General features: G+C 39.2%; 2 protein-coding genes across 5 annotated transcripts; both read left to right on the forward strand.

Moving 5' to 3' along the window:
- Nucleotides 1–29,285: 29,285 nt before the first annotated feature.
- LOC109424018 (calaxin-like) lies at nt 29,286–30,129 on the forward strand. Its single transcript, XM_019699076.3, has one exon. The coding sequence runs from the start codon at nt 29,394–29,396 to the stop codon at nt 30,072–30,074; it is 681 nt and encodes a 226-aa protein (XP_019554621.2). The 5' UTR covers nt 29,286–29,393; the 3' UTR covers nt 30,075–30,129.
- Nucleotides 30,130–39,908: 9,779 nt separating this feature from the next.
- LOC109423606 (uncharacterized) lies at nt 39,909–58,983 on the forward strand. Of its 4 annotated transcripts, none has more exons than XR_009998748.1 (2): nt 39,909–40,053; nt 56,012–56,447. XR_009998748.1 is itself a non-coding variant. In XM_019698585.3 (2 exons), the coding sequence occupies exon 2, from the start codon at nt 56,551–56,553 to the stop codon at nt 58,558–58,560; it is 2,010 nt and encodes a 669-aa protein (XP_019554130.3). In that variant the 5' UTR covers nt 39,909–40,053; nt 56,454–56,550; the 3' UTR covers nt 58,561–58,983. The 4 variants fall into 4 exon arrangements, 2 of the variants coding, with proteins under 2 accessions (XP_019554130.3, XP_062712629.1); XR_009998747.1 differs by having other exon boundaries at nt 56,060–56,447; XM_019698585.3 differs by lacking the exon at nt 56,012–56,447 and adding an exon at nt 56,454–58,983.
- The last annotated feature ends 13,106 nt before the right edge of the window (nt 58,984–72,089 follow it).

Consider the following 72,089-nt stretch of genomic DNA (forward strand, 5'->3'; position numbering starts at 1 on the left):
GATCCTGCAGAAATCCCAAAAAAAAAAACTGGGATGAATACCTAGACTTGTCCCTGGAGTATTTCTTCGAAGAATTTCAGGAGATTTTCTGAAGATTCTTGAAGGAATTCCTGGAGAAATTCTAGGCAGATGTCTTGAAGGAATTTTTGGAGAAATTTCTGGATGAATTCTTGGAGAAAATTCCTTGACGAATTCTTGGTGGAATTCCTGGTTGGATTCTTAGTAAAATTCCTGAAGAGATTATAAGAGGAATTTCTGGAGGAATTTTTGGAGGACTTTCTAAAGGAATTTTCGGACTAATTTCTTGAGGAATTCTTATAAAAAAATCTTTAAAAGTCCTTGGGAAAAAATCTTCCTGGAATTTTCGAAGAATTCTTGAAGAAGTTTCTGGAGGAATTCCTGAAGTCATTTCTGTAGGAATTTCTTGAAAAAATTCTTCTGGAGGAAAACATAGAAGGATTCTTTAAGGAATTCTTGGCAGAACTTCTAGAGGAATATCCGGAGAAATTTCTGGTGGAAATCCTGAATTTCTGGAGAAATTCTTGTAGGATTTTTTGGTAGAATTCTTGCAGGAATTCCTGGAAGAATTTTCGAGGAATTCTTGGCGAAGGTTTTGAAGGAATTTCTGACGGAATTTTTGAAGAAACTTTTGGAGGTATTCTTTAAGTTATTTCTGGAGGAATGCTTGGAGGAATTCCTGAAGGAATGCATGGAAGAATTCTACTCATAGAGTAAAGAGATACAGGAGTAGGGCCTGCAGACTTTGAACGTCTTAATTCCAGAATAGTTTGGATGACCTAAATCACCAAGTGAATGTTGCTAAGCTATCAGAATTGCACTCTGAGGCTCTAAGAGTAGCGTAGATTATATTCTGCGAACATTCACTACAATAAAAATATCCAAAGAAAAGAATCACAGATATTGCGACCCACACTTCAAAATACATTGGGGTTCATTTATATGGCAGTGTAACACATAGAGATACTCGTAATAATATGAGGTGCAACAGACACAATCGTGAAAGAATTATGCCGATAGAGTGAAGAGAAACAAGAGTAGAGCCTGTATACTTCCAGAATAGTTTGGAAAGCCTGGAATATGCCATGAATGTGCCGAAAGAATTATGGCTGTTCACTGAGGCTCCATCAAGAGTATTTACTACATTACGCGAATATTTTTACAATTGAACATCCTACAGCACGAGGATATCGTAACCCAAACTTCAAAGTGTATTGGAGGCCATTTGTATTTCACGGAATGTCCAACCACCACAATTTTAAGTTGTTCGTAGCGTTGCGAGGTCTAATGAACATCAACGTGACTAAATATCTTGAACATAGTGATCACAAATGTTGGTAGATCCAGTAGATTTTAAGAAAATGAATTCCAAAGTAGTTTGGATGACCTAGATCATCCAACTCACGGCCCATGAATTTACAAGGGAAGCTTTGAGGCTTTTTGCGTACCGTAGACTATGTTCTGTGATCATTCATCGTGTTTAAAATTTGGTTTAGAATGTTGGATTTGTGACACAAACTTCGGGGTACTTTGGAGGCTTTAGAATAGCTCTGGGATGAAAACTTCAACATACTATGATGGGTAGTGCTACATGGCATGTTTAGGATCAGGGATCAGCATGGGACCATGCATTTCTTAGCACAACAATTCCCCTTGATTATTAAAAAGACTCCAGGTTAAAATGTTTTAAAACAAAGAAGATATTGCATCCCGGGTGTTTCCGGGATAAGGTTTTATCTCGGTTCTCAAAACCTCTTCAAGACTAATTGGTCATCAACATATTTTTCGGAAGAACGGAGTACTGTTATCTTTCATCAAGGATGCCGGACTATATAGCCCTACTTTAAATATTAGTAAGCTTACACCTCTATTCACCTGGACCGATTTGGAATTGGAACACGCCATTGAAATGAATAAACCATTTCTATTAATCTGATAGCATACACTCTGTAAACTACATTATATTACTAAAGTCTGTATGACAAGAGGCCTATCATTACGAAGCCCTCTCCCTTATTTTTCAGAGATGAACCAACCAGGAACTGTGCTGAGAATCTCTTTGATTTTTCAGGACGCGCGCCATCAAGCAATCGAAACTGCACCACGCTCGCGCTGTATACGACGAGCGATGTTTTTTGGGAGTGTTGTACTTTTTACAACAGCGCGCGTCCTGAAAGGTTGATAATAATAATAATAATAATAATGTTCTCGGAGGTATTTTACGTTGTTATGTTAGACTTTGTTGAATAAAATTATGTCACGTAGTTATACAGAGATACACCCGGTATTTGAGTCTTTTACACGCTTCGATTATGACATCAACAGATGTTTAGTGGAAATTTACAATGCAGCTTAATTTGCACCAACTGCCAATACCAACTGAAATTGTCGCTTCCAATTCAACTTAAATATTTTCCACTGGTTGCAACCGTTTGGTTCTAAACACCCCATTTAATCCAGCCGAAAACTGCCGGTACTTTCAACTATGAAGAAAGGTTGCTGAAACAACAAAAAGGCCAACATGCTGCATCAGAAACTAAATTCCAATTTGCATTACTTGCTTTTTATGAAAAATTTAAAATAAGCATTTATCTGAAAAATATTAAACACTTATCGGATTCGTTAAGGATTTTTTTGAAAGATCCTATATTTTAATAAATCGTTTAACATGTGCCTACTCAAAATGCAAAATCTAGCCAAAAAGTAGACAAAAAGATAGAATGATATTTGTAGCCTAAATTGGTTTGATGACAACTGTAAAACTGTGCTGAGCATAAAAATAGTGGCATATTGTATTTATTAAAGACCCAAAGACAAGGCTGCCTTTCCATTCCAGTTCCAACAACTGTCCCGTCGAGAGCTTTCTAGTGGAAGCCGTGGGTACCGTGTGGAGGGATGTTCGCAAAAATAAGCAAAACAGTTACATTCCAGTAAAACTGGCGATAAAACCGATTCAAGTGCTCCTTAAACAGTTTGACACCAGACACAACAGTCAGCAGTGGGTAGTGTTATTCCCAAAAATATTCATACACAGTTTCGGGATATTGAACACGAGCTCTGCTGTTCTCCTCCGGCGGCACCACCCTCATCCTTCGCTGAACTTAAACATGATGCCCGCCGTCGTTGCAGCAGCACAATTGTTCCTCTCGAACGGAATGGATAATGTTATTGTTGTACAACAGCACCATGTTTGGTTTTCGCCGCAGTTTCAATGTTAGCCGGTAGGATGGTTTGGGACAAGAACTTACAGGGGATGGCCAAAATGTTTGGGATAGGCAACTTTTTTTTTCTCTCACAAAAAAGTTCAGCATGCTATAACTTTTCATAGAGCGCATCAAACAATCTCAAATTTTGACTGTTTGTCAACCTATTATATGTGCATCATTGGTACAAATTTGGGCTTGATTGATTAATGTTTCGCAAAGTTAGAACCGTTCGGGTAAAACACCTTTTTTTAGACAACGCATTTTTGAGCTGTCATATCTCGGAAACCAGTAAACCGAATTGAATGAAATTTTGAACGTACACTAACAATATGTAAATGCTTCACAAACTATTAAAACATAGATACTTTTTAAACGTTGAAAAAAGTTATCATGGATTGACACTTTTTGGACTTTTCTCGAAAAAATGTAATTTTTTTACATTAATGTGAATAAATTTTAGTGTTGATATCCAAAGATTTCCCACTTCTGTTCTCAAATTATCTCTAATCAGATATATTAGAGCCTATTTAGATTGAAGGAAAAACACATTTAATAATTTTTGTGTGGTATTGTTAATTACTTATTTTCCTCTATATGGGTAAAAATTTCAACTTGGTATAACTTAATTCGCCGTGAGAAAATATCACATTTTATAACGTCGTATTGAGTATCAATATATTGTTGATAAACGTTAAAAAAATCATTCAATTTGGTTCACTGATTTCCGAGTTATGACAGCTCAAAAATGAGTTGTCTAAAAAATAGTGTTTTACGCGAACGGTTCTAACTTTGCGAAAAATTAATCAATCGAGCCCAAATTTGTGCTAATGATGCACACATAATAGATTGACAAACAGTCAAAATTTGAGATTTTTTTATGCACTCTATGAAAAGTTACAGCATGTTGAATTTTTTTGTGGGAGAAAAAAAGTTGCCTATCCCAAACATTTTGGCCATCCCCTGTACTTTGTGCTGCTGATGCTGTTTCCAGAGAAAAGGAAAGTTATTGTGATAATAGCATTACATGTGCAAAAATGACAAACGACGTTGGTTTATTAAGGCCATCTAAAACTGTCCATTACAAATGACTGCTTTTACACATACTCGGGTTTTGTCATCCAAACAACATCCATGAACATTTCATTTCCACCAGAAAAGACGAATTATTTCATATGCGCCAATTCCCGTCATATTAGACGAAAATAGCAAAAATTAAAGATATTACAACTATCCTTTACTACTGACTCATTGAATGGAAGCAAGAAGATGTAGACTATCAAAAATCATACAATACATACAAACGGTCTAACTTACTCGCAACGTTATTGAGGTGCTCGAACTTGTGCGGTTTTTCGTATTATCTTGGCTCGTAATATCTGCCAAAGTTTGGACAAATCTGAAATACTGCTTGCCAAACGGAACACGACTGAAGATCAAGCATATCCTACATAAGCTGGAGTGTAAAAGTGATTTTAAGATTCTGTTCATCACGACAGGTGCCAACCCAGAAACAAAGGACAGTACCGAACACAATTCAGTCATAGTGGTTGTGTGGAGATATTGTATTGATACATTCGCGCCGTTAGTGATCCATTACACTAGTAGAAAAGTTTCATTATCGCCGGTTTGTATTGCTCTGTGCATCTACACGCTTTAACAGAGCGGTGCTTGTGTCGGATAGAGAAGCGGGTCTTGGTGCGTTCGGTGGTCTCAAAAGCCGAAACACTATAATCGATACGCTTGAACGTTTCGGCACCGGCTTTAGTGGACAGTACATCAAAAGAGCGAAACGATAAAGGCAAAAATTTGGAACCCGCTGTGTATTCGGTAATCGCTTCAAAGTGTTCGTGTTTCTACGTCGTCTCCACAACACCTCTGGCACTGTTTTTGTCGTAGGGAAATCCCCTTCTGGGTTGTTTACTTGTGGTTTTGAGTGGGATCTTGGAAGAATGGATACATGCAAGGCCTGCTCTAGGAATTTTGCGCGATCAGATAGAAGTGTTTTGTGCAGCGGGTCGTGTGGAAGAGTGTTTCACCCCGGATGTGTCGGATTGAATGCTACGAACTTCAAATCGTGGTCGGCGAATGTTGGATTGCTCTGGTTCTGTGAGAACTGCAGGGTCAATTTCAATCCAAGTGTTATGGACCGGGAATCTGTAATCATTAAAACATTGCGGGATGTTCTATTACGCATGGATTCGATGGACCTACGAGTTGGGCAATTCGGTGAAAATTTGAAAGCGCTTAACAACCTACTGTCACCACACTCCACCTTCGTCAGACGTGACTCGAACTTTTCATCAAGGCTGCAACGTCTTGTAATGTCCGGCCCTTCGGTCTACGATCCAACCGATTTCTACAATAGTATCGATAGTTTCAACTTTGATCTCTCGTTGCGCTTGAATGTTGCCAACAACACTATCGTTGATGCTGATGATGAGCTCGATGTATCTTTGGATAATGATGATAACCACGACAATCGGGAAATGAATATTACGCCTCGCCGTGCAGATATTAGTTTGCCCAGTACATCAGCTGGTGGAATGAACTCTACCGTTAATGGCCAGCCTGCGATAGTCAACTCTGTCGCCATCGTACCCAACACTACAACCACCTCCGTCCCCGTTACCGCCACCGTCCCCGTCGTCAATGCACCCACCGCCACCACCGCCTCCACCGCAGCTACCGCCACTGCACCATGTTCAACTTCAGCTACCAATCGTGATATTGCCGTTAACGTTCCACATACTGCTACATCTGCTCAAGCCTCGGCCGCGATCTCCACTACAAGCTATGCGGCCATAACGTCGAGTGCTGCTGTCGTACAAAACCGTGTTCCAATCAACAATGGCCCTGCAAACGTCCCTCGCACTACCGTGCGAGCCTCAAACCACACTCACCGCCCTGCTTACAATGGTCTGCAAGATTGTCGATTGAGGGTTGTAAGCAGAAGTCGTCCGTCTGTGCGTGAAATTTCAAATGAAGAAGCAACAAAATCATTTTACATCACACCTTTCCATATCGATCAATCGGAGGAAGATATTATTGAATATTTGCGTGAAACAATCAATATTGATAACTCTTCAGTTAAATGTGCAAAATTAGTTCCGCGAAACAAAAACATTAATGAACTTTCCTTTATATCGTTTAAGCTATCTGTTTCGCAAGATTTAGTATCGATAATTAATGATCCATTTTATTGACCTGATGGGGTTGAGATCCGCGAATTTCAACCAAAAAACGGGAATCTGCCAAATCTGGTAGCATCGACATAATTAACATAAGTTATACTAATGCCAATAGACCATCCAATTCAATGCTATTATCAAACCCAGTTCCTTCAACTTCTGTCGGGGTCAACAGTCCTGCTTATGAAACAAAAACTAAACTGCACTATTTAGATTTCAAAGATCTTCAATCGTTACTTGGGAGACATTCTAGAAATTTTTTGAGAATTGGACTTCACAACGCTCGTAGTTTGGTAAGTAATATTGATAATTATAGGTCTTTCTTTTTGAATTCTAAACTTAACGTATTTGCAATCGTCGAAACTTGGCTTAAACCTATACACACAAACAAAAGTGTTGAACTTGAAGGATATAAAATTATCAGGTCAGATCGAAATTGTAAAAAGAAGACCAGAGGTGGAGGAGTTGCTTTTTATTTGAAAAAGTGTTTAAAATACTCAATCATTGCAAAGTCTGATGGGGAAAGCGAAATTGATTACTTATTTATCAAATTAACACAAGCAAATTTAGTATGTGGGGTTATATACAAGCCTCCAGATATTAACATATCGAAACTAGAACATATCTTTAACTTGATTTTAGAAATTTCTTCTATTGGGCCCAACATTCTCATAATGGGAGATTTCAATGTAAATTTGATGGCACAGCACTCTTATAAAACTTTAAAGATGATTGATAATTTGGAGGCAATTTCTTTCAAGTTGATTACAACTCATCCGACATGTCACAAAAACACTTCTTCGTCAACTATAGATCTGTTTGCGGGAAATTGTACTAATAACTCGAGTAATGTATATCAATCTTCCCTTGGAGGAATAAGTGATCATGACTTTTTATGTATCGATTATCGTTATAAACTTCCAAAAACTGTTCCTAATTTTTACTGGATTCGGGAGTTTGATAAAATTGATAATAGTGCTTTTATATCTGATCTACGTGGTGTTGCTCTCAACAGTGTGTTTGATTGCATCGGCGTCAATGAAAAATTACGTTGCTTCAATGAACTATTTTTTTCAGTTCTAGATCATCACGCCCCTATGAAAAAGAAATTATCCAGAGATCCTACTAACCCTTGGATCAATAGTCGTATCAACCGATTATTCAAAAATCGCTCCGACGCTTACGAATGTTGGAAAAAAGACAAAACTGATAGTCGAAAATGGAATAACTTTACCCGCCTTCGCAATCTGACTAACCGTGAAGTTAAACGTACTAAAAAAGAGTTTTATATTTCTCAGCTTAGTGCTGATCTTCCTGCGAAGGAGCTCTGGAAAAACATCAAACGGCTTGGTTTAAAGCAAACTAACACTTCAGTCGGAGGTGGTGATGTTACGGCTGATTCTTTGAATTCATTTTTCGTTTCTCATTATATACCGCTTTCCTTCAATGCGAGTGGAGATACTATCGACTCTCAACCTAATTTTTCATTTAGAGGTGTAACAAGTGATGAGGTCCTACTGGAGATAAATTCTGCTGCATGTGATGCTGTTGGTCACGACATGATTCCACTAAAATCTTTGAAATCGTCTGTATGCGTAACTCTGCCTTACATAACGGACATCTTTAATTGTTGTATCGCAACTTCTGAGTTTCCAATCGACTGGAAAATTGCGAAAGTCATTCCTATAGGCAAAATTGATAACCCTTTAGAGGAAAAAGATTATCGCCCGATAAGTATTCTTAGCGCTCTTTCCAAAATATTTGAAGCAATTCTTTCCAAACAATTGAATGACTACTTAACTCAGTACAGCCTCTCAAGTCCTTTTCAGTCAGGCTATAGGAAAACCTGCAGTACTATAACGGCACTGATAAAAATTGAGAATGACGTTAGAGAAACTCTAGATAGGAAAAATGTCACTGTAATGGCTCTCCTAGATTTCAGTAAAGCATTCGATTCAGTCGATCATAATTTACTGTGTAAGAAACTTATGAGTAATTATCGCTTAGATCGTTTTTCTGCCAATTTAATAAGATCGTACCTGACCAACCGATCACAGTACGTCGAGCTCAATAAACAACAATCTAACATTATTCCGGTTTTGTCTGGTGTACCACAAGGGTCTATTCTCGGGCCGTTACTTTTCTCTATGTATATTAATGATTTACCAAGTGTTTTATCGTTTTGCAAGTTTCACCTATATGCAGATGATTGTCAAATTTATTTATCCGGAGAACCCAGCAGAATTTCCGAAATTGTGAAACGAATCAATTCTGACATTGAAAGTATTTTAATATGGTGTGAAAATAATGGCTTAACCTTGAATGCTAAAAAAACACAAGCTATCATCTTTCGGACCAAACGTACAATTCTCTCAGAAGTTCCATTGATAAGAGTAGGAAATGATCAAATTGAGTTCAAGGGTGTTGTCAAAAACCTGGGTCTACTAATGGACTCACACTTAAATTGGTCTTCTCAAGTCAACGCAGTCTGCACTAAAGTTAACGGTGCCCTACATTCTCTTGTTATACTGAGACATTGTACCCCTCAGCATATTCGGGGTCAATTAGCAAGATCACTCCTAGTGCCCCTGTTTGATTACGGTGATATTCTATTTGGCCTAGTCTCCAAAAAGAACTTGAAGAAACTTAACCTTGTTTTCAATGCTGTCACTAGATATGCATACAACCTTCAGAAATATGATCACATATCAAATTACAGAAGTGCTTTGCTGGGGCGTAATCTAACGAATCATCTGAAACTGCGATTGAGTATTCAAACCTATCAAATAATAAATAACCCTCCACCATATCTTCTGAACTTTTTTAATTACGCTCGGTCTACTCGTGCATCCTTACTTGTTGTTCCTAGATGTCTCTCAAATAACTTAAAAGAATCTTTCCGCCATCGTGCGATTAAAATTTGGAATGATTTACCTAGATCTTGCAGGAATGAACTGACATACATTTCATTTAGGAATAGTGTTTATAGTTTCTTTAATTCATGAAATGTTCTTTGGCATTAGTATTTAATAGTAACACATGCTTTGAAAATCATTAGGTGATTATTTGTGTTGTTATACTTAAATAAATAAATAAATAAATAAATAAATAAATAAATAAATAAATAAATAAATAAAATAAAAACCAGCTCCTAGAGCACTGGATATCGAATAATTACGTAAAATTTCACGTTTCTCTTTCACTCCATATATCAAGCCTTACTTCACCAAAAAAGTCCGTGGTACACCTTTCCCTTTTTTGATGTCGTGCGTTTAGCCGGCGATCGAAAAACCTCAAAATTTTTTATGAGTTTCTTGTCAGGAGCAATCCGAGAAGGTGAAATTTAGAGCCGGGCCAAAAAAATGTCGAACCGTGTAATCATTGACAGAGGAAACTCTTAGTTAATATTTGCGGAAATTCTCACAAAATACTAAGCTAAGAAGCACGCTTTGTCCCATTTACAACGTTACGCCAAGAAGGAGAAGAACACCCCTGAAGCTCCTGGAACACTGTTGAAACCACCTGGAACGGCACTGAATCCCTTTCAAACTCCTTTGAACGCCTCTTGAAAACACCCATGAATCACTTCTGAAATTTATCGAAAACCCCTGGAACAGCCATGCAACACAACTGCAACTCCCTGGAAAACCCCTGTTACACCTCTGAAACTCCGGGAATTCCTTGAAAATCCCTGGTACGCTTCTAAAATCGTCTGGAACCCCCTGGTACGCTCCCGAAGTCCCATGTAACACACTTGAAACGCCTCTGAAATCCCTTGCTACACCTCAGTAAGCATCAGCACTCTATTTCGATTTGTTTTTACTTATAGGGCTACTCGGGTAATATAGAACACTTTAGTTCTATGCCATCATTGTATTAGCACTCAAGGCACGGGCTAATGGTATTCGGGCCAATGTTACAATCGGGTTTGTGATTTCGGGCTAGTGGTACAGAAGCGTAGGTACAACTAATGCTTTACATCGGTGATTACCAAAGTGGGCGAAATCGCCCCCCAGGGGGCGAAAATCAAGCGGGAGAGGGCGGAAATTTAAAAAATCAATACTGGGGAAGCGAAAATACTGACAAGGGGGCGATTTTTTCAAAAATTGAGGAATTTCAAAAGTATTGAAATGCAAATCCAAAATGTCAATTGAATCATTGAAACTCTCTGACATTTCAAGATTTTTTTGTTTCTAGGATGATTGAAAAAAATCTGTTCCGAGACAGACCAAAGTTTAAAGAATTTTTGATGTTTATGTTGATTTATGAATGATTTTTGTCAAAATTATAAAAAGAACAGGGATTTTTTACTAAATGACAAAGTTTTTTATATAATTCGTTTGCGTTTTTTATCATAGAATTTTCAATCAAAAATATTAAGTTTAAGACAAATCTTTGAACACTTTTCGGATGAAAGTCGTCACATACTCAGAGAAACTTCCCGGAGGAATTCCAAACATTGCTTATTACTAGGAGCTTTTTTTTTTAATTGTTTTCCACAAATTCAGAGTTGATTTCCCTCAAAACCGAGTAATGACTGATACCAGAGCTGAAAATTTCATTTCGTCATATCTAAAATCAATCACCTACAGCTTATTTTAGAAGCCGAACCTGAGAATATGGTATATGAAAAACTTGTGCGGCTAGACCAGTTCTGCAAGAAAGTCACGGAAAAACAGCTATTATTTGAATATTTAAGGTAAATGTCACGACCTACCTTTGAAAACGCCAAATGATATTCACCGTGAATATCATTTGCATTTTTCGAAGGTAGTCCGTGACATTTACTTTAAATATTCGAAAAATATCGTTTTTTCCGTGACTTTCTTGCAGAACTGGTCTAGCCGCACAAATTTTTCATATATCATATTCTCAGGTTCAGCTTCTAAAATGAGCTGTAGGTGATTGAATTTAGATACGACGAAATGAATTTTTCAGCACTGACTGATACATGTCTACCTATTTGACAATGAAAAAAATATCCAATTCATACGAAGCTTGTCAATTCGGATCACTGGCTTTTCTATATTTTCAATTACTGAGCAAAGCTGACTACATTCGAAAATTGACCGTTTCAGAGTTGTACTTTTTGCATATAAAACATATTTTTGTAATTGGTTTTCAGATTCCCACCATTCTTATTTGAGTACTTGTAACCAAACTTCTCGGGATTTGAAGAACCCCCTTTTAGAACACTGATAAAACACTTTGTTGAAGATAACGAGTTTCGTAAATGTTTACAGTTCGTTCTGTTTTGCTCGGTTTTATTCAAGAATATGTATAGCACACAGAGCCGTAGCGTGCGGTTGGCCAGGTTGGCCCCGCCTAGGGCGCCAGCATTAGAGGGGCGCCGAAAAGGCTTAAGACTAGAAGAAAACAGGATGATTGTTTTTTTGAATGTTTTCAAGATTTTACTACCTATATAAGATATAAGGAGGATTGATCATATGTTTTTTACGTTCTTCCGTATTCTCAAAACAAAAGATTTTTTCACATTATTTTAAATATTTTCCCATGTTTACCCTGGGAATTTATATACTATTTTATTTTGAGAAACATTTTTTATGAGCAAAGAAAAATCAATATGCACTCGACATTCTAGTGAAAGTTTGAACTTGAAAATGCGTAAACATTCTCATTGAGGAGGTTACTTCCTAGCATTTTCTTCACATTCATTAGAAAATTTTACAGTGTTAAAAAAAAACTCTTTCAGTTTATACATTTCTTTTTTCAGTAAATTCATCCTTGGGCCTAAGCTCTTGTGAATCTGGCAGAAAACATTTCAGTTGTTATAACCCTAAAAACTACCAGTGAGTTTTTTATTTGTTATTTTTATTTCCTCAAAACAAATTAAATGTTCCATGATTTTTTTTCATAAATTTCACCAAGTATTTTTTCCAAATTTCTTGCTGGGTTTCTTTCAGAAAATCTTTAAAAATTCTTTAAGGGATTTTTTTTTGAAAATTTCTCCAAAAAATCTTCCAGAAATTCGCTTAGAAACTACTACAGGGATTTTAAAAAATCAAGAACTGTTCTGGATATTCCCTCTAGAAGTTTTTCTTTAGGATTCCTTTAGAAATTCCTCCAGGAGTTCAGGAAGATTATTCAGAAATTAGTCAAAGGATTCATCCCGATATTAGATAATCTTCCATGATTTCATTAAAAAAAAATCTGCAGATATCCTTTCGAATTATTTTTCAGGGTAGAATTTGGTCAGTTTCTTCAAGAAAATTTCTCCATACATCTTCTAGGGCTTGATACTGTTTTTTTTCAGGAAAATCATCAATGAATTCTCCAGAGCTTCCTTCAGAAATTTCTATAATGAATCCTGAAAAATATCTTTAAAGATTGCTTAGAAACTACTATGATTCACATAGAAAGTCCTGCGAGGTTTCCTTTAGTAATTCATTCAAAGTTTTCACATCACTTAGAAAAACTCCCATTGATTTCTTCCGAAATTGGAAAATGTGCCATTGATTTCATCCAACATTTCTCTAAAGGTTTTCTTTAAAAGCCTCTCATTGATTCCCCCAAGGGGTTCTTAAGAAAACCTTCTAGGGATTTTTTCTAGAAAATCCTCCAGAGATTCCTTAAGCAACTTTTTCAGGGATTCCTTCAAAAACTCTTAAAGTGGTCCTCCACATATTCCTACAGGCATTTCTTCACGAACTGCTCGTGGAATTCCTGCAAGAATCCATGAATTTCATTGGAAATTATTGCTGAATTGTCTGCCGGATTTTCGTGAGAATATTCTACTCTCATATTTTCCAAAGAGTATTCCTTAATTTCATTCAGTGATTCCAGCAGGAATTATTCCGGAGATTCCTAAAAAAAACTAATTTTTGGGCGACTCCCACTAAATTTCCTGAGGAAATATACGAATGAAAAACAATCGAAGAAAATAAATGAAATCTTCGTAACGTCAAAAAAGAAATTTTGTAAAAATGAATAACAACAATCATTTCAAAATTAACCATGTCCAGTTGTCGCGGGGTGCCAATCTGGGTGCTTGCCAAGGGCGCTATGGGACCACGCTACGGCTCTGATAGCACAAACATGATTTCAAGATGTGGAGCGGACCTGATGTGATAGTTAGAACACTTGACTATCACGCCGAGGACTTGGGATCGAATCCCACTCCCGCGAAACTCGCAAAATGTGAGTTCTTCCTTCGGAAGGGAAGTAAAGCGTGGGTCCCAAGATAAACAAGCCTAAAGCTAAAAATCTCGTTAATACAGATAAAAAAAATAAAAAAATAAAATAAAATAAAAATTATTTCAAGATGTATTGTGTTTACATGCAAAAATATAGTTTTTTTTAAATGCAGACAATCAATGCATTTGCAAAACAACTTAATGCAAATTAGAGCAATATACTAAGGCATTGTCCACTTAGAATCCGGACGGATAAAATCACGTATATCTCAGGGATGGAATAACAAACATAAAAGGTGAAGCCCTCAAAACAAAGATTATTTATTGTAGTTTCATGAAAAAAATACATTGAAATTATTTATTCTTATTTTAAATATTTTTTTTAACTTTTTCAGTGTTAATCTCCTCAAAAATCTGCACAACGGTGGTTAATTTTAGAATCAACCCCTTCGGCATGTTAGTCATCTATACAATTTCCTGAGTGCTTTGATTAGTCTGATTGGGATTCTGAAGAAAAAAATCCAAACGTTTTTCTTATTGCGAAATGAGGGGCAATTTTATGAATAGAGTGAACGTGAAATTTGATTGTTTCTTCGTTGATAAACACTACCCATCTAAGATGATACCACTGAACGGCTCCGACTGCCGTGACAGATCATCAAAATAGGTATAACCTCTATGGATCCCTTGTGTGCGTTTTTGAAAAGCAGCACGCGGTTATTAAGGCTGTCATCCTTGTATAAATTTGTTCTGAACATCTTGTTTTTAAGTTCGTACTTTTTGCCAAATCTTCGAATTCCAAGCAGACTAATCAATGACCCCAAGCTTTAATCATCTGGGGACACTTTTTTATGCCATGATTAACATCATCTGTGCACAAAACACATAATGGTTTTGGAGATATTAACATTTTTTTGCGACTGTCGTACCTGACCACGCCAAATTTTCAACGTGTTTGTGTAAGATTTTTTTCCTTCTCTTGTCTTCAATCTGGAGTAACTTTTCACTCGTAGCAAGAAAATCGCTGAAATTTTCACCATTTAAAGAGGACTCGTGTAGGATCATACTGCAGTAAAAGAATAAAGATTGTGATCATTAAGGACAAACGTCTTGACATCCCGCTTCATTAGTGCATTAGAGCTTCAGGCGCACAAATCTCAAGAAGCAAGCTTCAAACAACAGTGCATTTTATTATTCTGTTCTTGCTCACTTGTAGTTAGCTTAAAATGAGAAGCTCAGGTGCGTTGGTTTTGTTTACGACGAGATTTGTGCCCTCAAAATCGTGAGAAGATGCCGAAGTCGGCCATTGTGGCGGCCATTTTGGGATTCTAACAAGCCTGTCTTTAAGTGCGTCCCTAGAAAATATGCCATGCGTCCGGATTCTAAGTGGACAATGCTTTAACTTATATACATTAAATACCTGTTTTGCCACAGTAGAGTGAAATAAAGGGCTTTCAAGGGCTTCCGCTAAGCAACGTTTTAGCATTTTATCATGGAAAAATTAAACTTCACTTAGGGGGGCGAAAACTTTTTTCTCAAGTTCCCAGGGGGCGATACCTCCTAAAATTTTGGGAAGCACTGCTTTACATTGACTATACATTTAGAATAATTCGTTCTCAAGGAGATTTCTCCCTAGTTTTCAGTAAAGCTGCCATTATGATCTACGTTCAGGAAAATCGTATTACTTATTCAGAAGTTTTGTAGTGCAAAACAAAAACATTCACTCCATAATTTTGATGAGATCTAAATGTATTTCGGAACAATACACCTCACACTACTGTTAACCCAAAGGAACGACAAAAAGCTAATCTAATTGGTGGAGCATGAATTTGCCAAGAGTGTTTTGCCAACATTGTTCTCGGTAATTACCGTCATTAAGCTCGATGGTAAAGCCATACCTCTGTAGGTAGTGGCTAGTGAATATATTGTAGCCTCACAACTAACTCCAAATAGAGAAGAGAACTCCTAAACGAAATCGAATTGTTTGCTTTTCTTTCGGCGTCAGGTTTGTCCTACCGGAAAGTGGTCCCAGCTCGTTTCTTGTTTAAATGGTGGAAAAACATTAGCGAGAAAAATTCGCACTCATGTTTGAAATATGTGCTTTGAAAATTCCTCGTTTACTTGAAATCATAATTGGTGGCACACTGAAACCTTCATTTAGGAAGGATCCATTTAGGTAAAATCAATTTAGGACCCTCCATTTGGGTAATGTTACCTAAATGGAATTTGATTATGTTTAGAGCAGTTGGAGTACTCAAGATTACAGAAAAAGTTGGTTTTTAAAAAAAAGCAGAATTAAGAGTTAAGGGACGTTTACGGAGTGTTTAAGGGTTGAATGTTTAAGAGTATCCGAGAACTCACTGGAGTTAAGGTCATTTGATCAACAAGCGTAATCAGTGATCTATTGGAGCATTATGAATGATATTTATGCTTGCATTACGTCATGCAACTATGTGCTGTCAAGTGGTGAGTTCGTTGTCAGTTTGAGGATCTCCAAGAACTTCTTTGCGTATAGGTCATCGGATCTACCAATGGTTCTTTAAGGTTCTCCAAGCCCTCCCTTGAGTTGAATCTACGAGGGCTACTAGTTGTGTCTAAGAGCATTAAGAATGAGGTTTATACTCACACAGCCCCAGGCATCTATGGGCTCTACCCCATTTGGCATAATGCCATTTGGCATAACGCCGTTTGGCATAATGCCATTTGGCATAAAGGCCATTTGGCATAATGGTCATTTGGCATAATGCCGTTTGGCATAATACGAAGAACAGCCTTCTTGGTAAGAATGTGCATAATTCTTGTTATGCCAAATGGCCATTATGCCAAATGGCTGTTATGCCAAATGGCTTTTATGCCAAATGGCATTATGCCAAACGGCGTTATGCCAAATGGCATAGAGCCGCATCTATGTTCTATCAAGTGGTTGGTTCTATGATTGTATAGCATGTCCAAGAATTCACTAGAGTTAAGGCCATTTGATCTACAAGCGTAATCAGTGATCCATTGGAGTATTATGAAAGAAATTTTTGCTTGCATAACTTCATGCAACTATGTGCTGTCAAGTGGTGAGTTCGTTGTCAGTGTGAGGATCTCTAAGAACTTTCTTGAGTATGGGTCATCGGATCTACTTACGTATTTGATAGTCTCTAAGTGATTAACGACTAAGGTTCACACTCACATAACCTCAGGTAACTATGCTTTATTTGAATTTTGCTTTGATTTACTTTGAAACGTCCTGAAACACCTCTAAAACCCTCCATGAAAATCACCTGAGGACCTCTGAAGCCCCCTAAAACCCCTGCGAAACCTCCTCTAACGCCCTGAAATGCTTTGAAACGCATGAAACGCTTTGAAACGCTCTGAAACGCCTTTGAAACACCTTTAAAACTTCCATATACTTACCTGAGATCCTCTGAAGCCCTCTAAAACGCCTGTGAAACTTCCTGAAACGTATTGAAACGCCTTGAAATGCTTTGAAACGCCTCTAAAACCCCTTCAAAACCTCCGTGAAAGTCAGCTGAGAGACTCGGAAGCCCCCTAAAACCCTCATGAAACTTCCTGAAACTCCCTTAAACGCCTTAAAATGCTTTGAAACCCTTTGAAACGCTTCTGAAAACCCTTTAAAACCACCGTAAAATTCACCTGCGATCCTCTGAAGCCCCCTCAAGCCGACCCCCCCCCCCCTCCCCCTTAAACCTCCTGAAACTCATTAACACGTCCTGAAACGCCTTGAAGCGCTTTGAAACGCCTCTAATAGCCCTTTAAAACCACCGTGAAATTCTCCTGCGAGTCTCTAAAGCCCCCTAATACCCCTGTGAAACCTCCTGAAATGCCCCGAGAACGTAACGCGCCAGGCTAAACGTAGCTTAAGTCGTTCCAATCAGGAACGGTCCCCCGGCATGGGCGTATCTAGGATTTTTTCCTAGGGGGTGCCAGTTTCAGAAGCTTCAAGTTTGCTTTTTTGTGAAATAGATGTGGTGACATCCAGGGATGGGACCATTCATTTGCAAAGAGTTAGATTTACTTGCTATTTTCTCAGTTCAGAAGCATGCTATCAAAAAACAATGTATGGATGAATTTAACCTTGTAGTTTTTGCCGAATAACATTGGGGTCGCACACGTATACCAAAGTCGTGAGCGAGCTGTGAAGGCAATTCTCCACGCGGTGAATGTTCATTACATTCACGCCGTGGAGAGTTGCGTTTGCAGCCTTCTGTTGACTTAACTCTTGATTCTATGCTAATATATTCTTATACAAAGTTTCAGGTAAAACAAAAATGAAAAAGTGTTTCATACATTGATTTTTGCTGCGATGCTTCTGAAGCGAGTTCTCATTAAGTGAATGTAAATGATTGCAATAAATGATTCCATCCTTGGTAACATCAACGCATTATTATTGAGCTAAATTAAATTTAAATCAATCCTGAGTCGCGTTGTTAAGCTTCAAAAAATATATCTGGTAAATGAAATGCTGTATGATGCTGAAATTTTCTGTAATCAGTGTCTAAATTTCAGTTTCTTACAGCATTCTGTTAGTAAGACACATGTTTTGGGAAGTTCCAAAACTCGACCGCATAATCGAGTTTTTTTTTTGTTTTCCACAAAACATTCTCTCAAAAATTTCTCAGGGAATATTTCCGGTAATTTATTTGGAAATTGTTTTGTCATTTGTATGCCAATTTAGATACATTTTGAAATTTTCTCAGTAATTTCTTTGAAATTTTGAAATTTTTTATGCATTTTCTTTGGACTCCCTTCGGCAATTTCTTTTTGAATTTCTTCGGTAATGTGTATAGAATTTTTTCGGAACATCCTTTGACAATTTCATCGGCAATTACCATGGACACTTCTTCAGTAATCCTTTGAGAAGTTTGTTTGGCATTTTTTTTTTCTTGATTCCATCAACAAATCATTCGGATTTTTCTAATAGTTTCTCAAGCAATTTTCAATTACGTCAGCAGTTTTTTTTTATAATTTTTTCGACAATGACTCTAGGAACTCCCTCGCAAATTCCTTTGCAAATATCTTCGGAAGTTTCATCTATTTTTTCCGGGATTTTCGTCGGATTGTTTTTTTAATGTTTTACCTGTGCTATTCAGTTTGACTTCGGCATTTTCTTCAAGATTTTCTCCCAGCCTCAGAGGATTGCCGGAAGAACTTTAAGCTTGAAGGAAAAAGGAGTATGCTATTGTTTTCTTGAATGTTATAAACAATTTCATCATTAACAATATTTGAGAATGACCATATGTTCTAACGTTCTTCCGTATTCTTCAAAAAGTCAAATTTCTCTAGTTTTTTTTTAATATTTATTATTATGTTAGACATACGTAATGCCTGAAGTTCATAAGCACAATATGTGTTGAAAAATGGATAAATTGAGTGGAAAAAATGCGAAAAAATCCACGTAGTTCTGGTGGGGTTTGATTCAGGATTCAGGTTGGCTCTCTACTTCACAGAGTTGTTACTTGTTCTGTGGCGAAGTTGGTTAACGCGCCCATCTAGCGAACTTGGGGAGACGTGGGTTCAAACCCCACCAGAACTACGTGGATGTTTTCGCAATTTTTCCACTCAATTGGTCCATTTTTCAACACATATTGTGCTGATGAACTTCAGGCATTACGTATGTCTAACATACCATTTCGGTTGGTTATCCGAAAAACAACAACATTCGTGTTGGTATCATTTATTACCTGGGAATTCAAATACTTTTTTGTTGTGAGAACCTATTCTAGTTTTTTTTCAGCAAAACATAATCAATAAGCTTTCGGCAGTTTAGTGAAAGTTTCTTTTTGTAAATTCCAAAACATTCGCACTTGGAAAAGTCTTGAGAGTTGAGAGTGATTAAAAATATTTCAAATGAACGAAAAATCGAATGATGCTCTTCCAGTTCATACAACTGTTCCAGTAAATGTTTGTTTGTGCTTAATAGAAATTTTGCATGAGTGACAAGTGTGCAAATGCAGAATTTTGTAGGTTGTTTTCTTCTAAAAAAACTACCATTGAGTTATTCCCCCAAATAAAATTATATATTCCAAAAATTACTACACCAATTTTACCAAGTATTTCTTCAGAATATTCTGCTAGGTTGCCTTCAGAAAATCTGTCAGAAATTTTCGCAACGGATTTCTTTGAAAAATTCTTTAAGAATTCCTCTAATATTTTTTTCCGGCAGGGATCCTTTAAAAATTGAATAAAAAGTTCTCCTATAGATTTTTCGTGGAATTTTCGAAGTTCCATCAAAAATTCTTTCAGGGAGGCTTTCAGGCTGTTATTTAGAAGTTTATAGAGCAATTTTTCAAAGGATTTGTCCCAATATCTTTCCAAGAATTTTTTTGAATAATCTTCTACATTTTTTTCAGAGTTCCAAAGTTTTCTTTGGAAATTTTTTAGAGATTCCTGCAAAAGTATCTTTAACGATTAGGTAATTAGAAACTCTTCAATAGATTTTCTCAATAATTCCACCATAAATTCATATGAAAAATCCTACAGAAATTCCGTTCGAAATCCAAAGAATTCCTCCAGAAATTCTTCCAGGGATTTTTTTAGAAAATGTTCTACGGCTTTCATTAGAAATTCGACTAAAGTTTTCTTCTGAAAGTCATCTATAGATTTCTTTAAAAACAAGAATCTATCACATCGCTTAGAAACTTATGCGGAAATTGTTCCATGTTTACTAAGGATTGCTCCATATATTTCTGCTAGAATTCCGCTAAGAGACCTTTCATGAATTTCCATATGAACTCCTACAGAAAATCGTGAATTTGGAATTCATTCAGAAATTTCTCCATATATTCCGTAAAAAAAAATCTACCTATGATTCTATCCAAAATGTCTCTAATGGTTTCCTATGAAAGCCTTCCATGGATTCCTTTGGAACTTCCTCCAAGGATTTCTTTATAAAACCTTTTAAAGATTTTTTTCTAAATCTCCAAAAAAATACTTAAGAAACTTTTTTTAGAGATTCCTTTAAAACATCTTCCGAATACATGTGTTTTTTTTCAGAAATTCTTCCAGTTGTTCTTTACTAATTCTTACAGGCATTTCTTCACAAACTGCTCCAAGAATTCCTGCAAGAGTTACTTCATGAATTCAATTGGAAATTATTGCTGAAATTTCTCCAGGATTTTCATCCAGTATTCCTCTGGATATTTTTGCTAAAATTCCTTCAGAGATCCTTGCATAATTTAATCCAATGATTCCAGCAGGAATATTTCCAGAGAACAAAAACCTCTTTAAGGATTCTTTCTGGAATTTCTCCTGGTATTCCTCCATGTCCATGATTTGTCTAACGGTTACTGAAAATTTTCTAACAGATCTTATGAGAAATATTTTGATTTAACTTCAGAAGAAACCTTTGCTTAATTTTTTGGAAAAATTCTGGTAAAACCAATTTAACTAATCGCCGAAAATTGGTAAAATAGTTCGTTTGAGGATTCCTGAAAACCCGTGATACTCAATTAAGTACAAAACGAACATATATTTTTAAAAATATTGTAAGATTTCTTGTAGAAAATTATGCATAATTTATTTATATTCTGAATCTGAAATATCATTTCTAATTATTAAGCTGGTCTTAGTGAGATTCTTGGAATGCAAAATGTGTTTGTACCTATACTTAAATAAGAGAAAAAGATTTCGGATAATTTTTGGGTGACACCAATTGAAATTGCTACAGAAATTACACAAATGAAAAATACTATAAGAAAATAAAAACAAAATCGAAGGGAATATGTTTCTTTGAAACACCAAAATATAACGTTTGAAAAAAAAATTGTATAAAAATAAAAACTACAAGTTAAGCAAATTAACAATGTCTAATTGTCATGCGGCGCCAACCTGGACGCTTGCCAAGGGCGCCATGGAACCACGATACGGCTCTGTTACTGCTTTGGGAACTTTTTCGGTACCTAATTGCTTCGGAAATTTCTTCGGCAAATTTATTATAGATATCCCTCAGGATTTTCTTTGGAAGAATCTTCGGCAATTATTTCGAACATCACTTCAGAATTTGGTTGAATATTTCTACAGCATTTCCTTTAGAACTCATTCCAAAATTCCATCAGAAATTCCTTTGATGATTTTGCCAACAATTCCTTAAAGAATTTTGCCGGCATGGTATTTGGAAAATTGTTCGGTAATTTCTTAGAAAATTCCTCAAGCAATTCTTTGGAAATTTATTCCAAATTATTTTTGGCCTATTTTCTGAGAAATCGTTCGAGAAAAAAAAATGTTTTTAATACTTGTGAAAAGTTTCATAGAAATTTCAACGGTAATTCCTTTGGAATATATTTCGGCAATTTAATGCCTTTAATAGTTCTTCTAAGAGTTCTTGAGACATTCCTAAAAAAAATTCTGGATAAATTTCCATCAAAATTACCTAAGAGTTCATTCAAATATTACGTCACACAATATTTGCCAATTTTAGATCCCCTCCCTCCACCATGTAACAACTTTTGTATGGATTTTTTTTTTTAATTTTGTATGATGCGTAATACAGCGCTAGCCTCCCTCCCTTCCCCTGTGGCGTTACGAAATATTTGAACTATTTGAAATTTGAAATAAGAAGTTTCTTAAACAGTTGGCAATGTTTTAAAAATATGTAGTTTTTGGAAATTTCTTCGGTTTCTTCATTAACCCTGAAAGGGATACCTTTAGGCCTTAGTTTCGTCACCTCGCTGAGTGTGTTCCATCAAAGACGAGCTCTGAAAGGCGTCTGGGGTCCAATGGACCCCAGGTATCCGTTTTAGGGTTAAGAATCTCTTCGAGAATTTCTTTGCAAATTGATTAGGAAACTCCCTTTTGAAATTTTTCGGCTATTGTTTTGAAAAGCACAATTCCTTTGTAAATTATGAGATTTTTAATTTCAAAAGGAACTCTCAGAGAATTTGCAAAGGAGTGGCCGAAGAAATTCACAAACAAATAGCCGAAAAAATCCCCAAAGAATATACAAAAGAAATTGTAAATTGAATTCCCATGGAAATCCAAAAATAATCGTTTAAGAAATTTCCAAATTAACTGGCTAGGGAATTTCAGAGGAATTACCGAAATAGCTTCCAATTTTCCACACAAATAGCAAAAGAAATGTTCAAAGAAAGTGCTGAACACCGAAGTAATTCACAAAGGAATCGCCGAAAAAATCATCGATGATGCAGCCAGAGGAATTCCCCAAGAAATTTCCGAATAAATAAAAACAAAAACAATGCTGAAAAACATTATAGACATATTGCCGAAGCAGTTTTTGGAAGCAATAATTATAAATACAATGAAATCATAAAAAAAAAACCCGGATTGATCCACCTAGTGGTGATAGTTGTTGTTGTTATTTATTTATTTTCGTGAGTCTTTAACATATAGTCATTCGACTCACGTAGTGGTGATAGTGCCTTTCTCGTCGAATATGTACTCATGACGCTTCCTTTGACGTGAGCTGAAATGTTCCTGAATCATGAGAATACTTTACTTAGAATTTTATCAGAGCCATCATTGAATTGACTTTAAACTTATTGATGGCACATATTCCGACGTTATGTTCAACGTATAGGCAGAGCTGAAAAATATCAGACCTCTCAGTTGACAGCTTGACCTCCTTCACTATCACTGGAGGCCGATCAACACCAAGACGATACAACTGTTTCACAACACAGATACCTTAACGATTTTCGACAAAGTATTTTCTACACACTTCTACACGCTACAGTGTGTCAAACAATTGTCCGTACAGCAATGTTTTGGTCAAAATAATTTTTCATTCAAATGATCATAACTTTTTCATACATCAATCAAATACGCTGAAATTTTTATCAATTATGTACCATATATCAAAGCTCCATTGGTAAAATTTTGAGCGAGATCGAATAAGTTTTCTGAAAGTTATAGAACTTTTAGTAAAACCTATAAGATTTTTGAACACATTTTTCAAACATTATATCTCAATATGTACTCGATGAAACTTTTTCAATTTTTTTGTGATACAGCTTATATCTAAGGCTTTCATATGCAGCTTCGTTTGAGGTTTCATATTCACTACAAAAAATATGAAAAATCTGTATATGTTCAGAGTGTCATTTGGAAATTTACCATATTTTGATCAATAAAAGTGCCAAGTATTTTCAGCGTTTTTAAACTTTCTTTATGTAATATTTTTGTACAGGGCCTACTTAACTTTATATGAATAGTAGGTCCTATGTATTTTTCATTCAGTTAATGCACTTTTATTGGTAGAAAACGTTTGGCAGATTATATGTGCAAAATATGGTAAATTTTCAAATATCGTCAACTGCATAAGCACATTTTTCATAAAAACCTCTAAAATACCTTCATATGAAAGCCTTTGGTTTCAGCTGTAACACAAAAAATAAATGAGAAAATTTCATTGAGTACATACTGAGATATAATGTTTTAAATATGTGTTCAAAAATCTTACAAGTTTATCTAAAAGTTCTATAACTTTCAGAAAACTTATCCGATCTAGCTCAAAATTTTACCAATGGAGCTTTAATATTATATGATTCATGATTGGTCCAAATTTCAGCGTTTTTGATTGGTGTATAAAAAAGTTATGAATATTTGAATGAAAAATTATTTTGACCAAAAAATTGCTGTACGGGAAATTGTTTGATACACTGTATATTTTATTATCATTGGCTACAAGATGCATGTAAAATTTGACAAAAACATGCAAGTAACTGAAATTTTTCATACTGAATCCCATTCAACTTTCAACCACATTACAGTGCGTGAGGGAGCAACCAGTCGCACAAAAATTTTACGCAGTCATTTTAGACGCGAAAGAGAATTGAAAAAGTTTGTTCGCAGTTATTACGATTAAATTTTAATTTTCCCATATGTACAACGTTGACCCATCCTTCTGCATTATTACACCTCAGGAATCTGAAATGGTGTGATTGGATGAGATCGTCTTAGTTTTGTCAAGATATCTATCGCTTGCTATAATTTTTCTCACTTTTGAATTCCGACGAAGCACCCAACGCTAGTTTTGGAATACTACCGGTAGTTTCTTATGTGGTCTGAGACTATTTTCTTGCTTACCGTTCATCAGGTTACCTAAGGAGCCGCGATTTGATGTGTTGCATGCATGTGTTTGGTTCACTTAAATATTTGGCGGTGGAGCGGGACTGGTTTGATGGTTAGAACACAAGACTATCATGCCAAGGGCCACTTCCGGAGGGAACCCGGAACCGGTTCCGGAACACCACCGGTTGTCTCAAATATGGTCTAAAACTATTTTTTACTAACCATTCATCAGGTCGCCTAAGGAGCCGCGATTTGAAGTGTCGCATGCATGGGTTCGGTTCACTTTTATATTTGGCCACATCTGGCGGGACATACGGAACCGGTTCCGGAACACTACCGGTAGAATCTTAGGTTGACTGAGACTATTTTCTTGCTTATCACTCATCAAGTTATTGAAAAAGCCGCGACTTGATGTGTCGCATGCCTGGGTTTGCTTCACTGTTATATTTGGCCACTTCCGGCGGGACCTCCGGAACCGGTTTTGGAACACCGGTAGTTTCTCATGTGATCTGAGACCATTTTCTTGCTAACCGTTCATCAGGTTATCGCAAAGGGCGCGATTTGACGTGTCGCTTGCATGGGTTTGTTTCATTTTTATATTTGTCCACTTCCGGCGGGACGCCCGGAACCGGTTCAGGAACACTACCGGTTCAGATATGATCTGAGACTATTTTCCTGTTAACTGTTCATCAGGTTATTGAAAAAGCTACGATTTGATGAGTCGCATGTATGGGTTTGGTTCACTTTTATATTTGGCCACTTCTGGTGGGACCTTCGGAACCGGTTCCGGAACATTACCGGTTCAGATATGGTCTGAGACTATTTTCTTGCTTACCGTTCATCATATTATCGAAAATGCCGTGGTTTGATGTGTCGCATGCGTGGGTTTGTTGCATTTTCATATCTAGCCCCTTTCCGGGGTACCGATCCGGAATGCCTAAATGGCCATAATTCCGGAACGGCTGGACCGATCCGAACCATTTTCAATAGCAAACAATGGGACCAGATTCCGCGTCGAATGAACCGTCGGTCATTAAAATCGGTTGAGATTTACTGCCGAAAAGTGACGTGAGTTCGTTTGTACACATACACACACACACATACACACACAGACATCACCTCAATTCGTCGAGCTGAGTTGATTGGTATATGTGACTCGAATCTCCGGGCCTCCTATCAAAAAGTCATTTTTGGAGTGAACATATAGCCTTTCCAGTACACTTAGTGTACGAGAAAGGCAAAACTACAGAAGAAGTTGCCAAAAAAGTTTGCAAAGAAACTGAAAAAGGAATTGTGAATGGAAATTCAGATGAGTTGCCGTTTAAATTTCAGAACAAATTTCCCATGAAATTGTTGATCAAAAACCAAGCTCGTCGTATACAGCGCGAGCGCGATGCAGTTTTAGGGTCAAAGGTTAAAATTAATCACCCAGACCCCTTCCAGAACCGAAAAACTGATGCACATTTCAAATAGCGTCTCATGATAAGCCTATTTGGAGGGTCCAAAATTAATTAATCAGTAAAAGCATAATTTTTAGTACTTTAATTATAGAATGTAAGTCTAAAACGCTAATACGTAAAATTATTAATGAAGTCATTCTGTTTGTAAGTTTTGTTTTGTTCAAATGCGCCATTAATAAATGATGGAATTATCGTGTAAAGTTTTAATTTTAGGTTAATATCAAGGAAAAATACTAGGGGGTGCCGAATACTTTCTAGGGGATGCCAGGCACCCCTGGAACACCCCCTAGCTACGCCCATGTCCCCCGGTTTAGAGAAGGTTCCGCTGTCAAACGCCGTAGACAATGCGAAAGAGAGAGAATGCGATAACCGTGAGAGTGATGATGATTTGGCAATTTGTTGGGATGAACTCAATTAAGAAGATTGATCCGAATATTTCGGATTTGTCAAGTGGATTATGAGTGATCCATTTGACAATCTATATATATAAAAATGAGTTTGATGTTCCTTTGAGGCAACAAAACTCACGATTGGATGAATCGATCATGATGATTCTTGCAAGGTTTGATTCGTATTCATGGTGGCAGTGTTTATAAGTTGAAAAAGATACGAAAATTATCCAAAAAAGTAGGAAAACTGATAAAACACTTATTTTTCATGAGCTGGGAAGAAAATCAACGCGATCGCAATGAAACCAATCTAGAGTGCTGTGCCGCAATGACCTCCACAGTTGTCAAACCACCACAGCTTGGCAAGACAAAGTTTGCCGGGACAGCTAGTTATTTTATGTTTCTAGCTTTGGAGCATTGTTCAATAAAGGGAGTACTGCTTAAAGAATCATGATTTCCTCTGGGCTACTTTGGCGTGACAACACCCTGAAACGCCCTGCAACGCATGGAAACGCTTTGAAACGCTTTAAAACGCTTTAAAACGCCTCTAAAATCTCTAGAAAACCTCCTGAAGATACCTGAGATTTTCTGAAGCCCCCTAAAACCTCTCAGAGACCTCCTGAAACGCATTGAAACGCCTCTGAAACGCCTCTGAAACCCTAATGGAACCTCCATGAAATTTACCTGCGAGCCTCTTAAGCCCCCTCAAATTCATCGGATAGTTTCTGAAATGCCCTGAAACGCCTTGAAATGCTTTGAAACGTCTCTAAAATCCTCATGAAAAATCCGTGAAATTCACCTGCGAGCCTCCTTATCCCCCTCAAACTCATCGGAAACCATCTGAAATGACCTGAAACGCCCTGAAACGCTTTGGAACGCTTTGAAACGTGTCTGGAACCCTCATGAAACCTCTGTGAAATTCTCCTGCGAGCCTCTAAAACCCTCTTAAACTCCGCTTATACTTCCTGAAACGCCCTAAAACGCATTAAAACGCCCTGAAACGCCTCGAAACGCCTTGAAACGGTTTGATACGCATCTAATACCTCTTTAAAACCTCCGTGAAATCCACCTGCGAGCCTCTAAAGCCCTTCAAAATCATAGGAAATCCTCTGAATTGCTTTGAAACGCCCTGAAACGCATTGAAACGCCTTGAAACGCTCTGAAACGCCTCTGAAACCCCTCTGAAACCCTTACGAAACCTCCGTGAAATTCACCTGCAAGCCTCTGAAACCCCCCTTATACCTCCTGAAACGCCCTGAAATGCTTTAACACTTAAACTACCAAGGGTCCAAAAAAGTCGGAAGTCCAACGTTGACAAGGCATTTCTCGGCCGTTTTTCAACCGATTTTAAAACTTTTTTTCGTTAGAACCGGACAGGTTTCAAGAACAGCGTCCACTTTAAAGATTTTATAATAGATGCGTCTACCCAAAGTTAATAAGCAAAAGGCACTTCCTAGTTTTTATGAGAGCGCATTTTTTGCACACTTTGATCAATAAAATAAAATTTAAAGCGATGACATATGGTTTTTTCGACCCTAAATCATGCGTACAGCCGGAGTGAACATGTTTATGCAAAATAAGTGATTTTTCAGTACATTGATATTTTAATTTACTGAAAAACTGGTAAAATACCTACCCTATTTTCACATAAAATAAACAATAAATCAAAATTCAAAGCGATGACATATAGTTTTTTTGGTCTTAAATTGTTCGTAGGATTGTACTGGACATTTTCGATGAACAATAAAAATGTACTCATTACACTCTTATTTTGTTTTACCCGAAGTACTACGAAAATTCCATATTTTTTTTACACAAAGTAGTCATCAAAACTAAAATTAAAACAATAACTTGTAGTTAGCTTTGAATTGTTCTTAGTAGTTTGGGGGACAAAATTTCTACCAGGAATCGGTCAAGAAATTTCTTAAGCGATTCCTTTTGAACACGAAACTGGGCTTCAGAAACGAAGTTTTCCATTTAGACGAGATAGTGGTTCTGCAACGTTTCGCTTTCTGGGCCTATATACAATCCTAGGTTTAAGCGGTTGTAGTCTAAACACCCATCTCTCGATGTGACCGGGAGGAAATGATTACGGTTAACGGAAAATGGTCAGTTTTGAACGAAAAGGAGATGTGGTAGTTTTGCAGATCAACAAGTAGGCCGAGCTCTTGGAATGATCATTATTAGTCGAGACGTCAACTGGGGAAGCACAAAATCTGTCATGACACATCTGTCCAGAAAAAAGGCAAGACATTTCTGTCAAGTGGAAACGTCAGTTTAAGAGCCCATTAGACGCAATGAGGTACAGATACAGGTGGCGCAGATAAACATTGCAAACCACTAGTCTCTTTTGTTCTACCGCTGATCAAATGCAACTCAATTAGTGACGTCACTAATTGGGTTGCATTTGATCAGCGGTAGAATAAAAGAGACAACTAGTGGTTTGCAATGTTTATCTGCGCCACCTGTATCTGTACCTCATTGCATTAGACGGGCCAATTTTTTTAGTCATTGTAGTCCGACATTTATCCAAGGTTGCCATGACTAACGTTGTGTTGGCCGTTTGTCGGGCTTGTTTGGTCAAATAAATATTTGTCATGCCTAAGGGGCTGTCCATAAACCACGTGGTCATGAGGGGGGTGGGTTTCGGCCAATGACCATTTTGTATGGAAGAAAAAAAAATGGTATGGACTAATGACCACGCGGGGGGGTGGGGGATGGTTGAGAAGTCCCAAAAAAAATGACCACGTGGTTTATGGACAGCCCCTAATGGGACAGCTTAAAGCTGCTGCAGAGTGGATTTTTCTGTAAAAAAAATCCGCAATATTGGTATCAAAGTAATCGTTTGCAAAACCAACCCTCACCTATCACCCACCACTATTAAATCAGGTGTAGAAGAAGTAGAACGAGTAGAACAGACAAAAGACCCAAAAAAAACCTTATCATGTCCCTAGATCTCACCCTGGAATCGAATGAGGAGATTCGCTTCCTCAACAAAATCAGCGGTTTCGTAAGGCAATTGTACAAGCAAACACACTTCACGGCCCGTGAGCTTGAAATCGTCCTCCTGCTGTACTACAAGCTTCTCAAGGACGAGCACAACGGAACGGTTCGAAGTGGTGGACATCCAGCGTCCAGTTGTATCAGCCGGCAGCAGTTCACGACGGTGTTCGACACGGCGTTCGGCATGGCCGACAACGTCATGCTGGGGAGGATCTTTTCCGCGTTGGACACGGGCGCCACGTCCTACGTTACGATGGAAACCTGGGTTCAGATGATGTCGCTCTTTCTGCGCGGGACATTCGAGGAGAAGGTCAAGTACTGCTTCCGGGTGTACGACATCCAGGGAGACGGGATGATCCGGCGGGATCACATGATGCTGCTGCTGAGGAGTGCCTTCGTCAAAGCCCAGGACGAGGAAGTGGAGGAAGCGGTCAAGGATCTGGTGGACATCATTCTGCACCGGATGGATGTCGATCGGGACGGATCGATATCGTTTGAGGACTACAGTGAAACGGTCCGAAGGGCGCCGGAAATGCTGGAGTGCTTCGGGAAGGCTTTGCCCGATCGCGGGCATGTCTATGCTTTTTCGAGGACTTTTCTGGAAAGGGTGCGCAAATTTTGAGTAAATAAAATTTCGTTGTAGGTACGTTTATAATATCTGGTAAACTGTTACGCATTCTGGATGGAATGGACATTGGATGCTTGGACATTTGTGTTACGTACAAAAGGCTGAATTACGAAAAGCTGAAATAACAAAAGGCTGAAATTACAGAAGGCTGTATGCATCAAAAGGTTGAAATAGTTATTCGACTAGTTATCAAACGCACCAGCCTAAGGGCTAACCTCAACACTAACAACTCAGACAAACTGATCACTCCTATTGGGAATAATTACATACATCTATTGATTTTACGATCTATTCGAAGATTTGTTTGTTGGTCGATTGCCCAGCCGTGGCACTCGCATTGGTTTTGCTTTTTTGCTTGAGCTTGACGATTGACCGTCCTACCGTCAATAGTTCGTTGGCAAACTAAGCCATTTTGGGGGAACATGTTTCAGTAACTGTGTTCTGAATCGGAAAGTTTTACGACTGGCCATAATGCTATGGATTATTGAACGCTTACATTAATAAGACAGTATTTTTCAAAAGAAAAGCATGTATTTTAAAGAAGGGAAAATCTCTGATGATATTGTTTAAGTAGCCGTAATGACAACAATCTCCAAATCACCATGACTCGGAAGAATAGCTCGTGTTTAAAGAAGGATAAATTAACGATATGAATAGGCTCAGTGTACCAGTTATGGCTATAGTACCTCAAATTCGCCATAGTTGATTTTCAACCTTTGAAGATGCAAATCAACAAAACAAAAATCGTGAATAACAGATCACGTTCACAAATGATGTTTGCAATCATTCAAACTTTGCAATTTGCTCAAATTATGATAGAAATAAATCATTTTCCATAACTTTTCGGCTTCCTTGCACCCTATTTCGCCATAGTGTACACCAAAACCTCCATTTAGGTAATGGGTCGGGACTGCCTAAATAGAATTTTTACCTTAATGGATTCATTACCTAAATGGATTCAGTTCATTACCTAAATGGAGTACAAGGTTGCAAAGAAGTTTAACTAGGGAGAGTAACCCGAATAGGAGATTTAAAGATGATCATGCGGAGTTTCAGAGAACTTTCAAGGGAGTTTCTGTAGGGGAGGGGCTTCAGGGGCGTTTTCGGGGGTTTTGAAGGGTCTCAGGTGAGAATTGTCATGCAAATGACTAGCTGGGCGCGGAACACAAAAAACCCTGAAAAATTCCGCCAGACTGAAAAATTGTTGAATGTCGGGTCAATGTCGGGTAAATTTTTATCGTATGTTGGGCCACTGTTGGACCAACATCGAACAACTGTTGGGTCTATGTTGGGTTTGAAGGCCAAAATAAAAACAGGTGAATGATAGGTTAATGTCGGGTATGACGTCATCAATCATAAGTACTCCAACTGTTCTGAACACAACCAAATTCTATTTAGGTAACGTTACCTAAAAGGAGGGACCTAAATAGATTTTACCTAAATGGATCCTACCTAAATGGAGGTTTGAGTGTACCAGTTATGGCAAATCCCATAAGGAATGCATGTAAATAGTGCGAAGTGGAACCAAAATTAACAAATGTGTCCATAATTGGTACAGGGTTCCTATCATTGGCACACGCCGTAATAATTAATAAAAATAGGGGGCTATTTTATAACTCGAGTCGATTAAATCGGGTCGCCTGCTATCACTGTCGAGTCGAGCAGAAAAGCTATCACAGAAACCGATTAGCTCGACAGTCGACAGCAGAAAAGTGGTCGATTCGCGAATTTGTTCAGCAGGGAGATGCGTGTCTGGTAGTGGTCATGTGGAACCGGCCAACCCAATCTGGTCCTGTTGCTGGTATCGGAATTACCCCCGCGGGGACCTGGATCGTGGACATTTCAGTCAGGGCACCAAAACCAGGCATGCAAAGGCTCTATCTACATGATTTTTTTTATATTCATCTTCTTGGACACCATTAAACATCAAATGGCCTCCCAGGCCAACCATTGGTCAACCCGTGGCCACCGGAATGTGCTCTGCTGGAGCCTATTTCGAGAACGTTTTGGCCATAGCGCCAAAACTAGAAATGCGACGGCTCTTTCTTCTGATTTTTCATATCCATCGTTTTAGTAACCATGAAAAGGTCTAATGGCCTTCCATACCAACCCGTGGCCACTGCAATATACCCTGGAGGAACCTGTTCCGAGGACGTTTGGACCATGGTGCCAAAATTAGGAATGCGACGGCTCTATCTTCATGATTTTTCATATCCATTATCTTGGTTACCGTAAAAAGGTCCAATATCCTTCCTGGCCAATCTAAATGCGTCCTGAAGGTGCCTTCTTCGTGAACGCCAAAACTAGACATGCGACGGTCTATCTTCTTGATTCTTCATATCCATTATCTTTTTTTTCTCAATGGCCACCCACTGGTCAACCCGTGGCCACCGGAATGTGATACAAATGTGTTCTTCGAGGACGTTTTGACTATGGTGCCAAAACAAGGTATGCGATGGCCATGGCGAAGGCTCTGATCCTGTAGGAATTCCCCTGGATAGTATTCTAAGAGTTTCTCGGGAAATACCTCCAGGAATTCCTCCGGAAATTCCACTACGAATTCCTCCGGAAATTCCTCTAGATATTCCTTTACGAATTCCTCCGGGCATTCCTCTAGGAATCACTCCAGCTATTCCTCCAGAAATACCTGCAGAAATTTTCCAAGGAACTCCTCCAGAAATTCCACCGGAAATTCCTTCAGGAATTCATCCGGAAATTCCTCCAGAAATTCTTCCAGGAACTCTTCCGGAAATTCCTCCAGGAATTCCACCGGAAATTCTTCCAGGAAATCCTCCGAAAATTTCTCCAATTCCTCCGGAAATTCCTCCAGGAATTCCTCCGGAAATTCCTCCAGGAATTCCTCCGGAAATTCCTCCAGGAATTCCTCCGGAAATTCCTCCAGGAATTCCTCCGGAAATTCCTCCAGGAATTCCTCCGGAAATTCCTCCAGGAATTCCTCCGGAAATTCCTCCAGGAATTCCTCCGGAAATTCCTCCAGGAATTCCTCCGGAAATTCCTCCAGGAATTCCTCCGGAAATTCCTCCAGGAATTCCTCCGGAAATTCCTCCAGGAATTCCTCCGGAAATTCCTCCAGGAATTCCTCCGGAAATTCCTCCAGGAATTCCTCCGGAAATTCCTCCAGGAATTCCTCCGGAAATTCCTCCAGGAATTCCTCCGGAAATTCCTCCAGGAATTCCTCCGGAAATTCCTCCAGGAATTCCTCCGGAAATTCCTCCAGGAATTCCTCCGGAAATTCCTCCAGGAATTCCTCCGGAAATTCCTCCAGGAATTCCTCCGGAAATTCCTCCAGGAATTCCTCCGGAAATTCCTCCAGGAATTCCTCCGGAAATTCCTCCAGGAATTCCTCCGGAAATTCCTCCAGGAATTCCTCCGGAAATTCCTCCAGGAATTCCTCCGGAAATTCCTCCAGGAATTCCTCCGGAAATTCCTCCAGGAATTCCTCCGGAAATTCCTCCAGGAATTCCTCCGGAAATTCCTCCAGGAATTCCTCCGGAAATTCCTCCAGGAATTCCTCCGGAAATTCCTCCAGGAATTCCTCCGGAAATTCCTCCAGGAATTCCTCCGGAAATTCCTCCAGGAATTCCTCCGGAAATTCCTCCAGGAATTCCTCCGGAAATTCCTCCAGGAATTCCTCCGGAAATTCCTCCAGGAATTCCTCCGGAAATTCCTCCAGGAATTCCTCCGGAAATTCCTCCAGGAATTCCTCCGGAAATTCCTCCAGGAATTCCTCCGGAAATTCCTCCAGGAATTCCTCCGGAAATTCCTCCAGGAATTCCTCCGGAAATTCCTCCAGGAATTCCTCCGGAAATTCCTCCAGGAATTCCTCCGGAAATTCCTCCAGGAATTCCTCCGGAAATTCCTCCAGGAATTCCTCCGGAAATTCCTCCAGGAATTCCTCCGGAAATTCCTCCAGGAATTCCTCCGGAAATTCCTCCAGGAATTCCTCCGGAAATTCCTCCAGGAATTCCTCCGGAAATTCCTCCAGGAATTCCTCCGGAAATTCCTCCAGGAATTCCTCCGGAAATTCCTCCAGGAATTCCTCCGGAAATTCCTCCAGGAATTCCTCCGGAAATTCCTCCAGGAATTCCTCCGGAAATTCCTCCAGGAATTCCTCCGGAAATTCCTCCAGGAATTCCTCCGGAAATTCCTCCAGGAATTCCTCCGGAAATTCCTCCAGGAATTCCTCCGGAAATTCCTCCAGGAATTCCTCCGGAAATTCCTCCAGGAATTCCTCCGGAAATTCCTCCAGGAATTCCTCCGGAAATTCCTCCAGGAATTCCTCCGGAAATTCCTCCGGAAATTCCTCCAGGAATTCCTCCGGAAATTCCTCCGGAAATTCCTCCAGGAATTCCTCCGGAAATTCCTCCAGGAATTCCTCCGGAAGTTCCTCCAGGAATTCCTCCGGAAGTTCCTCCAGGAATTCCTCCAGGAATTCCTCCAAAAGTTCCTAGAGGAATTCTTAGAGGATTTCTTAAAGAAATTTCCAGAGGAATTTCCAGAGGAATTCCTTGAGAATTTTCCGGAGGAATTATGAAGGAATTCCTAGAGGAATTATGAAGGAATTCCTAGAGGAATTTATGAAGGAATTCTGGAGAAATCCCCAGAGGAAAATGTGGAGAAATTCCTTGAGGAATTCTGGACGAGTTCCTAGAAAAATTTGTGGACATATTACTAGAGGAATTTACGGAGCAATTCCTAGCAAAATTTCCGGAGGAATTGAAAGAGGAATTTTTGGATGAATTCCTGGAGGAATTTCCGGAGAAATTTGTGGAGCAACTCCTAGAGGAATTTAAGGAGGAATTCCTAGAAGAATTTATACAGGAATTCCTGGAGGTGTTTCTAGAGGAACTCCTAGAGGAATTCTGGAAGGAATTCCTGCAGCACTTCCTAGAGTAACTCCTAGATAAATTCCTACAGAAACTTCCAGAGGAATTTCCAGAGGAATTCCTAGACGATTTTCTGGAGTAATTCCTAGAAGTGTTTATACAGGAATTCCTAGAGGAATTTTCTGAGCAATACCTAAAGGAATTTCTGGAGAAATTTCTAGAGGAATTTCAGGAGAAATTCCTAGAGAAATTTCTGGAGGAATTCTGGAGGAATCCCAAGAGGAATTCGTGGAGGAAATCCTTGAGTGTAGTCGGTTCGTTCCGACGCAATTCCTGGTTTCAGTTTCTTAGATGCCTGCAAGCGAAGAATCAGGTTTTGATCACCAAAACACAGGATAAACATAAAAAAAATGGAAGATATGGCGCTATGGCCAAAGCGTCCTCGAAGCAGGCTCCTCCAGAGGATATTCCGGTGGCCACGGGTTGGCCTGGGAGGTCATTAATCCTTTTTATAAATAATAAGATTGTGTATATGAAAAATGGTAAATATAGGGCCTTCGCATGCCTAGTTTTGGCGCTATGGCCAAAATTTCTTCGAAGTTAGCTCCTTCAGGAAACATTCCAGTGGGCACGGGTTCGCCAGGGCGGCCGTTGGTCCTTTTTACGTTCACTACGATGATGGATATGCAAAATCATCAAGAAAGAGCCGCCGCATGCCTAGCTTTGGGGTTCTGACCGAGGCGACCTTGCCAAGGCTTCCGCGGGAGCCATTCCGACATCCGCGACAGGACCAGATCGGGTTGATCGGTTCTACATGTCCACTACCAACCAAGCTACCAAACACTCATAATCAGCTGGACATTTTTGCCTAATACACCAATTGGGTTCTTTAGGGGTATTCGGATTATTTCATAATCGGATTCTCCGCCCAAAAATTAGTCGAAATCCAAAATTTCATAATTTTTGGAGTCCGGGAACTATTTTTAAAATGCATTTAAAGTTTGTATGGGGAAATTTTTTTGTTTGGGTCGAACTGTCACTTTATCGATTGAACTGTCATTCTATCCACGAAAATTAAAACTGTTTTGTTAATTTAACCATCAAAACAAAGGTATTGGAATCCAATAAAATCACATTATACTCAGAAAAATGAGCTCTTTCGATTAGGCTATAGAAAAAAGCAATGTTTTATTCACTAAACAACCCAATTAGCTATCTTGTACTGCAACCATAATTGAAAGCGTATGCCGTGTACGGAATACCCGACGCGATCGCTCGTGCATCTCTTTTTGGCGCGACTGATGGAGGTTTTAAAACAAGGGGGAGTCGCTTAGCACATCTTTACTTGTGCCAATTATTTTCAGTGTGCCAACGGGTATTGAATTGTGCCTCAGTGTGCCCCGAAGTGCCACTGCTTGATGATTCAGATTTTGCTTGGCAACTACCAAGACAACCAACTGTTTGTTTTTATTTTGCAGGTCAAATGCACATGGTTGCCTAGTTTTTTCACCCAAACTCAAGTGTCAAAATTGTGCCTCAGAGTGCCTCGGTGTGCCACACAGCGTATAAGACGGTGTGCTTGGCACCTCTTGGCACAATGTTCCAAGCGACTAGCCCCTTGGTTTAAAACGGATTCCAATAAATATTCTAGAGTAGTTTTACTAATATAATGCAAAAATACTTCCGCGTACAAAGCCATGTTGTTGGTGGAAATTCAAAATTTCACATCAGCTGTCTGATAACTGTGCGCAGCAGGCACTGATTGCTGTGCGATGACAAGTGACCGACCGTTTTCATCGAGTCGTCATAATGTATCGAGCACTCGTTGTGCCAGACTATTTACTCGACATCTAACGACAAATTCGTTTCGTGTAATTCGACAACTATCAAGTCACATGAAATTCCGATCGACTCGAGTTATAAAATAGCCCCCATGTTTTGGCTCCGTTTCTATATTTTTCCTGTAAAGTATAAAAACTAATCAATCATTTGACATACCGATGACATTCGTCGGTCTTCTTCTTCTTTTAATAGAAATAGTTTTTCTTAGGTAGTGCGATAACTGGTACAGGCACCCTATTACCAGTTCATTCTTGTGTTCGTTGGTATGCACCATTAGCCTTTTCACTAAAAGCTCAGTTTCGAAACTAGGGCCCATGCTGAGAGTTACGGCGTACGATTCGTGTTCGGACCAAGAACTTTTTGTTATGAAAATTTTCTTGGCTCCCTTTGGCATTGAGTATCTTCGTACCTGTTACACGATATGCTAAAGCTGAGAAGCAGGCTCGATCTATGTTCAAGCGTTTCTCCAAGAAAAGGAAGTAGTACTATAACTATACTATATACTATAACAATACATGCATTTTCGTATTTACAGCCTTTTAAACTGTCAGCCTCTTGTAATTTCAGCCTTATGTTACACTTTCTTGATTTTAGCCTTTCGTATTCAGCCTTTTGTGCATTCAGCCTTATGTTACAATCCCCGTTTGATGCACATTACAGACCCCCAGTTCATGGTTGATTAAACTAAGTCATTTTGGGGGAACATGCTTTCGTTACTATGTTCTGAATCGGAAAGTTTTAAGACTTGTCATATAACGCTTACTTCTTTACTGACAGTACTTCTCAAAATCGCAAATCTCTGCGGCTAAATTTGTATCTGTGATGACATAATCTCAAAACAACATGCCTCGAAAGAACAGATCGTGGCATTGAGTGTGCCTATTACATGATGTTCAAAAGCTGAGAAGCAGGCTTTATCTCAGTTGAGGCGTAACGCCGAGAAAAGGAAGAAGTGCTATAATTTATTTATGTATTTTCGTATTTTCAGCCTTTTGTAAATTCAGCCTTATGTTACAGTTTCTTAAATTTTAGCCTTTCGTATTCAGCCTTTTGTGCATTCAGCCGTTTGAGGTTCAGCCAAGGATTCAGCCTTATGTTACCATCCCTATTTATTGGCAATTTTCGAATTATTTATGGAAATTTTTAAATTTATTATGGGGCGTTTCATTGGCTGCCTCTACTAGTAGGTTTTATTTCGGCTGCAATAAAAATTAAATAAAACAGAACAGTTTTCTCAGGAATAAGGTAGTTTGCATTGTAGAAACAAAGAAACATCGAATTAGTATGTATAACTGCAGTACCTAATACTCAATAGTAATAATTCTGAAACAATAATATAATAGTGCAATTTCAGAATAAATTCCCAAGTAACAATTTTGATGTTTTCGAAGTTTTTTTTTGCGATTTAAAAACCCTCAAAACCCTTTTATATGCCTTCAATGGCCCACGTTCTGGCTAGTTGGCCCAGTCTTATCGCGCCTCTGCATATTACTCATCACGATGAAAGCTGTTCCCAGCTCGCTTGTGTTGCCGCAGTTCTGGTCGATGGTACCTCTAAACGTTCGCACCATGCATTCTGTCCAACACACCTCCTGGATAATTACTGTATGAGCCCCGAGAAAATTTTGTTCATGTTCGTGAAATAACATGCATCAATGGCTCTTCAGACTCGTGGTTTTGATAACATTTCATTGGTTTTGAGAGGCCTTGACCCTCCCAATCTACGGCACTAGTTGGCGCGTCTGTAGACATAGTAGCCTGTGATAAGATTACGCCTTTTCGCCGAACTGGGCGCTTGGCTTTCTTATAAAAAACAGAGCTACGCAAGGAGCTACGCAGTATCTGTATTGTCAGTAGGCTACTGATAATGTAGCACCGTCACTATCACTCAAGGCCACGCTCAAGGCAGATCTTTATCAAGACTTCAATACATAATAACTGGATATTGACCCGCACTTAGATGTTTATATATCACCCTTCTTAGTCTTGGTTTGGATTGTTGAACGAATTTTAAAGGTGACAGTCACGCTGACTTGGGTCATAGTTTTCCAATCAAAACTAACGATTTATTGCTTACCATTACTCTTATTATTAAAGTTTTATTAACCCTCTAATACCCAACCCTGCCTTTAGACGGGATACAGTTTGAGATTTTTTTAAATTTTTGCTTCGTGGAAAATCAATTTTTTCATATTTTTGGCTGATATTTTGGACTGTTTTGTATGTCTCAAAATGGGTTTTGGTGTATTTTAAAGCGTATTTACATTTTTTAAAAATCGTTGAAAAAATTATGTTATAGTCACCTTTTAGAAGTCATTGTTTATTTTATACTGAATCGCTACAATTAACATATTTAAATTTTTCCCAAATCATTCTATCCTAGTTTAATAGTTAAAGGGAATGAAATACACTCTAAAATTATTTTCCTGAAAATTACACGGAAAATAAAACTTCCATTGAAAAACATTTAAAATAAAAATATTTCAACAATAATCATAAAATATCAAAATGTTTTCATCTCAAAGAATCCGTTCCCCAAATAGCCTTCCAGGAAAAATATAAAAGTGTAGGAATGTTCAAAAATAAAAATTAGAAAAATCAAAAACTGAAATTCACGAAATCGAGATTTAAAAAGAATCATCTTCCAAAACATGTTTAAATCGATTTTAGATGACGAAAAATGATATTTAGATCAAAATCAAAAAAATGGGTATTAGAGGGTTAAAGAGACGTTCAGCCCGGGTGCCACTCTGCTTACATAACAACTGTTTCGGATGAAAGTTTCGTTGACATGAGTAACCTAGATAGGCACGAAGATACTCTGAACTATGTGCTCAAGATAGTCAAGAAAATTTATGATTTCCCACCGCGCATGGTCTTGCTAAATACCCGCGAATTTACGCTTCAGCTATATAGTCCGAAGAATCAACTTATAAAAATGACTTTGTAGTTGCCTATCTGGTAAATTTTCAATCAGTTACAAAGTATTTGGAAATTTTACAATCCTTGCCAATTTCTATTTATCACTAGATAGAGCTAATCTGTAGACTGCACAATCGAAGCGATAGACGCGCGGTTTTCTATTAGGACCATGCTGAAGGTGTGTGGTTTTGATGCAGTTAATCTCTGCTCAGGCTGTGAACCCAAACCAGTATTTGCGGGCTGTTAAACGAGTGCAGAAGCTCGATCGTAAAAATCAAATTGTTGCTCTTGTACATTACGCGTTTCAGTGTTTGAACTATCATAACTGGTGTTCCGGGTATTAAGAGTGTTAGTAATAAGAGGTAAACTACCGTATCCTCAATACATAACAAGCGAACAACTTAGGCTTTTACAATAATGAAAGAATAAGTAATCAGATTATTACTGGTTCGATTTTGAAATAATCGACTTTGTTATAGCTTTGATATTGCTGCGTAATTTGGTGTAAAGTTGATCAATATAAGATTCACGTCCTCCAACCGCTGAGGATACTACAAATCTAATTCAATGGAAGAACTTTTGACGTATATTAACCCTAAAAGGGATACCTTTATGGCCTCAGTTTCGTCACCTCGCTGAGCTGTTCCATCAAAGACGAGCTCTGAAAGGTGTCTGGGGTCCAAATGGACCCCAGGTATTCCTTTTAGGGTTAATTACGTAATTAATGTTGAAGATTTTATGCTAAGAATGCAAAATTTTTTCGGATCTGTATCATCTCCTACTGAACGGTCGGCATTTCTTGAATACCATTGATGTGAAAACCTGCAGAAGGCCAAATATCGACTCTGCTGCTTATCTCGTTGTTAGTAAGATTCGATCGCGATTATCGACTGTGCAGAACTCACGAAATCAGCTAACGTTGAAACGTCCAACATCCCGAACTTTTCAGCAGAACGTGTGTCAGCATAGTGAATACCGTCTGAAGCTAGATGAGAAAATAAGAGAATTCAAGCCCAGAAGTGCGGATAGTGATATGCATTGCTCAAAGACGACCCAGGAACAACGGTTGGTTCGATGAGAAGTGCAAGAAGCTGACGGACGAGAAGAAGACGGATGTTAGTGTGTGGTACTCGGCAGAATGGACCGGTACAAGAAAGCGAGAGGAGCCGAGAAAATAATTCACGGCAGAAAGAAGAAACAGGATGAGGAGAGTGTCTTAGGTACCGGCGCGAAAATTTGCACGCAAAGGAATAACAATCAATAATAAGGAGCTGTCAAATCATATGGGAAATTTGCGTCGCGTCGCGTGACGCGTCCACTCTGGCTGTACCCTTAACTGTGGCGTAAACCAGTATGGAATAAAATGAGATGCGGAAGTTTTGCCAAATTGTCGACGTGCGGAGAAAAACAGCGCTGCCTATCGTCATGCGTTATGACGGATTCAGCATCAGTAACAATGGACAAGTTGTGAAGGTAAACGCTAGTTGAGGTAAAAAGGCAATCAAGAACGGTGAATTGAAGAACGGTGAGACTGCTGGTAAGGGTGAACTCCCGGCTAAACATTTGAAACACCGCAGTGAGTAGCTCGTGAAATACTTCCCGTATCCTGTTGAAGGGGTCTCAAGTTAGCCTAGTGGTTAAGGTCATGGATCGCCAATCCGGAGACGGCGGGTTCGATTCCCATTCCGATCGGGAAAAATTTCTTGACTCCCTGAGCATAGTATATCATTGTATTTGCCTGGCCTCGCAATATGCAAATTCATGTAGTGGCAGGCAAAGAATGCCCTTCAATTAATAACTGTGGAAGTGCTCAAAGAACACTAAGTTGAAGAGAGGCAGGCCAAGTTCCAGTGATAACGTCGAGTCATAAAGAAGAAGAAGAACCCTGTTGAAATTATGAGTTGAAAAAGAGTTACTGGCAAAAGGGCCTCAATTTGCTCCTGGTTTGAGTAAGGGCCGATCAACGAGGCTTAAATATTTTCTTAGAGACAAATCCTAAAAGAATTCAGTTTTCAGATCCATAATCTGTTTATTGATTTCAAAATGGCGTACGATACAGTGAAAAGAAATGAGTTATGGTAGATAATGACAGTTTTCCACCGAAACTGACGACTTGTTCAATATTGCATTTGAAGGAGACATTAGGAGAGCTCATGGAGTCACACAGGCCCGTTTACAGAAGTGGCGTCAAGGGAGGGGGTTTTCCCAATTTTGGCAAAAGGCGGAGAGGCGCCTAGTGTATGAAGCGTCGGTAATGGGAGGGGGGGGGGTTAACACCAAACCACCTGCACCCCCCCCCTCTCCCTTCCCCCCTGGTGCACGGGATTGGAGTCACATGATCGCTCATGCTCCTATGTTTTGTGGGCAATATCGACATAAATCACCGGAATTGAACGTCGAGCAAGAGGCGTTCGTACCTTTTAAAAAGTCAACAGTAAGAATTTATCTGACCAATCAACACCATACAAAGACGAAGAACACCATCACCAGAAGAAAATGTGGGTCTGACATGCGACAGTGATGTTGATTGGGTGGTGACGTAGTGAAATGGTGACATATTTGAAATAGCGGAAGAGTTCGTGAACCTTGGAACTGTAGTGACGTGCGAGCCGCGGAGTGAAAATATATCTTGTTAGGCCTCAGTAACCAGTTGAGGTCCCATAGTGAGCATTATATCGAAAATTCATTTACAAGTGGACATATTATCTTTCAGTACACTACAGTGTGCGAAAACAGTCAAACTCGTAATGCTATCTAATCAGAAAAAAATGGTCGAGTCCCAAGTACCTAGACCTGTGCGCCGACTATATTTCGTTCGGCGGCGGACGCGTCATCGACGTCACACCATTGGCAACTTTCGGTGGCAGCGTGAATAGGCGTGACCGAAATTTGACTATGAAGTCAACATTGGCGAAGCGAAGAAGTTATCAGTGCGCTCTAGGATTTGTAGTATGAGCTTCTTCATGGCCAATGGCGTCATACACATTATTATGTTTGAATACCCTTTTTCATTCTTATTCGGATCCGTTACTGCGACCAATTATTAGACTTAGTGTGGCATTACCCGTACCTTGAGCGGAGTGTTTGCCACATTACTCCATTCCCAGACAACCAGTAATCGTATATGATGTTGCATAAGATGATTAAGTGGAGGGCCACTGGAGGCCACATGCGTACATGCCTCCATTTAGGCGTATGTAATATGTACGCATATCGCCTCCACTTTAACATCTTATGCAACATCTTAAACGATCACTGGTTGACTGGATGGTCATCGAAGGACAATAAAGTATAAATTTTGATATAGTCTGCGTTTTGTAATCTTAGGAGCTTCAGAAACTATCGAATTTGATAGCAAGGTTCCATTAGTTGTACTTTGGAATCCCCGAAGAAAATAAAGGACAAATCCCTGAAGGATTTCCTGAAAAAAATCCTCGCAGAAATTCTAGAAGTAATCCTCAAGGAACTGCAGGAAGACTCCCCGAAACAACTCCTGCATTAATGTAGAAGGAACTTCTGCAGTAATCCCTGGTGGATCGAAAATCTTTTTAGAGAGATTCCTGCAAAAACTTCTGGAGAAAACCCTGACTGGAATTTTGGAAGATTCCCAGAAGGAACGCCAGGAGGAGTTCCTGAAGAAATTCCAGGTGGAGTCCCCGAAGAAATTTCAGAAGTAATTTCAGAATGAAGTCCAGAAAAAATCTCCGAAAGAAACACAGAAGGAATCCTTGAAGGAATTCCCAAAGGAATGCTGATCTCATCGTCAGCATGGTTTGGATGATCTGGGACAGCTCCAACATATAAGAAATATGATTGAATTGATCTAATATGTCTACTGAAATACTCTACACTAAGTTTGAAATGCAGCCGATGCAAGCTCCTGGCCAAGGGAGGAGTCTAGGGGTTAAAATCCTCACATTTCCAAAATTCCATGAACTAGGTGCCGCTCCGCCTTTACGAAAACTACGAAAAACCCGTCCCTTGCCGTCTTTTTTGTGCACGAGGCTGAGCCGATGATTTGCTATGGGTTGTAGATATGAAGGCCTCAACCATATGCGATTACAAGTGACCTCAGATATCCCTGACGCACTAGAAATTTGTCTCCCATTACTAGCAATACATGTATAAATCAAATGAGAAAATTCTGATATTTGTGCACTTCTATCGATAGGCCATTACACATGCAAACCATATTTCTCATTTTCTGAATAGTTTGGATGATCCGGGAAACTTCTAAGATGTATAATAAATTATCACGTGAATCAACTGATCTTCTATGACTGCTAAAACGAGTTATAGTGAGTTTGACGTGCAGCCGATGCTCTGTTACGAGCGTTGATCTGGAGGTCTTAACATATAATATAAAAAAAAATGATGCTTCATATATCGCTGATGTGCTGGAAATTTGTCTCCTACGACTTGTATTATGTGTTTGAATCAAATGAGACAAATGCTGATATTAGTGCACTTGATAGGTCATTACAAATGAAAACCGTAGGTGAGACTGGGGAGACTTGATCCCTTTTTCTTAATTTGCCTGTAACTTTAAGAAAAAAACACAAAACTAGACATTTTTCGTACATAATGACAAGTAAACATCTATTGCAAGCTTATACACAACAGAAGGACTTAAAATTATTGTTAAAGCTTTCAAAACTGTGTTTTTATGGAGGCATGTCTTATGATGTATTTTTCAAAAATGGGTCACAATTGATCCCCTTTTGAGCACATGGTTATTTTAAAGGGAAAATAACTCCAGAAGCTTCCTATTCATTTTCTTAAGTTTTCTTGCATTTTTGATTGTTATCGCACATTCCAGTGTCTGTCTGGGGCCGGTGCTATTTTGGTCATTTCGGGACAATCACTGATTACGGTTCACAACAGTTCTACGGTTAAACAACGGATACAACTTTATTGAGGTTTGTCAGTTTATTACTTATACAGATCTAGGTACACTTATCTTCTGGTCAAATCTTTTGGTCAAGTATTATAATGTTTTCTACACTAATGGCCTTCAATTCAGTGCCTGATGGGATTTTATAGTCTGTAGAGTAATACGATTTGGCGGGAAACCCGAAACGTCCCGAAGTTCTATATAAAGGCCGTATTCTTTGAAAGTTCTGCTTGGTATATCCTATTAGAACCCATAATCTATTAAATTCTAATAATTCCTACACGCATGGACTGTGGGACCAAACCACTTGATGATTTGTCCAAAACTGGCGTTAATATTGATGAATACGGTGTAATGGAAATTATAAGATTAAGTTAAATTGTTAAGGATGTGCGGTATTTTGAAAATGGGGAGACTTGATCCCCCTTTTGATGGTGTGTAATAAAATAATAATTATCTGACACGTTTTATCATTGAATATATAATTCCGAGTAAATAGAGGCTTGCAAATAGAATTTTATTTTTCACATGTATAATGTGTGTGTAATCCTCGAGGGATCAAGTCTCCCCATGTCACTGTTGTATACACTAAGCCACATTAATTGAAATATTTATATAACAGCCTTTTTTGACAAATACGTTTGATAGTATGTTATTTATACCATCTACTGTGAAATTTTGACATGAATTGGTTCAATTTTCACAAAGTTATTGAGATTTTTCGGAATCGCCTAAAAGATTTCTGAAGGACTGAAAACAAACCATCAGCCATTAAAAAATAATGCAATACACAATTAAAACCAATTATAGCCTAAACATTGTCGTCTGTCCAAATGTTGTTTCGGAAAAAATATGCTAGAAGAAAACTGTTTTTGATTCCGAGAAAATATGGGGGGAACAAGTCTCCCCAGGAATCAAGTCTCCTCAGTCTCCCCTATATTTTAGCTTCAGAATGGTTTGGATGATCTAGAACAGCTTTAAGTTATATGATATATGTGAACTTATTTATCATCGATGTCTACTAAAACACACTGCACCAAGTTTTGAACATGCAGGATGCTTTGTTACGAGTGTAGATCTGAAGGCCTTAAGCACATAATACTGAAAGGTGACCTCAGATATCTCTGATGCTCTGGAAGCTTCTCTCCTATGGACTGCACTATGTGTATGAATCAAATGGGCAAACTCTGCTGTTTGTGCACTTCTGTTGATATACCATTTCAAATTCAAACCATATTTCTCAACTTCAGAATAGTTTGGATGATCCAGGATGCCTCTGTCATGTGTATACAAGTATCATATGATTCAAATGATCTTCTATGACTACCATTACGAACTATACCAAGTTTGAAATGCACCCGATGTGTTAAAGCATTGTCCACTTAGAATCCGGACGCATGGCATATTTTCTAGGGACGCTCTCAATGATCACAATCTTAATTCTTTTACAGCAGTCTTATCCTACACTAGTCATCTTTTAACGGTGAAAATTTCATCGATTTTCTTGCAACGAGTGAAAAGTTATTTTAGATTGAAGACAAGAGAAGGAAAAAAATCTTGCACAAACACGTTGAAAATTTAGCATGGTCATGTATGGTAGTCGCAAAAAATGTTAATAACTCCAAAACCATTTTGTGTTTTGTGCACAGCTGTTGTTAATCATGGCATAAAGAAGTGTCCCCGGAAGATTAAAGCTTGGGTTATTTGATTATTCTGCTTGGAATTCGAAGATTTGGCAAGAAGTACGAACTCTGGGCATCGTTTTGCCTTTCTCGTTCACCTAAGTGAACTGAAAGGCTATATGTTCACTCAAAAAATTTTTTTTCGATAGGAGGCTCGGAGGGTCAAGTCACATATACCAATCAACTCAGTTCGACGAATTGAGATGATGTCTGTATGTGTGTATGTATGTGTGTCTGTGAACAAAATAAGTTCACTCACTTTTAAGGCACTTCCCATTGGCCGATTTTTCGGATTATAGCTCGAATCGAACCGGAATTTTACCGCATTGTTTGCTATTGAAAATGATTCGGATCGGTCAAGGCGTTTCGGAATTATGGCCAATTTAGTGATCCGGACCAGCATTTTTCACCCGAGCGACAGGTGTAACAGCCTGCTTAAGTTGGTGCGCGACGACCGCGACGACGGACGCCGCAGCCCGCAGCACACCACGAGAACGAAAGTAAGAGAGAATGTGAGAGAAAACGACGCCGACGAAAGAGCGGCGCTAACGTGCTGGTGCTATACATATAAGCAAAAAAAGCCTAGAGTTGTCACCCATCACTAACGAACCACGTATGAGTTTGATGATGGCATTAGGGAGATCATCCAGGATCCAGCCCGTCCCAAATTCTCTAAAATCATGATTAGGGATCGTTCGTAAACCACGATGAATTTATGGGGAAGGGGGTTGGTCTGGCCAAAGTCTACGCTCCATACAAATTTCAAAATTTTTGTATGGACAAAAGTCTATGAGGGGGGGGGGGGGTCTAAAATGACCAAATTTTGGTATACGTGGTTTACGAGCAGCCCCTTCGGAATGACGAATCAGTCGTACGACCTCCTTAAGTAATACGTCATCGAAATGGGACAACTGGCATGGATACCCAGCGCTTCGACGCCGACCCAAACCCACCCGAGTGCATGGGCTGGGGGAAGAAGGCTGACCGAGCATAGTACCCACCTCACTGCCATTCATGGTTCGATAGCGATGGTGATGCTAAGTGACGGACGGGAGGCAGCCGAAGGTTTTCGTTTTAAATTACACTGAAAATATTCTACACGTTCGAGACACATGTTTCAAACATGAATTTTCACCACTTGGAAACAGGGTTGCCACATTTAAATCTGTATTTTGCTCTTTCAAAAATCTGTATCATCTGTATGTCTACTTTTTCCAAAAATCTGTATTATTTTACGGAAAATCTGTATGAAATTCTGTAAGTCTCTGAAAAATCTGTTTAATCTGTATCTTCTTCCAAAAATCTGTAATATTTGTATACAGAATTCTGTATGATAAGCTGCGAAAAAATCTGTATGATTACAGGAAAATCTGTATATGTGGCAACCCTGCTTGGAAAACATCTGATTTTAACGTGTCAAACCAGTCATAAAATTGCTTTTCGAAATCATGTAAAACACATTAATGTTGCATCATAAATGTCAATTTTCTTAGTATATCAGTTGCAGGCACCCTGCTGCGGGTTCCTGATCTCCAAAAAATGAAGTATGCTAAGACATACTTAACGTGAACGGGTACGGTGATGTACATTAAGTGGTAGGCGAACCATTTCCATTATCGATACATAAACACACTGTCAAACACGTTCAAATCAAAAGCCAGTGGTTTAGAACCTAACCTAAACTATTCAACATCTGATTCAAAAGAATTACACGTTAATATAGCTTGCTGCTTTAAACGATAAATTAACGTGAAAAAGAACACACTGAAAATAATCGACACGCCTCATCCATGTTCTTTTTCACGTTAATTTATCGTTTAAAGCAGCATGCTATATTAACGTGTAATTCTTTTGAATCAGATGTTGAATAGTTTAGGTTCTAAATCACTGGCTTTTACACATGATTTGAACGTGTTTGCAATGTTGCCACATTTAAATCTGTATTTTGCCTTTCAAAAATCTTAACAATCTATATCATCATTTTTTGTCAACAATGTGTATGAAATCTGTAACATTTCGCGAAAAATGTGTTAGAAATTCTGTAAATTTCTGAAAAATCTGTATAATCTGTATCATTTCCAAAAATCTGTAATATTGGTATACAGAATTCTGTATGAAAAGCTGCAAGAAAATCTGCATGATTACAGAAAAATCTGTATATGTGGCATCCCTGCGGTGTTTGACAGTGTGTTTATGTATCGATAATGAAAATGGTTCGCCTACCACTTAATGTACATCACCGTACCCGTTCACGTTAAGTATGTCTTAGCATACTTCATTTTTTGGAGATCAGGAACCCGCAGCAGGGTGCTTGCAACTGATATACTAAAAAAATTGACATTTATGATGCCACATTGATGTGTTTTACACATGATTTCGAAAAGCAATTTTAAGACTGGTTTGACACGTTAAAATCAGATGTTTTCCAAGTGGTGAGAATTCATGTTTGAAACATGTGTCTCGAACGTGTAGAATATTTTCAGTGCACAGTAAAACCCACTTGAAATTGAAAACCATATACATATGAATCACCTTAATTTTGTACACTATTTATGAATCACCATGTTGATCAAATGAGTGATCCATAAACTGTGGTCATTTTTGCCGATTCATAAATTGTGGGGTCACTGTACAATTTATAATACGATACAGTGCGAAATTTCCAATAACTTTTTTTGGAGTTTCACTATGCTTCCAAGCGGGTTTCACTTAATCCATGAAAATCCCCTGAAATAGTTTTTTATGCAACAAGTTGCAAAATGATGATTTTTTTCAGCACGAGTCGTACATTTATCCAACGAGGCTTGCCGAGTTGGATAAATACGACGAGTGCTGAAAAAATCGAGTTGCATACAAAGTATTTTGTAATTACGAAAAACACCAATTAAGTGCGATCTTTTCTAGCTACACAAACATGTATCAGAAGGAACCACGTGCGCGCGCTCATGCTTGCCGGCGTAGTTTTTCGTTTGATCAGGTAGGCTCTGGTGTAGTAGGCATCACCAATGATCGAGCTCCCGTTGTCAAACAGTTGTACACGGGAAAAAGCAAAAGCAGCTGCCTCTACACTGGATTCGTAGTTCGAATCCGAATTGAAATCGTCCTGATTTGGATTCGAGCTGCTCAGTAGATGTAGAGGCAGAAGCTGAATCTACGGAAGGCATAGTGGTAAGTAAAAAATGCGTACGAGCAAAAGTGCCGAAAAGTGCTACTTTTCAGCACTCTTAAGAGTGCTATTTCAGCATACTTCAGGCTACTGAAATGTTCAACTTTTCACAACGTAATTACATAATAGTAGTTTACGCAACAAGGTGCAGAATGACGATTTTTACAGCACGAGTCGTACATTTATCCAACGAGGCTTGCCGAGTTGGATAATTACGACGAGTTCTGGAAAAATCGAGTTCTGCACCGAGTTACGTACAACGTTTTTTGCAATTTCATAAATTACCCTTGAGGATAGTTTTTAACAAAACTTTTTCATCAAACTGTACACTGATGTTCATAGCCATGTTTAAGAAAATCTGAACATAACAGCTGCAGTTGTCACAATTTAAAAAAAAAACGTCCAGAAAGCATCAAGAAGTTGACCAAAACTGAAAACAGTGCTGTATTTGTTCATTACGCAACGCAAATCAGTGCTGTAATGAACCATTACAGCACTGTTAATTTGGTGTGGGAAAGTAGGCCTTTTCCTGTCAGATTTGCGTGAGGTAAAACAGCCTATTACGATGAGAAATTGCAAAAAAATAATTTGCGAACGGTTACTTGACTTTTTCCAGTGAAATTGAAATGTAATTTCCTCTTATTCATTCATTAATAATGATCATTCTAGTTGCCGGCATCCTAAAGTTCAATGTGCTTTCTTCCAATTATTGAAAACGTTAAATCAAATTTATCAAAACATTGTAGAAGCTATGCTATGATTTTTTGACGTAAACTACGTCTATGGGGAAGGTACGGTACTGTACCACGGCACCGGGTGTAAAATGAAAATCTAAATTTTGCGACCGTCACGAAATTATGAAAGATTTTGCACGCTAATAACTCAGCCATTTATTGACCGATTTTTAAAATTTTGCCATCAAACAATCGCAAAACTATGTCCCTTTCATGTCAAATAGAGAAAACTATTGATTTTCAACAGCAAACTATTGAAAATTGCGGAAAAGTGAACCTATGTTTTAATTTAATCCAGCCAATCACGAGCGAGCACATTTTTTGGGTTTTCTCGCTTGGTATATAAGTTATTGTCTTCTTCTCATCTTCCATCATTCTTCCGCGACACCTCGAGGGGAACGCATCGGAGGACTGCTAGCCAGTTTCTCCGCTTGCTTTTCCCTTCAGTATGCTTTGGCTAGCCGAGCGTGGTGGTCGTCGGCTGTTGCCACTTGCTTCACCAGTCGTCGTCGCGTCGCCGTGCGCGGTACCAGCGGGGCCGCCAACCAGACCGGATCAGCTCTGCGAAAATTTTCTTCAGTCTGGCTTCATCGGGCGTCCGGGCAGCGCAAGCCAACATTGGAATTAACACAATTATGGAACGCGCTTGCAGAAATACTGCAAGTAAATTAGAACAGCCCTTGAAAGGGCTACGAAAATGTCCCACGGGAGTGAATCGAATAATTTTCTCAGGAGGAAAGCCTCCTTCAGTATGTTCTGCCTAGGCATGCGCGGTGGTCATCGGCTGATGCTAGTTGTCATGGCAACGGTGTGCGCGGTACCAGTGGGGCCGCCAACCAGTTCACACCGGATCGGATCTGCGAAAACTTTCTCCATCGGGCGTCCGGGCAGCGCAAGCCAACATCGGAATCAACAAAATTATGGAACGCGCTTGCAGAAATACTGCAAGTAGGTAAATTAAAACAGCCCTTGTAAGAGCTTCGAAAATGTCCCACGGGAGTGAACCGAATAATTTTCTCATGAGGAAAGCCAATCACTGTGAGCGCTGTGTGAAAATTGAACTGCGCTTTGTCGTAACATTGAGATATTCAATTCAAATGTATGAAAACTGCGCTAGTTGATTGGCAATTGGAAAACATTTTCTTCAACTCAGATGATGAAGAAATTTTCATTTTGATGAAATGTATTACTCAGTGTTGCCATATTTCAATGTGTGCAAATCTTCGCAAAATTCTTAAATGTTCTTTACAATTTCTCCGAAAAATTTATAGATTTATAGAAATTATTTGTTAAACATTATAATTGTGCTGATCGATTTGCAAAAGTTCAATGAGATAATTATTATTGGAAAGCATTTTGTGTGCACTGTGCGAAAATCTGTATGGCATTACTAATTAACACCCCTCTTTCATCTAACCAATCACGTGCGAGAGGGGAATTTGAACCTCTTTGCCGTCCAGCCGTCTAGTATATAAGTTATTGTCTTCTTCTCATCTTCCATCATTCTTTCGTGACACCTCGAGGAGAACGCATCGGAGTACAGCTAGCTAGTTTCTCCGTTTGCTTTTCCCTTCAGTATGCTTTGGCAAGCCAAGCGCGATGGTTGTCGATGGTTGCGCTTTCGTGTGTTCCCTTCGCATCGTCGTCGTGCGCGGCGCTACTGGAGCCACCACCAGCCGGTTCAAACTGATGCACGGCAAAACTGATACGACACGGTAGCCTTGCTGCCCGACGACGTTTTGCACAGCATCGTCACGCAAAGCTAACGCTGCCGATCTGGATTTGGTTGTCATAATTACCGAATTTCACCTCATGTACGCAATAATTGAACAATTATTGTTCAGTATATAGATTCAAACAGCCCTTCTAAGGGCTTTGAAAATGTTTTCCACAAGAGAGAACCGAATAATTTTCCAAGAAAGACGTCTCGGGACACAAACTTCTACGCATCTTTCATCATTCATTCACACCTCGAGGAAGACGCATCGGAAGACTGCTAGCCAGTTTCTCCGTTTGCTTCTCCCTTCAGTATGCTTTGGCTAGCCGGGCGCGGTGTTCGTTGGTTGTTGCTAGTCGTCTTTGCATCGTTGTGCACGGTACCAGTGGGGCTGCTAACCAGTTCACACCGGATCAGATCTCTGGTGCGGCAGGAGCGAAAACTTTCTTCACTCTCGCTTCAAAGGGCGTCCGGGCAGCTTTGCAGAAGCCAACAAAATTACACCGCTGAATAGCGCTTGCAGTAAAACAGTCCTTGTAAGGGCTACGAAAATGTACCCCCGTGGGACATTTAGAATAATTTTCTAAGGACGAAAGCCCGGGACACAAGTATATATAAACAGGTAAAATTACGTTCGGAAATGCCAAAAATTACGTCAGAGGATATTACAAATGTATCTGCTGTGTATATTTTGCATGGAAAACATGTCATGATTTAAAAAATGATTACTTGAATATCTATATGATGCCTCAATATTAAATACGGTCATTGTTTTCTATAATTTATTCTCTGAAACCAAGTAAAATGGTTCTCCTTGGATAGTTGGGGAAGATATTCGGAAATATAAAAAAAAACACAATTGAAATTTCGATCATGCTCATATAAAATATATCCATATTGAGTGGACTTAATTTATCACTTGTGTTTTGTTGAAAGGATACTTTATGGCACGAGAAAGGCACCATCACCGCTAGGTGGATTAATTAGGGTTTTTTAAAAACAAGATGATGAGAACAAATTTATACAAGGATGATAGCCTAAATAACCGCGTGCTGCTTTTCAAAAACGCACACAAGGGATCAATAGAGGTTTTACCTATTTCGATGATCTGTCACGGCAGCCGGAGCCGTTCAGTGGTTTCATCATGGATGGGTAGTATTTATCAACGAAAAAACACTCAAATTTCGCGTTCACTCTATTCACCAAATTCACCAAAACTTTTTGATTTTTTTCTCCGGAATCCTAATCAGACTAATCAAGGCACTCAGGAAATTGCATAGACGATCTGATTGTTGGACTACCATGCCGAAGGGATTGATTCTAAAATTTACCACCGTTGTGCAGATTTTTAAGGAAGTTAACACGGAAAAAGTGAAAAAATGTGTTTGAAATAAAAATAATTAATTTCAATGTAATTTTCTCATGAAACTACAATAAATAATCTTTGTTTTGAGGGCTTCACCTTTTATGTTTGTTATTCCATCCCTGAGATATACGTGATTTTGTCCGTCCGGATTCTAAGTGGACAATGCCTTATTACGGGTGTAGATATAAAGGCCTTAACTCCAGAATGATTTGGATGGCCTAAGGTATCGCTATTGATGTGCAGTTAGTCTTTCACACTCTGATTTACATGTATGGATCTAATGAAATCAGTTCTGCTATTCATATATTAGTTTGATATACAATTGCAGGTGAATGCCTTACAATCAGAACTCCACAGCTATTTTAAGTTGCCTAGAACATCACCAGGTCATGACTACCATCATTTCATGTCTCAAACGTAAATTTGAATGTAATTCATCTAGTTCAAGTGATTTAAAAAGTAAACTCAACTATTTGTATTCAGTAGACAAAGTTTAAAACTTCTGGACGTTTTGGATAACCTGGAGATCTATGTTACAGCTGTAAAAGGACATAAGACATTTCTATCTAACAGCCCCAACCCAAACAAAGAATATTGGGCAATTTCCATTGAAATTTATCACATGTACATAGAAATAAAACGCGAAATCAAGTGAAGAACAAGTGGTGTACACTACATTGGCAGCTATATCTCCAAATTGTTCTAGCATAACATAATTTCCATATACACACATGGACACTAATCCCCTTGATAAAACATTTTGGTTGTGAAAATCCACCCACTGGGTCAAAAGCTATAAGTAAAACTATGCGAAAAAGTTGTCCACATCTTTTAATGGCTATTCCTCTGAAATTATATGTATCAGCAATTTCTTTTTCAGTTATTTTGCGGTAAGGCAATTTTATTGGGATTATTTTTGAAATTCTTTATGATTTAACTGTATTTATATTCATTGCTTCCGAAAGTTGCTGAATTTTAACATCTAAAATTCTCAACTGGTCTTGGTCAAAGAAAATCCCATGAAATTCACGAAAAACTTACTGAAAAACTGTCGGAAAAAAATTCGTCAAAATAACATTAGAGCTTTCAAAGTAGTAGCCAAAAGAATTCATATAAGAATTACCAGAGGAATTCCTGAATAAAAAATATTAAGACCTTTTAAGGAAATTGGCCAAAACCAATCTAAAAATAAATTGCAGAAATATTCTATTTATTCTACACAAAAAAAAAACGAAGAATTGGTTTCGAAGAAATTCTCAAAGAATTTTCCGAAAGCATTGAATGAATTTCCGAAGAAAATAAAAAAAAACACAAAAGTATTTTCCGTAAAATCACTGTGACAGAATTTTTAAAGAACCGCCAAAGTTTTTTTTCAAATAAATTCCCGAAGGAAATTACTAAGAAAATTGCCGAATCAATTTCCAAAGGAATTACCAAAGAAGTTGCCTAAAGTAATAATCGAAGTTGCCGAAAATTTCGAATGAATTGCTGATGAAACTCCTGAATAAATGTTCAGAGGTATTACGGAATCATCTGCTGCAGGAATTCCTTACATAAAAACTGAAGAAATCTAGAAGAAAGTGCCTGAAGATTTTTCAATAAAATTATAGAAGCGATTTATGAAAGACTTTCCGAAGGAGTTTTCGAAGGAATTGGCGAAGGAATACCGAAAAGCATGAATAATAAAAATCCAAAAAAAGCAGAATAACTTGTTGAAGATATTAAAAAAATGTGTGAAAGTTCCCAGAGTCACTAAAATAATTCCCTAAGGAATTGCCTGAAGAATAATTGGAGAATTTTTAAAAGCAAATATCAATAGAATTGCTGACATTAACAAAACAATGCTTGAAATGCTATTTAAAAAATCAGCTTTCTACAGCATTCCATTCAGCAGATATATTAATATGTGGTAAATACCAATCCAGTCGAAATCGAAATTTGGTGCGAACATCAGGATCCCGATGAGAAAAATCGAAGTTCGCTCGCTTTGAGGATTATACTCTCAATTTTTCTGTAAAAGTATTTTCGTGTTCACGTGGTAATATTCAACTAATTAGAAGAATGCTTTTTAGCCATTAATTTTGTGGCCAAACCAAAAATGCAAATATGTATTCTGATTTTGAAATTTTAAGTATTTATATTTCTTAAAATTGTTCTTGAAAGCTATTTTTATAAGGGTTGTTATTATGCAATAAAACAAAGAGGATGTCACGATGAATACAAGTTACACGCAAATTTGTGGATATTTTATAGTTTCCGAGATTTACACGTCTAATAATTGCTTCGAAAATGTATTCCAATGGACCTGATTGTTTTCAATCCACAAAACAGGGGTAGTTGCGATGATTGTGAAGTACTTAAGTTCAAACTGAATATACAAATTCTATTTTCCCGCGACGCAGTCATTATACTAAGAAATTGAGGTCGGATCGGTATTTCCTTAAAAAAAAAGCAACCTGAGAGCCACTGAAACTGGCACCCCCTACACAGATAAATATAATGACATTTTCACGTCATGTAAACTTAATTTTGGTAATGTAAACCTAGTGTTATGATGGTTTACATGATATATCATGTAAATTTACGTTATATGTCATGTAAAGACTCAGAGTCATGCTGAATTACATGACATATAATGGAAGTTTACATGATATTTCATGAATTTTACATGATATGTCATGTAAACTTGTATGATATCCCACTCTCCAATTATGTGCATCATATGTCACAGAATTTTACACTCTTTTTTCGATCTGTGTAGGCACCCCTAAGAAAAAATCCTAGATACGCTAATGGAGTAACTTTTTAGAGCCAGATTATTTCGCCGCTGCTGTCCCAACCACACTTTCCTGTAACACCCCAGACAACCAGTAATCTATAAGATGTTGCATAAGATGATAAAGTGGAGGTCATGTGCGTGCATACCTCCATTTAGTCGCATATAAAATGTACGCAAATCAATCTCCAGTGATCGTATACGATCGTATAAGATGTATCGTATAAGATGATCATATTATGCAACAGCTTATACGATCACTGGTTGACTGGGACGTTTGTTATGCTCTCGGTTTTATCACCGGGTTAAATCACATCATTAGTTTAATCAGAATTACCGACTTTGGAAGAACTTAGAAGTGTACGAAGATATTTGTCAGTCAATATTAAGAACTTTGAATTAATCAATTATCTCTCTTCATTTGCAGCATCTCCACGGATTTTCAATTTGTTCAACAACTGCGCAATTGTCAGCAAACTGAAGAAGCTGCTCCGTGATAATTTCAGTTCATCAATTGGACAACAATGGCTTCCGTCGGCCTAGATATGTGGAATGAGTTCTACGACTGCACAATGAATCCTGGAACTCACGGCGTTCAGTACCACCTTGATTTGTTGAAAGCGCTATTAATACATCTTAAATTGGCGGAAAAACCATTCAAATTGGCGATAGATGCAGCACGATGCAACAACTTTGATGACGCAGTTCTCATTTTTAACGATACTAACGTCATGTGGTTGTTTCAATGCAAACATGGCATATTGAAGAAGCCCATATCGCATCGAGAACTATTCGAAACAAAGGGGCATGATTTTGATTTGCGAAAGTATCTGGTGTCGTACTTGCGCATCAAGCAGGAATTTCCAGGGCACAGCAAATTCTTCTTTTTCACAAACCGGACGTTGAATGAAAGCAACCTAGCGCCGTGGGTTAGAATTGAGAAACGCGATGTGGATGAGATGATGAACCTCGGTGGAAGCCATGTGGGATTGGTGCCAGTGGAGGAAAATATGCCCCGAATGATGGACGTTTTCAACGAGGATTTCAACAACCTCCAAAAAGGTCTGATAGAATTGTTCGATTCCCCATCGCTGGACATTCCCGAAAGATTAGGTAGAATCAAAGCACCGTTAGCAGGAATTTTGGAGATAACGGACGACGGTTCGGTGAAATTCGTGGATGAAGATTACTTTGTTTGTTCAAAACTGTACGGATGGTTGAAATCACACTTTAGTGCGCAAGGCAAGGATATCCAACATGTGAACAGAAAACTTGGCACACAACAGGAACATATGCAGAAGTTGATCAATGGAGACAAAAGACAATCGATACGAGTGTGTATTCAAGAAGATGAAGTGAGAAACTTTTTCAAGGAACTAACATTTTGCATTGATCAACCGGAAAATTTGATGTTGGTTTGCGAGGAAAGAATGAAACAAAGTTGTAGGTTTTCTACTGTACAAATTGGGTTTATAATACGCGAGTTAGAAAAGAAATTCGACGATTGGAAAAATGAGCCATTGAATCAGAAAAAGAAGAAGCGGTATTTGACCAGTACGTATGTAACGCGGTGCTGGAAAGAAATAATTAGGAATATTCACATGCCTATGAACTGTATTCTGACAGATATTAAAAAGCTTGGAGCTAAAGTTATAGAAGCTATAGAAAACGACCATATGGTGGGATGTGAATTCAAGTGTATCACAATTGCTAAGAAAATCAGGGACGAGGTATATGAAGGATCAATATTATGGGAGTATAACGAATCACTGCTGCACCGTGCAGCAGAAATAGGACATGACGATATGATAGTTACCTTATTAGATTCGCACCACTTTGATGTTGATGATAAATGTATATCAATTCCCGGCTTCAATTCATACATGGCTCTACATTTTGCTGCCTATCACAACCAGGTGACGACTATGAAGCTTCTCCTTGAACATGGTGCTCAAATTAACGCTCACACTTCAAATAAGTGGGTGGCTCTTCATATTTGTGCCGACCGTGGTCAACCGGAAGCTATACAGCTTCTCATTCAGAACAAGGCCGATGTCAACGCACGAAATGATCAAAACAACACTCCGCTCCATCTGGTAGCACAACGAGCGTTGACTGGAAATGAGCAAGTACAGTTGCTGAAGCTCTTCGTTGATAACGGTGCCGACCTAAAAGCTCGAAATGAAAATGGCAGAATACCGCTGCATATTGCTGTTCAGAAAGGTAACAATGAGTTTGTCGAGGCCTCTCTATCAATAGACAAAACTCTCGTCAGCATTGTCGACAAGTCAGGCTATACACCCCTGCATATAGCAGTGCACCATGGTCGCAAAAGATGTGCGAAGGTGCTGTTAGATCTTGGAGCAGATGCCAATGCTCGATCGAACAAAGGCCGAACGCCGCTGGGCCTAGCGAAAAGGAACGAACATGCAGAGTGTGAACAATTGCTTATTGATCATGGTGCGACCACCCATTGTTCCAAAGCCGCTGATGATGATAGATTTGCAATACAATTCGACCTCCCATATGGCTAACAATGTTAAAATCGTATCACAAATGTATCGCAATATTGACGACAGGTTCTTTACAGAGTGATGTGAGATAGGCAGTACAAAGGCAAAATTATGAATTCCCGAAGCTCACACATAGGTAAGCAACAAGCCACAGAAGCGGCAAATAAGATTGGCAACCTAACTAAGACTAGGGACACCTTTGGGCTGTGTTAAGCATTTTACCGCAAAACAAAGCCTCAGACAGAGAAGAAAATCGCACCGGTCAGCCAGCAAGCCGCAAGCAGGGTACGACAATTAAACCCTCGCTGCTTATATAATTCATATTTAAAGGGCTCGGTATTTAAAGATACGCTAGCAACGGCCCTTAGCATCTAGCCAGCACAGAGACAGGGGCATAGAGAAGTTGGAAGAGGGTGAATGTATCAAATTCTTCATAATGCTTTTTTTTTCAAAAATGATTGTTTTTTTTTTTAATAAATATAAATATAAATGTTATGTTAAAATACACGAAATCCACCTAAGCCAAACCTCCTTTTATATTCTTCTTCGAAATTAATCTTATTTTGATGATGTTCTTCTTCTTATTCTTCTTTTCTTCTTATTCTTCTTGGCGTAACGTCCCATCTGGAACAAAGCTTGCCACTCAGCTGAGTATTCTATGAGCACTCAACAGTTAAGCCTAGTACTCAGCTGGCAAGAAATGAGGTCAACGAAAAAAAGAGAGAAAAAAGAAAAAAAAATCGACGAGACTCTTTGTTTATCAATATGCATATGAGTGTTTATCAACAATAAATCTACACTCTGACTGACTTGGAATGGAAGCGGAACAATCGGCAAGAACAAGCGCACTCCCCTACCAGGAGCAGGCATGAATCTACTGATCTGGACCGCAGCAAACTGGAAGATTGACCAGCAATACGAGGTGCTCCAGCTCTATTTTACCGGTAATAATCTGAGTGGGCCAACTGGCTGTTTTCTGCAACCGGAATTCTTTCGAGGATTACTCCAGAAATTCCTTCGGGGATTCCTCCAGGAACTCCTTCGGGGACTCCTCCAGGAATTTCTTCGAGGATTCTCCAGGAATTCCTTCGGGGATTCCTTCAGGAATTCCTTTGGGGATTTCTCCAGGAATTCCTTCAGGGATTCCGCCAGGAATTCCTTCGGGGGTTGCTCCAGGAATTGATTCGGGGATTAGTTTAGGAATTCCTTTGGGGATTCCTCCAGGAATTCCTTCGGGGATTCCTCCAGGAATTCCTTCGGGAATTCCTCCACGAACTCCTGCGGGGATTCCTCCAGGAATTCCTTCGGGGGTTTCTCCAGGATTTCCTTCGGGGATTCCTCCAAAAATTGCTTCGGTAATGCTTCTATTTATTCCTTCTGAGATTCCCCCAGGAATTCCTTCAGGGGTTCCTCCTGGAATTACTCTAAAGATTCCTTCAGGAATTCCTTCGGGGATTCCGCAAGGAATTCTTCCGGGGATTCCTTTAATTTCTACGGGAATTCCTTCAGGAATTCCTTCGGGAATGTCGTAAAATGCATTGGAAAAACTCTAGAGGAAAAAGTTCACCAGAAATCTCTGGAAGATTTGCGGTAAATGCCTCTGAAAATAGTCTAGGATTAATACTATGACAACCTCTGGGAGAAGTTCTTTGAAATGTTCCGGAAGATGACCCTGGAAGAACTCCGAATGGTAGGAAGCTGTGGGAGAATTTTAAAAAGAAATCTCCGGAAAGTTTTTGTAAAGAGCTTTTTGAGAAATTCCAAAAGCATAAATGTTATGATTCCGGATTAATTTTGACACATAAATCCGGTATGAATCTTTACGAGATTTCTAGGATAAATGCTTGTAAAAGTTCTAGGAGAAATGTTTACAAGGGAGTTCCAAAGATTACCCATGGAATAATTTTCTGTGATAATTTCGAAGTGAGTCACTGGATGTATTTTTAGAGAAATTTTTAAAGAATTCCGAGAAGAATGCTTGGCAGAATGTTAAGGGGAGCTAAATTCTGAAAACCTCTGAACATTTTAGAGAGACATGTTTACAATATTTCTGTGAGAATCTCTGGAAGAATTTCGGGAAGAAATCTTGTTGATTTAAATAGAGATAACTGCCTAAAAATATTGGGGAAATGAAAGAAAGAAAAGGAAAAAAAATCAATCCAGAGTCTCTGTGGGTATTTCGGAAGGTATCACTAGAGGAATTCTTCAAGAAATCACGGAACAAATCTCCGATGGTTTACATGGAACAAAATCTGGAAAAATCCCTAAAAAAAATCGGGAAGCAAACTTTGAAAATATTGTAAAACAATCCTTAGCTAGAATCCGGAAGAAATTCCCGAAGAATTCGGGGAATTAACTGAATAATTTTACTGATATAATCCCATGGGAAAATTGCGAAAAACGTCCTAGAGAGCATGGCGAGGGAAATCCATGAAAGAATTCCGGGAACAATCAGAGAAAAAAAAGCAAGTAAAACAAATGCCTGAAAGAATAGTAAAGGGGAACTCAAGAATAATTCTTGAAAAAAGAACTTGGAAATATTCCGCGAAGAATTGTGAATGAATCTTTGTGAAATTAAGGGAATAATTCATAGAAACAAAAGCACCGGAAGGATTCATTTTTTTGTGGAAAATTTGTGATCATAGTTCTGGGAGCATCTATGGGAGAATTCCTGGAGAAAACTCTGGAAGAATTCAATGGAATGGTTGAGAGAAGAAGCTCAACAGGAAATTCCTTGGGAAATTCCCTAATAATACCCGGAGAAGTTCTTAGAAATAGTCTGAGAAGAATCTTAGAATATTTTCCGAGTAAGACTTTTTGAAAATTGTCATGTAAAAAGTCGTACAGTATTCATGAAAGACTCTCGGATTTAAAATCTCTGGGTTAATTCCCTGTTGAATATTGGAAAGAGTTCCGACATAAATCTTTAGAAAAAAGTGGTATATTCCAGGAGAATTTTGAGTTAGAACCTTTACAAGAACTTCGGGAAGAAATCCTTGAATGAAACCTTGAAAAACTTGGAAAACCTCCGAGAGGAACTCTTGGAAGAACTTGAGCTGAACTCTGTTAAAAAATACCGGGTAAATATTTGATTAATAACTCATTGTTATGGGGATTTTCTACCGGAGGGAGGTTCATCCCCAAGCGAGTAAATCATTGAGAAAATTCCAATATAAATTTCGAGAAGCTTTTCGGAAAGAGATGCTATGAAAGTTTTTTTCAAATATTTTTGAAGAGAATTACTGGAAGCATTCCGGGAGCATTCAGAAAGAACCCTTGAAGCCATCTCCGGAAGAAGCCCCTAAATTTTCGGAGAGAAGTCTGTAAGCAATTCTGGAAAGAATTCTTGGAATAAGGTACGGAAGGAAACCGTAGAAGAGCTTCAAAAACATCTCTGAAAGATTTGAGGGAAAAAAGTTGTAGAAGAGTTTTGAAAGGAATTTATGTTAAAAAATTCAAGAGAAAATTTGAGAAAAAATCCGGGAGGAACCCTTTTGAGGATTTCGGTAGAAAACCTGGGAAGAATTTCGTTAGAAATTTCTGAAAGAATTCTTATTAGGATTATTGAAAGATGGAACTAGAATAGTTCCAGCAAGATTTCGTGTAAGAATTCCGGTACAAATTCCCGGTTGAGTTGTGGGAGGAATTCTGTGAAAAAATCCGTAAATTCCATGTATTACTTCCGTTAGGAATTGCCTGAAGAATTTTGGGAGATTTTCAGATATGCATCTGGAGTAATTCTGGGAAGAATTAATGAAAGACGGAAGGAAATTGTTAGAAAAAATACCAGGTGCAATGCTTGAAGAAAGTTTCCTGGAAAAGTCCCGGAAGCAACTCTGGAGAGGAATAGTTTCGAGAAGAATCATTGAGAAATTTTCTAGTGGAGACTCTAGGAGAGCTTAGGAACAAAGCCAAGCCAATAAAGTAAAAAGAGAAATTTCTGGGAAAATATGCCAGATTTCAGACGAAGATTTCAGTGAAATGTCTGAGTTCCTAAAGATGCCCCTACGGAATTTCCAGGGCGAAATATGTGTAAAAAAACGGGATGTAGCTTATTTAAAATTCCATGATAAATCTCTGGAAGAATTCCGGGAGACTTCTCTGGAAGATATTTAGAAGAAGTCTTTGGAAGAAGTTTGAGAGGAATCTCTTAAAAAATGCCGAAGGGAATCCGTGAAAGAATTCAGAAATATTCTGAAAGATGCTACTGAAATGATTCCGGAAAGAATTCCAGAAATAATTTTGTTTGGAATCCCTCTACGTTTTGTTTTTATTGTTTTATTAATTTATACATTTATTCTTTAATAACCCATTTCATTATTTATTTATCTATTTATTAATTTTTTTTCTGTTCACTAATTGATTGATTGATTTGTTTATTTATGTATGTATTTAATTTTTAATTTATTTATTTATTCACTTAAGTTTTTGTTGATGCATTTGTTTAATCATTCTTATATTTAATAATTTATTTATTCATTCATTTGTTTATACATTGATTTATTATGTTTTATTTATTAATTGATTTACTGATTTATTAATTTATTTTTTGATTTCTTTTTCATTTATATCTTATTTATATAAAGTGAAATTTCTGGAAAAGATTGCCTGATATCAGAAGAATATTTTTGGGAGATGTCTGTATTCCGGAAGATGTCTCTAGGAAATTTCCGGGGAGAAAAATTTGAAAAAATCGAGGTGTAGCGTATTCAAAATTCAATAACAAATCTTTGGGTAAAATTATCGGCTGGAGAGTGATTATCGTTGAATTATCTAATAGTCTTTAATGGAATGCAATATTTCTGTCAACTTTCAAAATGACCTTGCGTTTGATTAATTATGAACTATTTACAAGGAAAAAAGTTATCAAACGATCTATCCCATCGATCTCGGATAAATGGAGTTAGTGGATAGTCTAAAATGCCATGAGTTGTTTTATTAATCGACAAAATAATCGAATCAAATAATCGATTATCCGATTAATCGAGCATCGATTAGTTGGTATAATCGAATAATTTACGACATCCCTATCCACATCAAAAACGAAAAGATGATCGTCAACTGGAACGTCAAGCGGCACAAATGAAGAAGACTCAACACAGCTACGAAGTCAGAGCCACCAAAAATCCGGAAAAACACCGAATGAGAAAAAAAAATCGTGAAGATAACATTTCTGACTCGGGTTGGAAAGTCTAGGAAGAAAATTTGAACATTATTTCATTAAATAAGCTAGAAATTTGTATTGTTGTGACAACATGCAATGCAGTGCGATGCTTTATGTTCGACATTTCTTGACATGAATGCACCATGTGGTGTAAAATATCATAAATACATATTAAAAAAACAACAACTCATGTATATTCATGAGTTCATAGCCATCGCTTGAACAGAAACGGGGTTTAAAACACAAATTAATCCACCTAGCGGTGATGGCGCCTTTCTCGTGCCTTCGAAAAACCCATTTCAACAAAACTCAAGTAATATGTTGATGAATATCCTACTGTCAAACGTTTAACAATAAATCCATTTCATGGCACCAGAAATCGTATCGTTTATCTTGCTTTTGATGTTTGAGCCTTTAACTCTTGAAATAAAGTCGCAATCTTGAATTATAAGCCGCCATTTTATATAACCAATATTGCATGGTTTTAGAGCCTGAAACTCCATTAAACAGCCGCCATCTTAAATATTGGACCGTCATCTTGGTTATTCTGGTTGCTATATTTGGACTCCGGAAATCCTCCTTATACCAAATATACCCTCATTGAATGATTTATTAGCCCAAAACTCCATTGAATAGCCACCATCTTGAGTTTTAAGACGCCATCACCAATTATTAGCCGAATTAGTTGCCACCATCCTAACCTCATTTACAGCACTTTTTGACCACTTGGGCACTACGTGAACGATTCTGATTGGCAGCTGCACTTGCACTTTTTGTGCAACGCCTAAATTTATTCTATTGCATCCATTATATCGAACCGGTTGCTGTTTGCTTTGGCCCCCTCCCCCCTCGTAGACGTTCGTTCATACACAGTACATACAAATATTTCGAAATTTGTATGGAGCGTAGACTTTGTCCAGACACCCCCACTTCGTCCCCTCTAAGAGTTTACGTAGTTTTTGGACAGGCCCTTAGAGCTAAAGGTATGCGCAGAAAAAGGTCAGGTGTCAGCTGCTCTCGGGGGAAGAACAATTGACGAAAAATTGCAAGCATCGGGGCTGGGACCGAACCCATGACCATCCGCTTATGAAGCGAACGTGTGACCACTGCGCCATGGGCCCCGGCAATCCCATCTTGTATGATCTGTTCGTCATTTTTGGAGTCCGGCCTTCTTCCCCATGCCAAATATACCATTATTGCTTGGTTTTGGAGTCAAGAAAACAGTATGCCATCTTGAGTTTGGAGCCGCCATCTTCGATATTCTGGTTGCCACAAGTCCAGACTTGTATCCTGTACCAAATATACCCATATTACATGGTGCTAGAGCCTAAAACACCATTAAACAGGTGCCATCTTGAATTTTTGGTTCAATACCGCCATCTTGGATATTCTGGTCGTCACTTTTGGACTCCGGACATCTTCACCATACCAAATATACCCATATTGCATGGTTTTAGAGAATAAAACTCCATCAAACAGACATCATCTTGAATTTTGAGCCTCCATCTTATATTTTGACCTTTGAATATTAGGCCGCCATCTTGAATTTTAGGTCTACATCGTGGAATTTCTAGTCTCCACTGTTGATTTCCGCACAAAATTTGTCAACCATGATAAAGGTTACACAAATCGCCGTAGTTCGATGTATCGCATGATGGGGCTTGGTTCAGTTTTATATACGGCTAGTTCTACCGGTGCTGGTCCGGATCACTGAAATGGTCATAACCCCGGAACGCCTTGACCGATCCGAACCATTTTTAATAGCAAACAATGCGGCAAAATTCCTGTTTGATTCGAGCTAAAATCCGTAAAATTGGCCAATGGGAAGTGCCTTAAAAGTGAGTGAACTTATTTTGCGCACAGACATACATACATACACACATACAGACATCATCTCAATTCGTCCACCTGAGTAGATAGATCCACCTGATTCATTTCTAACAAGTACGCAATTTGAGCAATACTACAGTGTATTACTGTCGTTTTGAAAAATATTGCCTTTATCATCTTTATTTTGAGCGATTAGATTAAACACTGGTAAAAAGTAGGTGGGTCATATGTGTGTTTCGGACATAATCGTATCGTACGTTATGTGGGAGCTTTTGTATCACCTTCTGCCCTGATAAACATAACGATGCATTTTAAGCTGCGTCATCGCCAACGCCTTAGGCAGCATCCATTTATTACGTAACGTTGAAATCGACAAGTTTTGACCCCCCCCCCTCTTTATAACGCTTTTTGTATGAAAATCCTAAATTGTTTGATGATCTGAATATCTGAATATCTGTAAGTAAAAGAAAATCGCGTTAAGTACTGTTCCTTTGAATCCACTAAGAATTTGCATCTTTGGACAGATACGTATTTCGACCTCAACTGTAAGGTCGTCTTCAGTGTCTTGTACTTGACTCGAGTACAGTACAAGACACTGAAGACGACCTTACAGTTGAGGTCGAAATACGAATCTGTCAAAGGATGCAAATTCTTAGTGGAATTCAAAGGAACAGTACTTAGCGCGATTTTCTTTTACTAAATTGCTTGTATGAACCGTAACACTAGACCGTACTCCCCCTCCCCCTAGAGCGTTTCGTAACTTATGGACGGCGCCTTATTAGCTATGTACTGTACATACAAGCCCCAAGATAGCGAACACTGTCGGGTGTGTTTATAGGTCACTTGCTGGCTTTGTTAAGTGTACCCAGCAGACCCACTTGATTTTTCTTTGAAACGAGTTTCGATGGAAAATACGTAGCGAAACGTTTCACAGCCTTTTTAAATGGGTCAGTTTATAACACTAAACCACGGTTTCCCAACCTTCGTTTCGCGACCCCCCAACTGCTTGCAGGCACGTTTCGATTGTTCTACGAAAAACGGGGTGACAACAGACTGGGGGGCTGCGAGAGCCAAGGTTGGGAAACGATGAACTAAACAATAAAAGCAAGTACTGCGCGTAATCCGAAGCTTGGTGCTTTAGTTGCTGCTCTTTACAGATATTGTCAATTTGTTGCAGTGTAAGCTTTCGAGAGGCACTCGGAAAGCAACAGAGGAGGACCGAATCTCCGTCGTAATTAGATGTTAGTGTCAAATATACGGAGACTGCATTGGAAGCTGTAATAGAAAGAGTTGAACATTTCGCAAACGTTCAAAAAGTCGAAACAACAAGACATGCCACGGACGTGCACTAGCTGAGGTTTTTTTTTTTGTCGTAGGGTAGAGGGATTCGAAATGCCAATTTTTGGGTATTATAATTAAGTAACAACAACTGTTCCTGTTTGTTTCTCAAATTTTCAAGCGAGAAAATTTGGGTATTGTCAATTAATATTGGGAAATCAAAAGATTGTATCGTATCTTGGTTTCGTATGTTTTAATGTGTCAGATTATTTTGTCCATTTTTCAAAATCTTTGCTTTTCAATTCACGTTCCTATAATTAAGTACAAGACACTGACTGTAGCAAATCCTTTGTGCCATTCCAAGAAAAAGTGTCTACGAAAAACACTTTCATTCAATTCTTACTGCTTCAATTTGCAAGATGGTAAGCTATTCGACTGAAGTGCAATAATTACATACTTACCTTACCGGTCAGGCTAAGGCCGGGGTGGCCTCTGCTGTACATAGTAGCCGCCTCCATTCCACTCGGTCCATGGCTGTTTGTCTCCAGTTCCGCACTCTGCGTAGGGTCCGCAGATCGTCCTCCACTTGGTCGACCCACCTAGCTCGCTGCGCTCCACGCCTTCTTGACCCGGTCGGATGACTCTCGAGAACCATATAAGTCGGGTTGCTATCCGATATCCTGATGACGTGACCCGCCCACCGTAGCCTCCCGATTGTCGCGGTATGGACGATGGTTGGTTCTCCCAGCAGCTGATGCAGCTCGTGGTTCATTCGCCTTCTCCAAGTCCCGTCTTCCATCTGCACTCCGCCGTAGATGGTACGCAACACCTTCCGTTCGAAAACTCCAAGGGCGCGTTGGTCCTCTGCACGTGGGGTCCATGTTTCGTGCCCATAGAGGACGACCGGTCTAATCAACGTTTTGTAGATGGTTAACTTCGTGTTACGGCGAACTTTATTCGATCGTAGAGTTCTGCGGAGTCCAAAGTAGGCACGATTTCCTGCCACAATGCGCCTCTGAATTTCTCTGCTGATGTCGTTGTCGTCGGTTACCAGTGAGCCCAAGTACACGAATTCTTCAACCGCCTCGATTTCATCACCGTCGATATGAATTCGGGGTGGTGGGCGCGGTGATTCCTCCCTGGAGCCCTTTGCCATCATGTACTTTGTCTTCGACACATTAATGACTAATTCGATTCGCCTGGCTTCACTCTTTAGTCGGATGTACGTTTCCACCATCGTCTCAAATTTACGAGCAATAATATCAATATCATCAGCGAAACCAAGCAGCTGAAAGGACTTCGTGAAAATCGTCCCACTCGTGTTTATTTCCGCTCTTTTTATTACACCCTCCAAAGCAATGTTGAACAGCAAGCACGAAAGACCATCACCTTAATGCCGTAACCCTCTGCGAGATTCGAAGGGACTCGAGAGTGTCCCTGATACTCGAACTACGCACATCACTCGATCCATAGTCGCATTGATCAATCGTATCAGTTTATCCGAGAATCCGTATTCGTGCATAATCTGCCATAGCTGTTCTCGATCGATTGTATCATTCGCGGATTTGAAATCGATGGACAAGTGATGTGTGGGCACGTTGTATTCGCGGCATTGCTGCAACACCTGGCAGATGGCGAACATCTGGTCCGTTGTAGCGCGTTCACCCATGAATCCAGCCTGATATTGCCCCACGAACTCTCTTGCAATCGGTGATAGACGGCGACATAAAATTTTAGATATGTAGTATCTTGTAGTGTGATCACGCGGTAGTTCACGCAATCCAACTTGTCTTTTTGTAGATGGGACACACGATACCTTCCATCCATTCATCCGGTAATACTTCCTCCATGACTTGCTCCTCTCAAATCTTGTTATATTTTAGTAACTCGCTTGGTAGTTGATCTGCTCCAGCGGCTTTGTTGTTTTCAACCGGCTAACCTTCTCCTCAATCTCTTGCAGGTTGGGGGTTGGAAATCTTTCGTCCGGCGCATGTACTCCTTGATTTGTTACCATGCCACCTTCGATGCTTGCAACGTCGCCATTCAGGTGCTCATCGTAATGCTGCCGCCAACTCTCGACTGCCTCACGCTCGTGAGGCTCGTGAGAAGATTCCCGTGATTGTTTCGGCACATGTCGGCTTGTGGCACAAAGCCTCTGTGCGAGCGGTTCAGCTTCTCGTAGAACTTCCGTGTGTCCTTTGAGCGGTGCAGCTCTTCCAACGCTTCCTGTTGGCGCTTCTTCCTTCGGAAGACTGAGTTCTACCTGTGCCGCGTCTGTCTATAACGTGCTTCATTCGCTCTCGTACGGTGTTGCAGCAGCATTCTCGTCCATGCTGCATTCTTCTCGTTTTTCAACTGTTCACATTCGCCGTCGTACCAGTCGTTTCTGTGATTCGGAGTCGCGAAGCCTAGTGCTGTAGCCGAGGTACTACCTATGGCGGATCGGATGTCCCTCCAGTTATATTCAAGTGCGGCTGCGCCAAGCTGCTCTTCCGTTGGTAGGGCCATTGCTAGCTGCTGCGCATAGCCTTGAGCCTCTTCTACGTTACGCAGTTGCTCGATGTTGAGCCGCGGCGTTCGACTTCGACGCGTGGTAATAACTGTCGAAAGTTTTGAGGGCATGCATACAGCTACTAAGTAGTGATCCGAATCTATACTCGCACTACGGTATGTGCGGACATTGGTTATATCCGAGAAGAATTGACCGTCGATTAGAACGAGGTCGATTTGGTTTTCTGTTTGATGGTCGGGTGATCTCCAGGTGGCTTTATGGATGTCTTTGCGGGGAAGAAGGAGCTTCGGACTACCATACCACGGAAGGCTGCAAAGTTTACGCATCGCTGGCCGTTATCATTCGAAACGGAGTGCAGGCAGCTTCGCCCGATTACCGGTTTGTAAATTGCCTCCCTTCCTACCTGCGCATTCATGTCGCCGACAACGATTTTCACGTCACACGGCGAGCAACCACATCGTATGTTTACTCTAACTGTGCGTAGAACGCTTCTTTCTCGTCATCAGGTCTCCCTTCGTGTGGGCAGTAGACGATGATGATGCTGTAGTTGAAGAAACGGCCCTTAACTCTCAACATGCACATTCTTGCGTTGATCGGCTGCCACCAGATCACACGTTGTCGCATCTTGCCCAACACTATAAATCCTACTCCCAGTTCATTGGTGGTGCAAAAGCTTTGGTCGAATGTAGCCGCTCGATGTCCGTTCTTGCAACGCCAAGTTTCGGGGATGTAGTTCATCATAGATTATCCTGTCACATCCTGCGAAACCTAGCGAATTGCAATCCCATGTTCCAAGTTTCCAATCGTAGCCCTTATTTCGTCGCGTGGGTCTTTGCCGATTGTATCGAGTCGTATTTTCTCCTATGTTTTTCGCAATGGGGATTTTTACGGGTGGCTTATTGGGCCTACGCCAACACTCCTGTCTCGCCGGAGGGCCATCGTGCCAGTTCTGTTTAACGTCTCAACCAACACTGGGATGACCACGCTGATGGGACTACCACCTTGGATCTAACTGGACGTGGTGCAGCGTTTCTTACTCAGCCGCTGGATGCCAGAACAGACGCTGTTTGAGCCGCACACCTCCTTGGTGAACAGACGCTCGGGTCGTACCTCCTCAATCTAGCTGAAGTCAGAAGGACAACAGTGCCCAGGCTGCACTACCAGCTAAGCACACAACTCTTAGCTGGCGGTCTTCGTCATCGCTTGACCCGTGGAAACATGAGGTAGGAACTTGTGAGGACCAGAGCAATGTTGGATACTCTCCTTAACTAGACCTGTGCGCCGCCGCGCCACGCCGCCGCCGCCAACTCTTTTTGTCCCACGCCGACGCCGACCAAGGTATCGGCGGCGCGCCATACGCCGCTGTTTGTCACGCCGCTGATTTTCATTTTTCGCGCCGATGATCAGTGCACAAACAAAATTAACTTTATATAAAGTTGAGATAAAAAAAATCTCACGATCACTATCACAAGAGTTTGATTACAATAATTGATTTCTCAACTCTTAGAACACACATTCACATCCCTCCAGAAGTTTCTTCAGAGATTCTTCCAGATAGATTCAGTGATGCCCCCAAGAGATCCACCTGGGATTCCTCCAGAAAATTCTTCAGGGGTGCCTCCAGGATGGTTTTTTTTCAGAAGATCTCTCAGGAAGATCTCGGTTAAAGTACCTTCAGAAATTCTCTCAGGAGAATTCAGTGGTGCCTCCTAGAGATACATCAAAGATTCATCCAGAATATCCTTTAAGGATTCTCATAGAAGGTCCTTCAGAGATTAGTATGAAAGTTCCTTCATGGATTCTTTCAGAAGTTCCATAAGGAATTCCAACAGGAGTTTCTTTATGAACTAGTCCAGGAGTTTTCTTAGAGATTGCAGAAGATCTTTCAGAAATTTTTGGAATTTGTTCAAGAATCCCTCTAGAAATTCCTTCGGGGATTCCTCTTGGAATACCTTGGGGATGCCTTTAGAAAATTTTTCAGAGATTCTTTCAGGACTTTTTTCAAGAATTGCTCCAGAAGTTCCTTCAGTGATCTCTCCAGGAGTTTGTTCAGGGATTTCCCTAATAGCTCCAGGAGGATTCAGGGATGCCTCCACGTGTTCATTGGGAATACCTTCAGAAGTTCCCTAAGCTATTTCAACGGGAGTTTGTTCAGGTATCCTTTCAGAGGTCCCTTTAAAGATTCTTGCAGGAGGATTCATAAATGCCACCTGAAGAATTATCAAAAATCCCGTGAGTAGTTTCTTCAGGAATTCCTGCAGGAGGTCTTTAGAAATTAGTTCCTGCAGAGTTCCTACAGAGATTCCTTCTGAAGTACCTTTTGCAATTCCTACAGGAGATCTTTCCAGGAATTCCATCAGAGATTCTTCCAGGAGTTTCAGGAATTCTTGCAAATGTTTCTTCAAATTATAAATAATTTATAAAAAAAGGATAAATTTTTCTAGGGATTCCTACAGAAGTTCCTACAGAAACCTCTACTAAAGTTCTACATTGAAACTTAAACGAAGATCCAAGGATACCTTTAGGAGATTTCAGGGATTACCCCAGAAGTTTATAGAGGGATTCCCATATAAGAGTTCTTTTCAAGATTCCTCATAATATTTTTAGGAGATTGCTCGAGAAGTTCCTTCGGAAATTCTTCCAGAAGTTCTTCCAGAGATCTCTCCTGGGGTTCTTTCAAATTGTAGATTGAGATTGAGATTTTTCCAGGAAGATTCTCGGATGCCTCCAGGAATTACATCAGAGATTGCTCCAGAACCTCAATAA

This window comes from Aedes albopictus, chromosome 3 (genome assembly GCF_035046485.1).
Source record: "Aedes albopictus strain Foshan chromosome 3, AalbF5, whole genome shotgun sequence".
Classification (NCBI taxonomy): domain Eukaryota; kingdom Metazoa; phylum Arthropoda; class Insecta; order Diptera; family Culicidae; genus Aedes; species Aedes albopictus.

Excerpts from the sequence above, each read along its gene's own strand:
- LOC109424018 (XM_019699076.3), top strand. The coding sequence starts at position 29,394 with ATGTCCCTAGATCTCACCCTGGAATCGAATGAGGAGATTCGCTTCCTC.
- LOC109423606 (XM_019698585.3), top strand. The coding sequence starts at position 56,551 with ATGGCTTCCGTCGGCCTAGATATGTGGAATGAGTTCTACGACTGCACA.